General features: G+C 37.4%; 5 protein-coding genes across 5 annotated transcripts; 4 read left to right on the top strand and 1 right to left on the bottom strand.

The window, feature by feature from the left end:
- Window positions 1–21030: 21030 nt before the first annotated feature.
- LOC137723347 (beta-ketoacyl-[acyl-carrier-protein] synthase III, chloroplastic-like) lies at window positions 21031–25860 on the top strand. Its single transcript, XM_068462515.1, has 4 exons — window positions 21031–21560; window positions 22563–22706; window positions 24836–24972; window positions 25673–25860. The coding sequence occupies exons 1-3, from the start codon at window positions 21364–21366 to the stop codon at window positions 24864–24866; spliced, it is 372 nt and encodes a 123-aa protein (XP_068318616.1). The 5' UTR covers window positions 21031–21363; the 3' UTR covers window positions 24867–24972; window positions 25673–25860.
- Window positions 24889–26159, top strand: LOC137721959 (beta-ketoacyl-[acyl-carrier-protein] synthase III B, chloroplastic-like). The gene is made up of 4 exons (XM_068460975.1): window positions 24889–24972; window positions 25673–25753; window positions 25860–25976; window positions 26154–26159. The coding sequence occupies exons 1-4, from the start codon at window positions 24889–24891 to the stop codon at window positions 26157–26159; spliced, it is 288 nt and encodes a 95-aa protein (XP_068317076.1).
- A 2749-nt stretch (window positions 26160–28908) lies between these two features.
- On the bottom strand, window positions 28909–30691 carry LOC137723322 (probable xyloglucan galactosyltransferase GT19). The gene has a single exon (XM_068462486.1). The coding sequence runs from the start codon at window positions 30530–30532 to the stop codon at window positions 29108–29110; it is 1425 nt and encodes a 474-aa protein (XP_068318587.1). The 5' UTR covers window positions 30533–30691; the 3' UTR covers window positions 28909–29107.
- A 7205-nt stretch (window positions 30692–37896) lies between these two features.
- LOC137723353 (uncharacterized) lies at window positions 37897–45075 on the top strand. The gene is made up of 13 exons (XM_068462524.1): window positions 37897–38047; window positions 38160–38259; window positions 38384–38462; window positions 38561–38636; window positions 38743–38826; window positions 38920–39024; window positions 39366–39446; window positions 39562–39626; window positions 40138–40207; window positions 40287–40364; window positions 40772–40869; window positions 40980–41115; window positions 44726–45075. Exons 1-8 carry the CDS (start codon window positions 37994–37996, stop codon window positions 39562–39564), a joined length of 582 nt encoding a protein of 193 aa, XP_068318625.1. The 5' UTR covers window positions 37897–37993; the 3' UTR covers window positions 39565–39626; window positions 40138–40207; window positions 40287–40364; window positions 40772–40869; window positions 40980–41115; window positions 44726–45075.
- LOC137721958 (uncharacterized) lies at window positions 39831–42853 on the top strand. The gene is made up of 7 exons (XM_068460974.1): window positions 39831–39847; window positions 40138–40207; window positions 40287–40364; window positions 40772–40869; window positions 40980–41115; window positions 42315–42462; window positions 42765–42853. Exons 1-7 carry the CDS (start codon window positions 39831–39833, stop codon window positions 42851–42853), a joined length of 636 nt encoding a protein of 211 aa, XP_068317075.1.
- Window positions 45076–72089: the final 27014 nt, after the last annotated feature.

Raw genomic sequence — 72089 nt, 5'->3', positions numbered from 1 at the left:
ACAATGATTAGGGTGGGGATGAAATTGATATGAAAAGCACATTTGGATATGCTTTCTCTTTTGGAAGTGGGGTTTACTCTTGGGCCTTGGTTAAACAACATAATGTTGCTCTATCAACAGTTGAAGCTGAGTACATGAGTGCAACTGAAGCAACCACTCAAGTTGTGTGGTTGATATTTGTGCTTCAAGATTTTGGTGAAGAACAAACTGAAGCTACTCCTTTCTATTGTGACAATACATCTGCCATTGCTATGACAAGAAATCGTGTGTTCCATCAAAGAACAAAGCATATTGGAAGAAGATATCATTACATTCGAGAAGCATTGCAGCCAAACATGATAAAGTTAATCTATTGCAAGTCTGAAGATCAACTTGCAAATATTTTCACCAAGGCCCTGCTAAAATATCGATTCTACACAAACACAGAGAAGCTTGGAGTTAAACTAGCTACCAGCTTAGAAGGGAGTGTTGGTGGATAAGCCTGGAAGCTGGATCACACAGCATTGTAGTTGAAGAACGGAAAGAAGAAATGGAGTTCGAAAGGTTCTAAGTGTTAGAATAGCTAAAGTTCAAATAATGTAATAAACGAACAGGATTATATCATCTCTGCCATGTGTCTAGTTTGTTAGAAGTTAAATGAAAACATGTGTTGAGCATGTGATCATAGTCACGTTGCAAGTGTGTGCAAGTGTGGGTATGCAACGGCTATAAAGCCCACCATGTAAGCCGACTTTGGAGGATCGAATCCAATGTAGATTCGAGGAGCAACGTACTCCTTCTTCCTCAAAACTTCATCTCTGATATTCAATCTTTGAATCCATTTCAATTACTTGTTGAATTGATTACAAATACATAGAGAAATTTAGCTCAAACGTAGCTCAAATATTAACAATAATATATATGTCATTTTATTTTCAGTTTATGTATAAATTATGTTTTTTTAAAGTATAAATAGGCACCTATTTACACAATAAATAATAAATTCACTTAAATCCGCTTAATCCGCCTAGACTCTAAGCTCCAGCCTGTTGCCCGACTCTCGCCTAGTCTGTTAGAACCTTGAGTATAAGACAGGGTTGTCACCCACTGGCAAGTAACCAGTTAAGGAAGTCCAATCCAAACATGATGAACACATCTCTAGAACCTTAAAAGTCGAGAAGTTTATAATGTATACGACTTGGATTGTCTGCCCTCCCCATCTCATACCCTTCCCATCCCCTCTTATATTATGTGGTCACGGTTAAGCTACGTCAACATTTTATATTGATTTTTTTATATAAATAATAAAACAAAAAGCAATTGCAATATAAAATGTTGATGTGGGTTAACCGTGATCACAGAAATAAGAGAGGATGGGAAGGGTATTGGATGGGGAGGACAGACAATCCAGATCCTAGTGTATTTTGGAAACTTATTCACACACGTAGGATTTAGAAAAGTAAATACAAAAAACGAACACAGACGTATATAATCATTGTGCACAAATTTTTAAAGAATCATGTTGTGTACGATATTTGGAACTGATTACCTATTTTAGATATTTCTCTTTGAGACATGTCCGTAGAACTGATTACCTATCTTTTCGAATGCAAAAAAAAAAAAAAAAAAAAAAAAAAAAGAGTTATAAACTTGAGCTTTTGATTAAATCCAGTATCAGTTGGCTACTAACATCCACAAATTTTCACTCTATTACAAACGTTCAACTAAGAATACAATGTTAAATAAACTTAAATGATCGGAAAGGGTTGAGATATGTATACTTACAGTTTTTACAAGAAAGTTAACCTTATCCTTTCGAGGAACATTCCATCTTATTCGGTCCCTTTTCTCGCCATCAGCATTCCCCTCTGGATAGTAACTTCTTACGATTTTGGTTTCAACTTGTTGTTCTTTTCTGATTAAACTGCTGCAACGGCAGCAGTGTTTTATACATATTTTACATACACGCATGCACACATACGCATGCAATAAACAAATGCAATGCAGTGTGTTGTGCTTGCTGTCCATAATGCAGCAACTAGAGAAAAATAATGCAGCAACCATACTGACTAGCTGTCAAGGAATAATACAACATTCCTTTTTCACGTGCCCTTCCATACTGACTGCAATATTCCCTGCCATACTGACAGTATACCATACTGTCCATTATTCCATATTGTCCATACTGTCAATACTCCCCCTCAAGCTGGATCAAGGGGGTTGATTGATCCAAGCTTGAACAATAACCGTTGAAACTGTGTAAAATCGAGAGCTTTCGTGAAAAGGTCCGCAAGTTGATCATGACTTCTAGTGTACACAGTTTCGATGACTTTGGATTGAACTTGAGTGCGGATGAAGTGGCAGTCAACTTCAATGTGTTTAGTCCGTTCATGGAAGACAGGATTGGATGCAATATGCATTGCAGCCTGGTTGTCACAGAATAAGGACATGGGTTCCTTGCTGGTGAAGCCAAGATCAAGAAGGAGACTCTTCAACCAGATGAGTTCAGAAGCTGTTGCTGCCATGGCCCGATATTCAGCTTCCGCACTGGACCGTGCAACCACTGTTTGTTTTTTACTTTTCCAGGTGACAAGGTTTCCACCTACAAAGGTACAAAAACCTGTGGTGGATTTTCGATCAAGGGAATTACCAGCCCAGTCAGCATCGGTATAGGCCAGAATGTTGTTAGACTCATTTTTCTGCATGAGTATGCCTCTGCCGATCGAGCCCTTGAGATATCGGAGGATTCTCTTGACAATTTCCCAATGAACCAATGTAGGAGAATGCATAAACTGACTGATAAGGCTAACGGAGTAAGCAATATCAGGCCTTGTGATAGTGAGGTAAATGAGTTTCCCAACCATGCGTTGATACACATTAGGATTTGATAGGGGTTTACCTGGAGCATCCAATTGAAGTTTGCTAGCAAGTGGGGTGCGAGCAGGTTTGCAGTTGACCATATGTGCTTCTTTAAGAAGGTCAAGAACATACCTCCTTTGATTCAAGAATAGACCCTTGGAAGAGGTAGCCATCTCAATTCCCAGAAAATATTTCAAGGTTCCCAAGTCTTTAATGGCAAACTGTTGGTGAAGCGACCGTTTAAGAGCCTCGAGTTCATCCATGTTGTCCCCCGTGATGATAAGGTCGTCAACATATATAAGAACTATGAGCTTCCCTTGGACACCACTTCGAACAAAGAGAGAGGAGTCAGCATGACTCCTTTTGAACCCTGCCACTTCAAGAACGGAGCTCAGTTTGGCGTACCAAGCTCGAGGAGACTGTTTAAGTCCATATATAGCTTTATGAAGCTTGCAGACTTTGGTAGGTTCTTGTTCTTGAGGGTGTCCTGGAGGTAGCTTCATGTACACCTCTTCTTGAAGCTCACCGTGAAGAAATGCGTTTTTAACATCCATTTGAAACAAGGGCCAGTCGTGGTTGACTGCTACTGATAACAACACCCTTACTGTGTTCATTTTGGCGACGGGAGCAAAAGTCTCTTTGTAATCAATACCGTAGGTTTGAGTGAACCCCCGTGCAACCAATCGTGCCTTGTGTCTTTCAATGGTACCATTGGAATTGAATTTGGTCTTGTAAATCCATCTACTCCCTACGGCTTTCTTCCCTTTGGGAAGGTCTACCATACTCCAGGTTTGATTTTCGTTCAGTGCTTTGAGCTCATTATGCATGGCTTTTCTCCACACGGGCATACATACTGCTTCTTGAAAGTTTTTAGGCTCAACATTATTTGTCACCTGACTTAGGAAGGATGCATGAGATGCTGACAGTTTGTGATAAGTAAGAGCTTCAGAAATGGGATGCCTTGCACTGTAAGTGATGTACTCTTGCAGCCGTAGAGGAGGATTGCGATCGCGAGTTGGGTTCCTTTTTGGTGCTGCTACAATTGGTTGTGTGGCAACAACTGGTGCTGGGGCACGAGGTATATCTTCACTGACCATCTCATCAACTGGGGAATCACTTATAGGGTGGTATGGGGGGGTGTCTGTATGGATTTCAGCAAGAGTTGGTAGTGGAAAAATATCCATTAGACTCTCCCCCTGAGAACTATTCGGGGAGTGATTGTTGAAGAAAGGAACTAGTTCATCAAACCGTACATCCCTAGAAACAACCAGCTTCCCAGTGTGTGGGTTATAACATTTGTATCCCTTTTGAGAACTCGAGTACCCCATAAACACACACTTGATAGCTCGAGGTTCGAGTTTATCACGATGATTTGCTTGAACGTGAACATAACAAGTGCATCCAAAAATCCTGAAATGAGTTAAATCAGCAGTTCTTCCCTTCATAACTTCAAAGGGTGATTTGGAATTCAGGACACGAGTGGGAAGTCTGTTAATGATATAGGCTGCAGTGAGGAGTGCTTGGGACCAGAATCTCTTGGGAACTTGCATCTGAAACATAAGAGACCTAGTTTTCTCCAATAAATCCCTATTCTTGCGTTCGGCAACACCATTTTGTTGTGGTGTACCCACACAACTAGTTTGATGCAAGATACCATGACTGCTCAAGTAGTTTGACAGATTATTGGAGGTATACTCGGTGCCATTATCTGACCGTAAGGTATATATTTTTGAGGAGAATTGGTTGGTTATTAGCTTATGAAAGTCTTGAAAAGCTGTAAAAAATTCACTTTTAGACTTTAAGAGATATAACCAGGTAACCCTAGAGTAGTCATCTATGAATGTAACAAAATACTTGTACCCATCAAATGACTCAACACGGGTAGGTCCCCAAATATCTGAGTGTACAACTTCAAAGAGTTTACTGGTTCTAGATTTAGAGGGTACAAAAGGTAGCCTAGTGGCTTTTGACATTTGACAGATCTCACACTCATGTGTGTTGGTACAATAATTTGGAAATAATTTAGACATTACTGGTTCGGAGGGATGAGCGAGACGTTGGTGCCAAAGTTGATGCTTCTGGACATGGCTTAGGGTGGCAATGGGTTCCTTAATTTGATTGAACTCCTTTGAGATGTAGTACAGACCATTTAAGAAAAAACCCTCACCAATCTTCTTCTGAGTGACTCGATCCTGAAACACAACTGTGTGAGGAGAAAAAATAGCAAGACAGTTCAAAGTATGTGTGATGTTTCCTATGGACAGAAGCTGAAATGGAAATGAGGGTACATATAGTGCCGTAGACTCTACATCACTCCCCATCAATTTAATTTTTCCTTTTCCTAGGACTGGTTCCCCTTTCCCATTTGCTACAGACACATGAGTAGGATTAGGTAATTTTTGAAACTCATGGAGACAAGCTTGGTTGTTGGTTATATGGTCAGTGGCACCTGAGTCTACAATCCAAAAATCGTGTGTGAGATTGAGAGCCGTGGAAAGTGCACAAATGATACCTGGGATATTGCCGGATGTAGTGGTGTTTGAATTTGCCAAAAAACCAGCAAATTTTCCAAGCATTTCTGTGGAATTTTCCGTGGTGACATTGTTACCCTCAGCGATATCACTCTTCTTTTGGAGAAAGGCGGCAAACTCATTGATCAGGGAGAAAGGGCTTGAGGTGAAGTTTGACATCTCTTTAGATTGGAAGGCTTTAGGCGTAAACCCTTTCCCATCCCTGATCATTTTTCCTTCCTTGTTAAACTTAGGTTTTAACTCAGGGTGTAAAATCCAGCATTTTTCCCTTACGTGCCCCTTGGTGTTGCAGTATGTGCATTTCCAGTCAGCTTTCTTTCCATTAAAAAACCTTTCACTAGTGAAGTTGTGGTTACTGGTGAAAGCCCTAGCTTCTGGGCTAGACCGAGGCTCAACATGCATTACTTTCCTTCGAGTTTCCTCTCTTTGGACTGCATGACACACGTTGACGAACGATGGTAGCTCAGGAGTCATTAGTAAGTGGCTACGCAAGTCTTCATACTCAACTCCCAAGCTTGCCAATAGTTGGAACACTTTATCTTCATCAGCCCTTTTCAAGAGTGCAGCGGATTCAGTGGTGTGTGGACGGTATAGATCAAGTTCATTCCACATAGATTTCATGCTTCCAAGATGCTGAATGAAAGTTTGATTACCTTGCTTAAGTCCAGCGAGGCTTTTCTTCAGTTCAAACACACGGGCAGCATTGTGTTGACTGCCGTACATTTCTTTGATCGATTCCCATAAGATGTGTGAAGAATCTGAGTAGCTGAAGATCTCGGACAACTTGGGCTCCATTGAGTTAAGTATCCAGGACATAACAAGCTGGTCATTTGAGTGCCATGCATCAAAGTTAGCTGAGGAAGAATCTGGAGGCTTGATGGTTCCATTTACGTACCCTAGTTTCGATCTTCCTCCTAGAGCAAGAGATATAGCTCGTGACCATGGCAAGTAGTTGAGCTCATTCAACAACACGGTGCACAGTCGTGGGTTGCTCTCCCCGTGTATCATGTTGGCTGGTGTTAGGGTTGGGGAACTTGTAGCCTCAGAACTAGATGGGATATCTTCTGCCATCACAACAAATGATGAACAGAGGAAGAAGAACAGGCTAGAAGAATAAACAACAGAGGCAGGACCCTATGGTTCCTGCTCTGATACCATCTTACGATTTTGGTTTCAACTTGTTGTTCTTTTCTGATTAAACTGCTGCAACGGCAGCAGTGTTTTATACATATTTTACATACACGCATGCACACATACGCATGCAATAAACAAATGCAATGCAGTGTGTTGTGCTTGCTGTCCATAATGCAGCAACTAGAGAAAAATAATGCAGCAACCATACTGACTAGCTGTCAAGGAATAATACAACATTCCTTTTTCACGTGCCCTTCCATACTGACTGCAATATTCCCTGCCATACTGACAGTATACCATACTGTCCATTATTCCATATTGTCCATACTGTCAATATAACTGTTACCATGGTGGTTGTGTTGATCCTGGATCATTGCAAATCAATTAGCCAATCATTTAATGAATATCAATTTGGTGTCCTCGACAAATATATATATGGAATTGTTATTAGCATTTCAAAAATCTACACTTTTTCACAAGTGTATTTTTCTTTCTAATAATAGAAAGTTTGAAGTGTCAAATAAGATTTTTGGAGTGCTAATAATAATTTCCCGTATATATAGGAAGCCTTCAAGGAAATGGATCCCTATTTTTCAAAAAAAATTAGAAACAACCTCTTGACCGTTAGATTTGGTTTTAATGAAATTTTGTAGTTGAGATTCTGTGATCTGTGATTTAATCTCAATCACAGAATTTCATTAAAGTCAAATATAATGGTTAAGAAGTTGTCTCTATTTTTTTTTTTTGAAAAATGAGAATCTCTTCCTTTAAAAGACTTGTATATATATGTGTGTACGCACGCGCGCTCGCGTGCATATGTGTGTGTGTGTCATCTATGATGTAGCTTAATGAAAAACACATAAAATTAATGGAAAACAATAATAAAAGACAAATAGAATGACTCGGGGGGCATCACACCCGTTCTTGGACTTTCACCAAGAATTTTGCAGTCTAATCCTAATCAACTAGAAATAATCTTAGTCCTCATAAAAGTAGGAAGTCAAGCGACTAAAACCCTAAATATTAAAATACTAAAACCTAGAGACTAAAAGACTAAAACATCCATTGATTTGGGAAAGCCTTCACTCTGTCTCCGCACCAATCTAGCCATCCTTTTCTTTCATCTCCCTTTATTCTAATACTCATACATCAACATGGGCCAACCATATTGGACAATGGAAATAGAAGCAACAATATCTTATCTATTTATTTATTTATTCTTTTTATGTACAGAAAGAATGACAAAGGAACTAACAAGGTCATAGTTTTTTCATTTTATTTTGTTCGTGAATCTCTCGCATCAAAGTTTGAATACTTTGATTTCAGGCAAGGGGTGAAATAAGAAGTTTATAAAGCATTTTCAATACATGTGCACGAGAAAAACAACAGTAAAGTTTTATCCCACTAAGTTACCTCGAGCAATTTGAAAAAATAGGTCTAAGATACCTCCAAGGCCACCATATTCTTTGCAGCTCTTTGGTTACATATTTGAGCTTGCACCACGGTACTGTACGTAAAATCCAGAATTTGGGCCCTAGTAACTCCAAGCCTAGTCAACTGGCCAACCTGGATTAGATAACAAATTACTGACATCCGTCATCGAGCTTTTTCAAGTTAACCTTTTGCAGTTCTATTTTTTTTTCCCTACTAAACAGATTTTAGATCGTCGAGTTCTAGTTCCTAAACCGAAACTAATCTTGTTAACAAGAAGGCGTTCATTTGGGCACATTGGTTGGAATTCAATATTAGTTTGACCACCAATGAACTACAATTAACCCTTTATCAAACTTACTTAATATCGGCTTGTGTTTACAGGGTTGGGTTGGGTTTAATCTAGGGGTGGGCAAAAAAATTTTTTGAACAAACGATATTATCTACACTAAACGGGTGGGGAAGTAAAATAAACTTCACAATGGAGTAGCACTAATATGGTTCAAATTCGCCTTTGGCGAGAATCGAACCTAAGATCTCTCGCTTACCAGTGAAGAGGAATATCACTAGACTGTAATACTAAGTGGCATGAGCTAAGCATTATTTTCTTGGGTTTTATAAGGTGGACCTTATGTGTGGATTGAATTATACCTGTTAGACCAAATTCAAATAGCTGAAAACATATTCATCAAAATGAGTTTAGGGTGAAACAGGGTCATAAATGACTCGTCATTAATTCACAACAGTACTTGACAATTGTTATAAATTTTTTTGGATTTAAACTCCCTCTCCCCAACAGCAGTTACCTTCTTAACGGCCAAAACTTTCCATCTCCGGCGAGTGATTTCAAACTTCCTTCTCGTCAAAAACGTTGTTCCCGTTCGAAAATTTTCTTGTTGTTCGAAACTTAGTCGTAGTTGTAATATGTTTTTCATCTCCGGCTTCACTACACTTCCACACAACTGTTTAGAAAATTAGGCCAGTTTAGTTTGAGGTTGTCCAGTCGGTTCCACAGAAAGGACATAGTCCTTGCTTGATTCGAGTTGGGCCCAAAGTCCTTGCTTCCCCAGTACTTGACGTCATACTTCCTTTCCCAAAGTCAATTTGAAATTTGGTGAGTTTGAAAATTTGGAACCCTAGAAATAAATTTTGTTATTTCGGTTATATTTGAATAATTAATTTCGTGTTTAAGGTTAATTAGAGCATCTCCAATTTTTTTCAAACAAAAAGAATAGGCTTTTAGCCAAAATGATCCTTGAGATTTGCTTTACTCATCACTTTGGTCCCTGAGAATTAAAATTTAATAGAAGTAGTCTTTGAGATTGTCCACTATCAATTGGTCCATCGGTAAAAATTATGTTAAATAAGGATCTAAATGACAATATTACCCTCAATATAATAAACAATAGACCAAATGATTTGACAAATTTTGAGGGTATTTTTGTCATTTTAATCCTTATTTTATGAAGATTTTTCATGGAATGACCAAAATGATTCATTGTGGACAAACTCATGGACTAATTCTATTGATTTCAAATCTCAGAGCCAAGTTGAGGAGTTATGCAAATCTCATGGATCATTTTGGCTAAAAAGTCAAAATAATAAAAGTTGGGTTGTTGTTGGTTTAAAAATAAAAATATAATAATTACATATGGTAGCATTTAAGGTAAGGCAAATGGAATGTCTTTGGAAATAGCAAAAATAAAATTTGAAGGCAGCTTCAAATTTGACATCTCTTTGTCCATGTTAGCTTAGCTTTATTTTCCATGTCATCTTTGACATCCTGGTTGGAGTAAATGGTACGTCATTTGTTACCATTATATGTCTATATGGTAATCTTTGAAATCTCCTTTGGAGATGGTCTTATGCATGTTGCTTGATAAAAAAAACAAAACAAAACAAAATTTTGCGAAACTTCTTTTTTCAACAAAGCAACAGGAGGCAAGTGGCCCTTTATTGTAGTGGTGGAAAGTTGTTTAAGCCCTTGCATGTTAGTGTGGGTTCGAACCCCATCGGTGGCTAATCTAACAAAATCTATTATTTGACAAGAAAAAAAAAAAAAACAAAGCAACATGAGTAGGAAGCGAAGCCGAAGGAAGAGAAGAACATGCACGAAATGAAAAAGCTTGGAGCAGGAAGAAGTCGAAAAAAATGAGGATTTGTCTTAAAAAATAAAAAATAAAAAAAGATAGCATTAAACTACTACTCCTCAACCAACGGTGATACACATTTTCCTTATAAGAAAGAAAAAGAAAAGGGTTTTTATCACATTTGGTCCCTGAGATTGGTCAAACTTATCATTTTGGCTCCTCCCTTTCAAAATCAATCAATGTTGTCTCTGACATTCACTATCGCACATTAATTTGGTCATTCCATTAAGATTTCATCAACTATTTTGTTTGTTTGTATGTGGGACCCACAAATCCATTGAAATGATGACACGTGGATACACAAAATAAGGGTTTTCATTGCAAATGGTCCCCGACATTGATCCAACTCCTCATTTTGGTCCATGAGTTTCAAAAATCTATAAAGTTGGTTCTTGGCTTTCACTACTGCACATCAATTTAGTCATTCTGTCAAAATTTCATCAATATTTTTCTTTTATGTGCTAATGTGGTCCCATGAATCCAATCATATAGCTCCGCATGGATTAACTATACCAAACTAATTTTTTTAAGAGTGAACCAACGGACGAGTATTCCGATCTGACATTTTTCTCATATCCCATAACCCTAATTGGAAAAAAATTCAATCTAAATTCGATAAAATCGAATCCAAATTCAATTCAAATGTGACAGGATTATAACCAACTAAAGAGAACGAGGAGTGAGTTCATAAGGCCAAATACTTTAATGGTGTCATGGGGCCTTCCCTTTCTTTTTTAGCATACCCTAATGGAGACGACGATGACTTTTTTTCTTTTAATTTTGGTTTTTAGTTTCTTATTTTACTTTTAGTTTTAAATCTTAAAAAAAAAAATTTATTATTGTGAATTCACGTGGCGTCATATGATTGAATTAGTGGGACAAAAGATATTGATGAAACTTTAATGAAAGGATTAAACTGACGTTCCATATTGAAAGTCAAAGACCAAATTTATCAAATTTTGAAACTCAAGGACCAAAATGAGGAGTTAGATCAATGTCAAGGACCATTTGCGATAAAAAAAAAACCCTTATTTTGTGTAATCTACGTGTCACCATTTCATTGGAGTTGTGGGTTCCACATACAAACTAACAGAATAGTTGACGGAATCTTAACGAAAGGACCAAATTGATGGGCGATAGTGAATGTCAGGGACGACATTGATTGATTTTGAAAGTGAGGGACCAAAATGACGAGTTTGAACAATCTTAGGGACCTTATGTGACAAAAACCCAAAAGAAAAAAGAAAGATAGAAAGAAATGTTGCTTTTTAAAGGATGGTGTGTTACTTGTTTATGTATTACATGCAAAAATGAACAATGCTAGGCACACCAAATTTATGTACTAAATTTGTGCATCAAATGATCTGACATCAATTAAATTTGTGTTTTAATTCAAGTTGTAATAAAAATTTATATGGTATAGAATATACGTCATCATTTTGGGCATAGATTTGATGAACTAATTTAGTGTATGTTCACTGCTTTACAAAAGTACATGCACGATATGAGACATGGTATGACAAAATTTAATCAAACTATGTTATTAGCCTACGTTTAAAGATGTCTTAAAATAATGTTGTTTTAAGAGAAGAGAAATAAGTGGGAATCAAACTAGTACCAAGGTGCATAAACATGATTTTTTTTTTTAGCTACGGTAAAACGTCATCTGCATCAATATCATACTTTTGTGAAGGCTCATATTGTTATCTTCGGTTAAATTTTATGGTGCAACATGAATGATATTATAAATTAAGTTATTTTTCTAATATATTTACCTCGAAAGTATAAACTTTAGACTTATAACCACACAATTAACTTGTCATAATAAATTAATAATTTTTTATGAACAAATATCTACATTAACGGGTGAGAAAATGGATTAAGCCTTACAATGGGCTTGCCGTAATAACATGGTTCAACTTCGCTTTTGGGGAAAATCGAACTTAAGACCTCTCTGATAGGAGCATATTTATGCGACTTTGTTAGCCTATTTCCTTGCATTTACTTAGTTAGTTTCTATTTATTATAGTGTTTTAAGCTATTTTCGTGTGTTTGTAGGTCCAAATGGCAAAGTTGGCAAGAAATGGCATTTTGGAGCTATTTGGAGCAGTTTTGGGCTTGAAATGGATAACATAAGTATGGAGTAAGGTGGATGGATGAATTTGAAGTTCAAGAAGGGCTAAGAATGTGCTTAACATCTGGAAGAATTAATCATTGAAGATAAGGAATCAGCTAAGAAGAAGGAAACATTATCCAAATTACCTTATCTTATCCTATCTTACTCTTTTGCTACCTTAATTCCAGCTGCAAAGGGCACATTAAATCACCTAAATATCTTATTCTAGAAGCCCTATCATTTCCCCTAAATCTATGATGCAGCACCCTTTCTAGAAACCTAGAAATTTGCCACACCTTGGATCCTTGTCCCTGTTGGTTTGTGTTGTGCAATCCTTTTCCAACACAACCTTTGGAGTGCAAACTCTTTCTCCAAAACAACCTTGCTATGCCCCCCTAGCCCTATAAATACCCACATCAGTTGCACCATTCAGATCACCACACACAAGAGCTTAAGAGAGAATTTTCGAGAAAAATACAAAGAGTGCCGCAACAAGGAAGGAAGGAGAAGAAGAAGCTTGAAGCCGTGCCTGCCATTAAAGACCTTTGGGATTACTGGAGCGTTTCTAGGTGTATTTTATCCTTAGTTTTAGTTCAATGTTTATTTTAATTTGGTTTTCAATTATGATGAACATGTGGAATTAATTTCTTTTTAGCTAGAGGTGAATTTGAAGCCATGAACATATGTTTATTATGAATTGATTTCCTCCAGTTATTGTTTTGTAAAACATGAATGCGATTCACTTATATGTTTGATTGATAACTTATTCTTGTATGTTGAATAAGGAGGCCTACTTAGTTTGCATGCATGAATTTGATGCTAAAATATAAGGGAATTTCACCTAATCGTTATGAACTTATATTTATAAGTAGTGGAAGTCACTAGTCATGATTGTGTTAAGTAAATCCATGACAGGAGTATCATGCATTTCATAGTTACGAATGTCATGTCAATGCTTATGATTTTCATAGAACTTCATGATCTTTGATATGTATCTCTATTATGAAGTTCATATAAGGAACTTGATAAGAATAATTTGATTGCGTCGTTGAGTCCAATTCAATGAAATTAGGAAAATCTGAGAGTTAATTTGTGCAGTTCATGGTTAACTTGGGGCATTGTTATTCATGGTTTATAGGAATAATAACTGGAAATCGATTTGTATGCATATGTGTCATGTGTGGAGATGAACCCTCTAGCTAGCCATTCACCCATTAAAACACCCAATTTCGTCCAAAGTTGTTTAGTCTTTAAATCTGTTTGCTTTTATTTAAATTCGTCAAAAACCACTTCCCCCTTTATATTTCATGTCTTTTAGTTAGAATCTATTTAAATTGATTTCTTCTTAGTGTTTTGAGTCAACATAAGTCTAGAATTCGTCCAAATCATCCTTTAGTTCTTGTTTTGAGTCAATTTGTTTGTTTTGTGCTGTTTTGAGTTAACTTGGTCAGTTTTGAGACATTAAAGTCTAATTTCGTGTTTTTAAGTCTAGTTTGTGTTGATTAGCATCTTTTCTAATCCCCGACCTAGAACGATCCCTGTTCACATACTACAACTATCAAAAAGAGGGTTTAATTTGTGTGTTAGTTTATATCACATCAAATTTTGGCGTCGTTGTCGGGGATTAGTAAAATTGCTAATCCCTTTGTTTTTTGTTTATTTTACTTGTGATATTTGATCTAGTTTTCTTTCTTTGATTTTAGGAACTAGAGAAGCAAGACATGACAATTGTTAGTGTTCTCAAATAGCGAATCTTACTTCTTTTTTGTCATAGTATATTGAAAGGTCCCGAATGCAAAGCGTTGGTACATTTGGTGTGTCCTATAGGCAAGGATATCAAACTAATCAACATCCTCAATTAATTGAGAATGGAGGTTAGGATAATGTCAATGCTTGGGGTTATCAAGGCGGTCATTCAAATTTTATGTGGAGCGATCATTCAACTTGTTTTCCAACACTTACAATCCAAGTGGGAGTGATCATTCAAATTTTATGTGGAGCGAACCTCAACAAGAAGGATATTGGCAGCCATATGAGGAGTTCTATTCAAGACCTACGTAGCCACCACAGCCTCCCCCACAACAATCCCAACCAAATTCAGGTTCGTCATTGGATTATGATAAAATTCTTCCAATACTCACTTCTTTGACTCAAGGTTTACAAAATCAAACCAAGGAGATGCAAAACCAAGCTAAGGAGATAAGCGAATTGAAAAATCAACTTAGAGAGATCGCAGAATTCATGGGGCAAATTCAAGAACAAAGTGAACTCTCCAACTCAACTATTGTAAATCCAACGGGAGATTTGAAATCGTTGAAGCTATCACCTTGGGAAGTAGTATAGAGGTTGGAGCTGACCCAAAAATGTCCAAACACAGCCAGAACGTGTTGCAACAAGAAGAAGAGGTGGACAAGGCCACGACAATGGAAGAACATCCCTTGCCGCAGCCTTCTAAGGCTCCTACGCCATCCAATTCAAGTAAGGTTGTTCCAAATTCAAATCTTTCTAACCCCATTCCACCAAATGTCCTATTCCTTGCAAGTTCATGATTTCCAAGGAAGAAGAGAGTGAAAAAGAAATCTTGGAAGCCCTTCCAAAGGTGCAAAGTAATATCCTAATTCTTGGTACAACAAATCAAGTTCCAGAATGTGTTGAATTGTTCAAATAACTTTGTACAACAAGAAGAATGATTCAAGAGAAAGAAGTGGCTGGGGAATATCGAGAATTTATCAAAGAGGATGTACTTGAGACAACCAACCCCAAAGAAGTTGGATTTTATGACACAGGACAAGTCAAACCCTCACACCAAATCTGGCTGAGTGCAAAGTTCTTGGAACTTTCAAAAAAGTGGTGTTTATCCTTGAGTTCTTGTCGGGGCACACAGGTAAGCCACCTCATCGGATTTCAATTTCGTTTTCTACTAACAAGTTGTTGATGATTCAGGCACCCACTTTAGAATTTAAACCATTCCCGGATCATTTCAAGTATCACCTTCCATTCAAAGATCAATTCCATGCCGTGGACCCTAGGGGAACTTAAAAGAAGGTATCATCCAGCTGGAAGACGTTAAAGCAAGCGCTTCTTGGGAGGCAACCCATGCGTTTAAATAAAGAAGACCTAGGAATCTCCGGCTCCACAACTAGATTTGCATTCCTTAACCCTACTCTTTATTGCTTTTACTTTGCCATAATTGTCATGTTTGTTAGTTGCGTTGTTTGATTGTTTGCATGTGAGTCTACTTTTGAAACATTGAGGACAATGTTTGGTTTAAGTGTGGGGGGGGGGGGGGTAAATAGATGCTTTTCATGATTTATTTTCGAATTTTATCACCTATAACTTCTAAAGTTGTTACTCATTGTTTTTAAGTGTTTTTATTTTGTTTTGAAGTGTGTTAATGTGTTTTGAAAGGAAAATACGAAAATTTGAAAAAAAAAAATCGAAAAGTTTTGAAAAAAAAACCAAAAAGAGTTGTTTTTAGAGTCGTTTTTGTGTGTTTGTGCCTTAGGGTACCTTCCAACACAATGATGAGGATTTGGTTTTTAATTGCATGACTGTTAAAGAAAGTTACAAACATTGGTGGAAGTTTGATATGCTCTTTGGTTTATACTTAGTTGTAGTTGTTGTTTACGAATTCACATGTAATCACATAAAAAGAAAAAAAATCAGTTTTTGTAACATGCTTGAAGGAAGAAACTCAAACTAACGCTACAACCCTAAGAGACTTGAGCCTAAACTTTATTTTGAGAGTTATTAATCTGTGATGTTTTTGTTTTCTAAAGTCGTTGCATGATCTCATTATTTCTTTGCTCGGTTGCTACTTAGAATGCGTTTTCATCATTATAGATCCAAATACTATAACTCATGCCCGTTTCATTCAAAGCATAAAATTGATTGCATAACAAATAACAAGATGAAGTTGATTGCATAACAAATAACAAGATGAAATTGATTGCATAAAATTGATTGGAAGGTGATACTTGAAGCAACAAGGAAGGAAGGAGACAAAGAAGCTTAGAGCCGTGCCTGCCATTCAAGACCTTTGGGATTGCTGGAGCGTTTCTAGGTGTATTCTATCCTTAGTTTTAGTTCGATGTTTATTTTAATTTGGTTTTCAATTATGATGAACATGTGGAATTAATTTCCTTTTAGCTAGAGGTGAATTTGAAGCCATGAACATATGTTTATTATGAATTGATTTCCTCCAGTTATTGTTTCGTAAAACATGAATGCGATATACTTATCTGTTTGATTGGTAACTTATTCTTGTATATTGATTAAGGAGGCCTACTTAGTTTGCATGCATGAATTTGATGCTAAAATATAAGGGAATTTCACCTAATCGTTATGAACTTATATTTATAAGTAGCAGAAGTCACTAGTCATGATTGTGTTAAGTAAATCTATGGCAGGAGTATCATGCAGTTCATAGTTACGAATGTCATGTCAATGCTTATGATTTTCATAGAACTTAATGATCTTTGATATGTATCTCTATTATGTAATTCATATAGAGAACTTGATAAGAATAATTTGATTGCGTCGCTGAGTCCAATTCAATGAAATTAGGCAAATCTGAGAGTTAATTTGTGCAATTCACGGTTAACTTGGGGCATTGTCATTCATGGTTTATAGGAATAATAACTGAAAATTGATTTGTATGCATATATGTCATGTGTGGAGATGAACACTTTAGCTAGCCATTCACCCATTCAAACACCCAATTTCATCCAAAGTTGTTCAGAGTCTTTAAATCTGTTTGCTTTTACTTTAAATTCGTCAAAAACCACTTCCCCCCTTATATTTCATGTCTTTTAGTTAGAATTTGTTTAAATGGGTTTCTTTTTAGTGTTTTGAGTCAACATAAGTTTAGAATTCGTCCAAATCATCCTTTAGTTCCTGTTTTGAGTCAATTTGCTTGTTTTGTGTTGTTTTGAGTTAATTTGGTCAGTTTTGAGTCATTAGAGTCTAGTTTTGTGTTTTTAAGTCTAGTTTGTGTTGATTAGCATCCCTTATAATCTCCGGCCTAGAACAATCCCTACTTTCACATACTACAACAATCAAAAAGAGGGTTTAATTTGTGTGTTAGTTTATATCACATCATTCTCACTTACAAGTGAAGAGGAATACCGCTAAACTGTAGTACTAAGTAACAACAAATTGGTTTTCTGATAAAAAAAATGGGTTTCCTTTTTCTTGACTTGAGAAAATAGTTTAACTTTATTGTCAATGCAAATTTCCGCAGTCTCTAGCTTTGATGAAAATGCTAATGCAAAACAATCAACACCTTTAATCAAAGACCTAAGCCTCACGCACCCACGAGGTGAGGGGGGGTTAGGCCAATGGATCTCCGATGCCTAAGTTAGTTTCTCTGAGAAGTGTAAAGTATTGAGGGCTTTTAGGGGTAGCAAAAGCTTATCGAAATTTGGTAGAATATGGGGTATATATAGGATGAGAGGGCCAGCCATAGTGTTAGGGTTTTACCCTACATATGGCGGCATCCTATTGGCCAAGGTTTTAAAGCAGAAATATTTTCAAGATATTAAATAGGAAATAATATTTTGAGATAATGGAGTAATTATTCCTAATTGATTTAAATAGGGATTACTTACTTGAATGGAGTCAATCTTCATTTGGGAATATATTGAAGATAAAATATAAGTACTTAATCCTTATCTTTAATGCTTTGACTTTTCCTTGCCAAAAGCAGGTGAGCTATGGACAGTAGCTAGTATTCAGCTGCTGGGACCTTCAGGGGTGTGAGTTGCGCGTGGGAGTATCTGAGGAGCATGCTCATTTAATGAGGGCAATCTTGTCTTTCTTGAGCAAAAGTTCACATTTTGCCTCTAGAATTTGTGGGATTATTTTAGGCTCTACATGTATGTTGTTGGGAGAGGCTTTTTTTTAGGGAAATACGCCAAAATGGGACAATTTCTTAATCTAGGGACAAAAATAGGACATTTCGAATATGCACACGCCATGCACAACAATCGGACAAAAATAAGATTTTTCCCACACCTTGAAACTACCAAATTGTCCTCACATATAAATGAGTTATCCAGAAATTATAGCTTTCATTTCTCATTTTGTAGAGAGTGAAACAATGAGGAGAAAGAGATAATCTCTCTTGTCCAATTCCAATTCGAAGAATCCTAACCCACTCATCTTCTTCATCCAAGAGCTCTCTCTAACCCACCCATCTTCTTCATCCAAGCTTTCTCTCTTTCTTTCTTTCTTTCTTTCTTTCACCCTCTCTCTCTCTCATCTCTCTATATTTCGAATATGCACAAGAGCTCTCTCTAAACCACCCATCTTCTTCAATTTTTATCTTTTCATTTGTAGGTTTTGTGAACTGGATTTACTTAATTTTGCTTTTTGATTGATGGATTTTTGGGGTTGAAGTAATTGGTTTTGTATTTCTTGGAGGACACCCAAATCCTTCATTTATGGTTTTTTATTTTTTTTTTATTATTTCTCTGATTTATACGAGGGTTTTTATTTCTTCTGTCTTCCCCCCCTCTGCTCTCTCTCTCTCTCTCTCTCTCTCTCTCTCTCTCTCTCTCTCTCTCGATCCAAATTTACAAGCAATAAAAGAGGGTTTGGCTTTTACTGCAATTAAATGAAAAAATGTATTAAAGGTCAGTTGCCTTTTGGAGAAGAGATAAATTTGAGGGAAAAGAGAGAAATCATAGTGGAAAGAAGGAAGAGAGAAGGATATGAACGAAATTGTTTCGCGTACTCATTCGCTCTCTTTGTATTAAGCTCACTCATACACTGTATGTACCACAACGTGCACATGATATGCACATCTTATGCGCACAAATCTGAGTTCAACCCAAAAACTCATAACTCATTGCTCTCTCTTCAAAATTAGAAAAAATGACACAATCATATAAATGACCCTAAACTTTATATGAAGAATCAAAGATTCATTATTTGAATTTGGTATCAAATTTGATTGGGTTCAAATATTTCAAGGATTTGAAAATTGTAGTTTGAATGGGCACGAAAGAACCCAATTGAATAAAAAAAAATTGTTTCACGAACTCGTTCACTTTTTTCGTATTTGCAGGGTTTGCCTTTGATTCAAAGGAAAAAGTAGTAAATTCCGTAAATGTGAAGAGTATCAAAGATGTAAATACGCACCATATACACTATATGCACACCACATGCAAATAATATGTACAATACATGCACATGATATGCACAAAGCGGGAGAAACTTTAATGGAAATATATTGGTATAGTGGATACAATTAAAACATAATTGTTACGTATATAAAGTTACAGTAACAGTTTGAAAAGTCTTGTTACGTATATCAACTACCACTTAACTGTGCACATAGAAAACGTAATACTCGTTATCCTTATTTCATGGACACGCATGACTCTTAACGTCCTCTAAGCCCTTTTTTTTTTAATTTTGTTTTTCACCTCGGCCAACTAGATTGTTGTCATACTCGCTAAATTTTGGGGCACAACATGCATGCATCATAACTAGTGAACATTTCATCTTCTCATATTTAATATGTAGCCATGCACACCATTTGCACACAACATGCATATTACGGAATTTTTTTACAAATATTTGCAATTGGACACTTGAACCAGAAATTGTTTATTCTAGTTTCTAGCATGTCAAAACTTGAATTTTATTCCACAACCCATACACCCCAACATGAAACATAAACTCTAATTTAACTTCAAGTATTAAATCATCTTACAAACAACCCATTTATCCATAAATCATTGATGAAGGAACTTGGAACTAAACACCTTACATTACTATGCTTACCGAATCTTTATTTGTTGGAAAAAATAGAATTTTCCAGCCAAAATAAAAAATATGGTACAAAACTCAACTCACTTTTCTCACCTCTCTCTTGCATCCCTTTGTTCGAAATCAGAGGTATGAAGTCAACCCAAAACCTAGCTCACTCTTCTTGCCTCTCTTTGGACTTCCTTCTTTTCGAAATGGGAGCTTAGAGATCTAAGCTCAACCTAGAAACTCAAAGCTCATAGAGCTTTCTTGACAACTCTCTCTTCCAAATGAGAACAGTGATGCAATGGGCTAATGATTTTTAGTATTTATATATGGGTATTTTAGTAATTTCGGTTTTGTACATGGTGTGCATGATTTGTCCATGGCCGGTTTGTCCTATTTTTGTCCCAAGATAAAAAAATTATCCTATTTTGGAATATTTTCCTTTTTTTTTTTTTTTTTTTTTTATAGGTGGAAGTTGGGAGAGGGTCCCCACTCCCCTACAATCCAACGCATTAGAATGTCAAACTTGGACCACCAAATTAAGCCACAGGACCAATGAAGACTAATCAATGTTATAGATTCTGATAACAATTTATATAAAATGAGTATGCCATGACGTGGCGTTTGAATTCAGTCTTATAAAATCATGTCAAGAGAAATCAATTTTATAGAACAACTTATATAAAATAGTTTTATGTTAAGAAAAACTTATATATAACATCATGTGAGACTTAGTTTGATTTTCGGTAAAGGTAAATTTAAACCGCATTATTACTAGTTCATTGTGAGACTTAACACACTTTCCACCACCTTAATGTTGATAATATCATTTATTCTAAAAAATATCAATTTTATTAAATTGAAAAGTCACAATAACAGTGAAATTATTTTGTTTCATGTAAGTCATTCTCTATAAAAAAAAAAAAAATTTCTTTTTTTCCCAAAAATTCTCTATAAACTTTCTACCACTTACTTTGGTTGTGTTAAAAACCTTAACCGCCCTTTAAATTTTGCTGGAGAACAATAACATCTGGGAAAGGAGCATAGCATGGCATATGAGTAACTGACTGCCTCTCTCTCTCCTCCCCTGCACCTGTTAATAACTTTTAGAGAGAGAAAATTGAAAGCATTGGAGTTTGCTCATTTGGGTTTGACGTAATTGCCTAAAGCCTATTGATTTCGTAAAAATTTCATCTTTTTTCTTTCTGTCTGTCTTGCTTTGGATCCTCCGAAGAAAGAAGGGTCCCTCCTCCGCCATAGCTGTTGATCTATCCCTCTCATGGTTTCGTTTACGCCATTCATTGCATGCTTCTGGTTTTCAAATATTACCTGAATTCAATCTCAATGGGGCTCTGGATTTTTTTTTTTTGGGTCTGAAATTTTGTTTTGTGGGTTTAAATAAATGGCAACCAATGCATCTGGGTTCTTCACTTCTCCTACAGTTCCGACCCCGAGGAGGAAGATTCAACCTTCAATACGCATTTTTGGATCTGGGTTCCGTTCCCCAGAGGGAATCTCCAAGAGGGTATTCAGCTCCAGCATTTTTGAAGGCGCAGAGAAGCATGTTGGAGCATCCGCTTCTGAATCTCGAGCACCCAAGTGAGTTCAATTTCCGTTCTTTCATTCGTTTTGGTTTTTTTTGCCCCTTCATTATTTTGTATGTTGGATTTTGAATTTGATTTATCATCTTTGTTAGAAAGCTTCATGATGTGCATTTTGTCATAAAGTTGTTTAGTTTTCTGGATTTACTTGTATCGGCTCGATTTGTTTTAATATGATTGTAGTTATGGTTGGCATGTCATTGCATAGCCAGCTTCTATATATGAAAGGGAAGGAGTTTAAATTCCCATATTTAAACTTCTATTGCACAAAGTTTTTAAATTTCGGTTTGGCTATAATCACTAGGAGTTGAGAATTAGGTGATGTTATTCATCTCCATTGGAGTAGGATTTACTAGGCTTAAGCAATGAAGCCGACTACAATCTATCCGAATCAATGAAGCCGAATTTTCTAGTAATTACAATCAATTTAAGCCTCAAAGTGAGGGAAGTATACATATACATAGATGTTTAAGGCACAGTAAAGTAACCGTCTAACAAACCATTTTTACGACTAACTAGAGGATGCAACTAAGTTAGAAGCATTTTCATTGATGTAAGTCGGATTGCAGGTACGAGCTTAGGTGAATCATTTTTTGGCAAAAACATCAAATTTCCTTTTTATGATAAAGAGTGCTAAATGTAGAACATTACCAAATTGCCGTATCCCTTTATTAAATGCCTAGTGTGTTATTGAACTTTGTCCTGAATGAGTTGGTTATTTTATTTGTGTTTTTATAAAATTTAAAAAGCAATTCCTACCAATGGCTCATGGCTTAGGACGGATCTTTTAAAATTGTCTCCTGCGTCTAATTATAATTGTTCTTTTTTAAAGTTATCCTGGGTTGGACCGTAGCCAGTGCTGTGTGTTTGATGTAATAAGCAGAGTCCCTTTGCCACGAGCCACTGTCAGTACTGAGATTGCATTTTGGCTAAATAGGGGTATGAATACAAGCTGGTAAAATATAATCTGACTGATCTTAATTAATCTCTATTATTTCAGGCTTGTCAGTAAAGGCTGCAAGTTAATTGGATGCGGCTCAGCAATACCCAGTCTTAAGATTTCAAATGACGATCTCGCAAAAGTAGTAGATACTAACGATGAATGGATACCTGTTCGCACTGGGATTCGTAATCGATCTTTCAGGTCAGTTTGTACTTTTCTGTGCATGATAATGTCATAAATTTGGTAAACAATTAGTCGTGACTTAGCCTGATGTTTTAAATCACATGCAATGAGTTTAACTTGGGAAATTCAGCTTCATAGTCTCATGCACTGCGTTACAAGAGGAAACTATCTGTTGGACCTCTCAGGTTGACGATTTGAATCTTACCTAGGATTAGTTTTGTCAGCTACCTGCTTATAGATGACCCTTTTTTTCTGCCCCTATTGAACAATATCTGTTACATAGTCACTGTGGCTTCACCACTCTCTTCAGACAACTGAAACGATAAGCATATGGCAGGGTTTGACCTCATTGATGTTGGTAGTGTAAGATGTGTAAGAGCCTAAGGGGGCTTTCTTATAGTTGTACTGGATGTTTGGATGCTTCTACCTTTTATTTGAACACTTATTTTATACAACTATCTGTCTCTTCTCTGGTCCTCATTTCTAGGTGTACTGGATATTTTATGCTATCATTTCTAAAATTACAGGATATTTGAATGACTTCCTTGTAAAATTACAGGCAAGAGAGCCTGACAACTTTAGCAGTTGAGGCAGCGCATAAAGCACTGGAGATGGCACAGGTTGATGTTGATGATGTGGACCTAATCTTGATGTGCACATCTACACCTGATGATGTCTTTGGCTGTGCTCCTCAGGTATATAGGTCACTAGGTGGTATCTGGATTAAGTCGTCGGGATTTAAAAAAAGAAATAGGGATTGAGCTTCACAGTGGTGTGCATTATATGATTGTTATGCCAATATTGATTTCTATTATATTTGATTCTTCATGTTTTTAGGGGTTTATAAATCTTTAAGTGATGAACAAAATTTCATCTATCTAGGTATGTATTTATTTGTTACGAATAATGAAAAGACCATTTCTTATTAGAAAAATAAAAGGGAACAGATCATTGCTAGCTGCCTTAATTTATAAGGGGGTCCTATTTCGGACAAAAGTAGATTCTTGCCTCCTTGGGGCATCTATGTCTAAGAACTATAGAAGAGTTCCCATTATCGTGATTCATCTTGACCGGACTGGAGTTTTGTACTAAATATGGCATGCTTTTTTGTTTTGTTCGGTATTTGGTCAGACTACTGCTGGCCAACTTTTGAAAACTGTGGCTTTTTCAGGTCTCGTCTTTAGATTTCTAGTAGGTTATTTTGTTGATTAAGTTTGTTGTGCTTAAATAGTTTTATGCTTTTTCCATGGCACGAACTTTGACCAAATACTGAACTATATCGATCACCCGTAATATAATCAAAGAACGACTGAATATTACTCTCTTAGTACTTATGCTGTTTTATTAATACAGTAAATGCTTACATTTTGAATTTGTGTTATATAGTAATTTCAGGTTCAGAAAGCACTTGGCTGCCGAAGGAACCCTTTAGCTTATGATATTACAGCTGTTGTAAAATATAATCTGACTGATCTTAATTAATCTCTATTATTTCAGGCTTGTCAGTAAAGGCTACTAGTTAATTGGATGCGGCTCAGCAATACCCAGTCTTAAGATTTCAAATGACGATCTCGCAAAAGTAGTAGATACTAACGATGAATGGATAGCTGTTCACACTGGAATTCATAATCGACGTGTCATAAATTTGGTAAACAATTAGTCGTGACTTAGCCTGATGTTTTAAATCACATGCAATGAGTTTAACTTGGGAAATTCAGCTTCATAGTCTCATGCACTGCGTTACAAGAGGAAACTATCTGTTGGACCTCTCAGGTTGACGATTTGAATCTTACCTAGGATTAGTTTTGTCAGCTAGCTGCTTATACATGACCCTTTTTCTCTGCCCCTATTGAACAATATTTGTTACATAGTCACTGTGGCTTCACCATTCTATTCAGACAACTGAAACGATAAGCATATGGCGGGGTTTGACCTCATTGATGTTGGTAGTGTAAGATGTGTAAGAGCCTAAGGGGGCTTTCTTATAGTTGTACTGGATGTTTGGATGCTTCTACCTTTTATTTGAACACTTATTTTATACAACTATCTGTCTCTTCTCTGGTCCTCATTTCTAGGTGTACTGGATATTTTATGCTATCATTTCTAAAATTACAGGATATTTGAATGACTTCCTTGTAAAATTACAGGCAAAGAGAGCCTGACAACGTTAGCAGTTGAGGCAGCGCATAAAGCACTTGAGATGTCACAGGTTGATGTTGATGATGTGGACCTAATCTTGATGTGCACATCTACGCCTGATGATGTCTTTGGCTGTGCTCCTCAGGTATATAGGTCACTAGGTGGTATCTGGATTAAGTCGTTGGGATTTAAAAAAAGAAATAGGGATTGAGCTTCACAGTGGTGTGCATTATATGATTGTTATGCCAATATTGATTTCTATTATATTTGATTCTTCATGTTTTGAGGGGTTTATAAATCTTTAAGTGATGAACAAAATTTCATCTATCTAGGTATGTATTTATTTGTTACGACTAATGAAAAGACCATTTCTTATTAGAAAAATAAAAAGGAACAGATCATTGCTAGCTGCCTTAATTTATAAGGGGGTCCTATTTCGGACAAAAGTAGATTCTTGCCTCCTTGGGGCATCTATGTCTAAGAACTATAGAAGAGTTCCCATTATCGTGATTCATCTTGACCGGACTGGAGTTTTGTACTAAATATGGCATGCTTTTTTGTTTTGTTCGGTATTTGGTCAGACTACTGCTGGCCAACTTTTGAAAACTGTGGCTTTTTCAGGTCTCGTCTTTAGATTTCTAGCAGGTTATTTTGTTGATTAAGTTTGTTGTGCTTAAATAGTTTTATGCTTTTTCCATGGCACGAACTTTGACCAAATACTGAACTATATCGATCACCCATAATATAATCAAAGAAAGACTGAATATTACTCTCTTAGTACTTATGCTGTTTTATTAATACAGTAAATGCTTACATTTTGAATTTGTGTTATATTGTAATTTCAGGTTCAGAAAGCACTTGGCTGCCGAAGGAACCCTTTAGCTTATGATATTACAGCTGCTTGTAGCGGATTTATTTTGGGTCTTGTATAAGCTTCTTGTCACATTAAAGGTAATGACTTAGTTAACTTTACTCAGTACACCACGTTATTTTCCATGTTTAATTGATTTAACTATATTGCGCAAACTACAGCCAGTGGATTCAAAAATTCTAGTTATTGGGGCTGATGCTATTTCTCGGATTGTCGACTGGACTGATAGAGGAACGTGTATTCTCTTCGGGGATGCTGCTGGGGCTGTATTAGTTCAGGTGCGTTTATGTTGCTTAATGAATATTTTTGGCATATATCTAAGCTCTAGTTTTCTATATAGGGGCATTGAAGTCCCTCTCAGCTTCTAACTTTGGACTCTGCTTTATTTGGCAGCAATTTTTGTCCCCTTTTTTTTAGAAACTCATATAATACTATCTTAATCTCGTCATTTCCAGAATTGATCAAATGAATTATGAGTAAAGATTTCTTTCTAAACATTTCAGTCCACAGCTTAAATTTCCGTAACTGTGTAGGCCTGCGACGGTGAGGATGATGCTTTGCTTTCTTTTGATGTGCATAGTGATGGTGAAGGAAACAGGTTTGTGATTTCTCGATTCTATGTTTGTTTTATGCACCTTTTTAGCAAGTACAGCATTTTTCTGATACTGACCTATTGCGTTCTTTGCAGACATCTCACTGCTGCCTTCGAAGGAAATGAAACAGATGATGAATTGGGTTCTAATGGTTCTAATGGTTCAGTCCTAGGCTTCCCTCCAAGACCCCCTTCATATTCCTGCCTTCGAATGAATGGTAAAGAGGCCTTTCGCTTTGCTGTGCGTACCGTGCCACAGTCACTTGAGTCTTCTCTTGCAAAAGCCGGTCTCCCTCAATCTAGCATTGATTGGTTACTGCTCCATCATGTATGACGAATGATATCGTTCGGAAAGTTTACCCCGGGTTTACTGATTAAAATGATTGCTCTGCTCTACTGTCATTCTTTGTAATGGGAAGTTTGAATGAAAATAGCTCTTTACGGTAGCTTCTTAACGACTTAAGGTTATCCTAGCAAACAAGCGACGGGGGTACTTCTTGTTTTGATAATGGTGATGGGTTATAACAAAAACAAATCAATAACACAGGCAAACCAGAGGATCCTCGATGCGGTTTCTACTCGCATGCAAATCCCTTCAGAGCAGGTGATTTCGAACTTGGCAAACTATGGAAACACGAGCGCTGCTTCCATACCTTTGGCGTTGGACGAAGATGTGAGAAGTGGGAAGGTGAAACCAGGCCATACTATCGCAACTCCCGGTTTCGCAGCAGGTCTTACTTGGGCTTCTACCATTTTCAGATGGGGTTGAACTTGAAACCTCATCGCCTCCGGCCAAGACAGAATAAGACCTGCTCCGAAACCTGAGGCGATGCACACTGAAACGCAGTTTTGCAATACTCGCCTCAAATTCCAATGTATTAGATATTGTTGCATCATAATCTCCATCAGCTCCCTTTTTGTTTGTTTGTCTCTGCTTTTTTCTTCCTTTAGTTTTTTGGCACCCTCATACCATCTCCAACCCATGGGCTAAAAACCAAATTTTTTAGCCTGGCAAATTTAGTTTTTAGCCCAAAAACAGTTTTTCTGCTCTAACCCTAAAATTTTAGCCCGGAATTATTAAAGAATGAACTTAGGCTAATTTTTTTCTTAAATTAATTTTAAAAAATAAATAATAAATATGTAGACTATTGTAAATTAATTTAATAAACATTTTAATCTAAAAATATTTAAATTCTGATAAATATTCACAAAGCAAGCCTTTAACTTTCACCAACCAAACTTTCAACTTTCACTAACTTTGACCAACCGTTCAACACCAAACTTTCAACCTTCATCAATCATCTTCTATATAAACACAGGTTCAATATTAGTTGATCACACAATCTTTCAACCTTCAATCATCCTTTATATTCACCAATCTTTCAACTTTCAAAGAGTTTTTGTTTCCAAAAAATCCTCAATATCTCATCAATGGGTGATAGAAGAAGGCATAGCAGGGCAATACAGATGGCACAATACCAAGCAAGGCTTGACATTGAGGATGCAAAATTGATGAACGTCGAAGCTGAACTTGTAAACTTGCTTATGCAATATGAGCACCATGGCGAATCTAGTCATCGTTGTTATGTCACGGGACATTCATTTGTGCAGCGTGATAGAGAACAGTGTCATGACCGAATGATGAAAGATTATTTCATCGAGCGTCCGAGATTTCCTGCTCATGATTTTCGGAGGCAGTTTCGGATGAGGGAAAGAGCTACTTGAAAGCATCTTGAACGCAATTGTCAATCATGACCACTACTTTGCAAGAAAGGTAGATGTTGTTGGCCGCCAAAGTCTATCATCTCATCAGAAGCTCACATCTGCATTTCAGATGCTAGCTAATGGGTGCTCTGCACACTTAATTGACGAGTATTGCCGAATTGCGGAGAGTACTACTATTGAGAATATGAAGCGCTTTTATTAGGCAATTCAAGTCATATATGGAGCCATATACCTCCACAAGCCAAATCGTGAAGACTCGAAGAGGCTACTACGCAAGGCAGACAAAAGAGGCTTCCCTGGCATGATAGCAAGTCTCGATTTTGAGTTAAATTTTTTTTTTAATTATTTTAGCCGTTGGATTTAAATTTGGGTCGTTATATCTTTTATTTTACCGTTAGATTTTATTATATTCGATCTCAACTGTTGGATTCAATAATATAAAATATAAAAAAAAAAATTGAATCTAGGTTGTTGGATTAACCAACGGCCTGATAATCACAACCGTTGGATGGAAGGAGTCGTTGGGGCTCATGCGGAATATGGCCGGCAGGCCCACGTGGGTGGGTCCCTGGCAGTCGGAAGCCTCGCACGTTAGACGTCATCGTGGGCTGCGTTTGGCGGCCAAACATTGAAAAGCAATCCCTTCGGTGGGGTCCACACCGACTTTTGGGCTAAATTTTGGACGGAATCTGGCCTTAGTTCCCCATTTAGCATTTAGCCCAAAGTTTTCCCTTGTGTTGGATTGAGTTTGGGGGAAAGTTTAGCCCATAGCCTAGGATTGGAGGTGACCTCAGTAAAATTGTTTTCTTTTTCTCCCGCCCAATAATTTATTTATTTTTATTTTTCTTGAGCCACCAGTCAATGCTAAAAAAATTCTAATACTCTGAATCTCATGTTTGAAATGATAATTTTTCTAAATTTTTATTTTTTACAAGTGATAAGATAATTACATAACATAAATCTAAACCACGAAAATAAAAATCTGAACTCGGGAACAGACGGCGGAGCACATTGATAAATAGCTAAATACAAGTTTAACGTAATTAATAATTACAGTAACTTAAATGCCAAGAAAAGAAAAATTAAAGTAGGTCATTGAGCAAAAGCTTGACCTCTAGGTTGAACTTGAACCCAAGATTTAATCTTCTTCAAAGCACCCTCAATTGCAAGATCAAAAGCATCTTTCTTGGCTCTCAATCCCATTGAGCTTCCATGCCTTCTATACATAACTCTTGGTATCATCTCCAACACTCTCTCCCTCATCCTCCTCACTCTAGCCCTAGGAATGCTCCTAAGCACATCCAAAATCCTAGTCTCCTTGAACACCACATCCTCCTTGGGTATAAACACCGAGAAATCCCCGTACTGATCCTCCGGCAGGTGCCACCCGTACTGCACTTTGGCGGACGAGGACTCGAAGAATACGGGGATGCAGCCGGCCACAATGCTGTCGAACGTGGACCGCCTTGTCGGGGTGTCGCCCGGCGGTTGCAAGCAAAAATTAGCTTGCAACATTGGCCTCATGAACCTAATTGGGTCATGCTCACATATACCATTCGAGCAATCCACAAAGTCACAAGGCTTTGTGTAATCGGCAACCCCACTTCCAAACATCCCCAAATTGTTGTTGTTTGACGTCACATTGTTTTCTATGGTGGTGTTTTCACACTCGTTCCTAATACTCTTCCTAATGTTCGGATTATTTCCGACACCGCCACCGCCGGCGAACATCATAAGCGTTGTCCGCCGGGACCGCCTCGCCCGCTGCACCCACGCCTCTAATAAAGACAAATTGGGCGGGTGAAATGACGACGGATAAGGCACAGCGTGCTCCTGCCACGGCCAGGCACGCGCCTCCACCGTCAGAGCGGTGACATTGAAGAACTGCGGCAATTCGAGCAGCGAAGTTCCCCACAGCCGCGGATCGTTCCTCAGCGGCTGAGAGAAATCCAGAGCGGGTCGGGCCAAAACCAAGAAGTGATCGTGACCCATATTCCGATTCCACAATTCCGGGTCGTCCCGGGTCAAAAATTCGAACAAATTGAGGCCCTGCTCGGAGCTGGAATTGTAATCGGGACCGTAGAGGTAGCGGAGGGCGTCGATGCCGGCGTAGTAGGGGAGGTAGACGGCGTCGGCGGACTGGGGATCTGAGGTGAGACATGGGTATTCGAGCATCCGACGGTGGAAAATAAGCTCGAGCATCAAGGGGTCGGTTCGGTACCAGCTGTGAGAAACATTATGGGTTTTCTGGCCGAGGCCATGGTTGGCCAAGTAAGGGCAGAAGTCGTCGAACAGAGGGTAGCCGGAGCAGTTGGAGAGGAGATCGAGGTTGAAAGCCGGCGGGAGGCGTCGGATGTGGATCCAACGACCAGTGCAGTCGGAGTCGGATTGACTTGGGTCGAGATTGTTTCTGGGTACTTGGGCGGAGCTTAATCGAATGGTGGTGGTGGTGGTGGAGGAGAAGAAGAAGAGGAGGAAGGAGGTGGTGATTAGTAAAGTGGACTTGGAGGAGGCCATTGGAGGAGACTCAGAGAGAGAGAGATGTTGGGAGGAGAGAGAGAGAAATGGGGTTATTTATGGGGATATTTTTACAGTTAAATTCTTTAAACTTTTGAAATGGTTTTAAGGGGTTTTGGGTATTTTTCTGTTTTGTTATGGTAATTTTGTTTGTTTTATCTTTTACTGTTTATCTGTCCAGTTTGGGAGGAAGATTAGTTTTGTCTGTTAAAACTGCATTTTTTTTATTTGTTTTATTTATTTTTTTGGGTTGAAAAATGGAAATCCAACAAGAAAACAAAAATGTTGTTGTGTAGAGAGAAAAAATGATGAGGTTGTTTTTTTTTAAAACTGCTTGAGTGCATGGGACGTGGGGTTTGACGCGTTTATGTCGGTGGGGTTTGTTGGTGTTAGTTGGGGTGGCGGTGGCGGTGGCGGGGTGGAGCTTTGGCTAATACATCAACGATGGAATTTTAAATTTTTTCAGCACGTTGTCACATGTTAATGATTAACCAAACAAAAATTTTAATTTATTTAGGGTTTTTTTTATTAGCACTTTACATGTATTCCATATACTCCACATTAAAATTTAGGAGATTTTATACAAGTACCATCCGGAGTTAATGACGAAAATGTAACAACCCGTCCATAATTTTACGATTTATTAATTTTAAAGTAGTGAATTGATGAAAAGCCTCTTGAGGCGAGATGGTTGACTATTGTTGACCGTTATTTTGTGATGCGTATGAACTATTATTTTATCGTATTCTCGATGTACTCAACGATACGAACGTTTAGGCGCAAGCAGAACTAGAATCGGAGTTACAACGAAGATTTTACAAATTACAGAGTGTGAGGATGTTTTGGTAAATTCACGACGAGAGCTATTTTTTCCTGTATTTTCATTGGTGACTTTGAACTGTGTGCCAAGTAGGGCCCACACCACTCCTCCCCTCACTCTCGTGTCTCCCACTTTTCTGGAACACACACACACACACTCTCTCTCTCTCTCTCATTTTCAAACCATATTATACCTATACTAAAACCCAAGTGAAAAAACATTGTTCATTAACAGTGCACAGACGGAACTACCCTCTAGTTCCTCTATGTTTTCAATTTTTTTTACCGTTTTACCCTTTCTTTAATAGTGCAGGGACATAAATGGCCTTCGACTTTATTGTATTCTGATTTTTTTTTTTTGTACCATTTAGCCTTTTCATTCCACGCATCACTCATCTGTTTTACTTGACGAAAATGCCCTCGGCTTCTCCTTTCTTTGTCATTCTATTTCTTTTTTTGTACAGTAAATTCTCAATTTTTCCCAGGGCTACGCGTCCGTCTGCTTCCATAGGATGTCGCTGCGTTGGTCTTCTCGAGTCTTCCATCCTTTTCCATCCCTGTCTCATAAACGCTTTTCTTCCTCTCAATCCTCACGTTTTCTCGCTCTCTGATCTCGAGTTCTCTATCTCTCTCTCTCACTGTATATTACCTTGTCCCTTTTTTTTTTTATTGTATTTTCTTTTGCAAGAAGGGTAAGGTTTATGCACCCCCCTCATTTCCTGTATTTATTATTTTATTTTTTTTGTTTTGTATGGGGTAATGTTTATTCCCCTTACTAATGTAACTGTCTTTTTTCGTATCAAAATATATTAAACTAAGAGTGCGCAATGTGGGATACACTCTTTTTACAATGCATGCAGTGTTAGAGCATTGATAAATGTGCATGCAATGTTAGAGCATTGATAAATGTGCATAAATGTAAAGAGTATATGCTTAGGCAGCCACGCGCGTCCATGCGCCGTCACCATGATCTCCAGATTTTTTCAAGTTTTCCCCTCTACTTTTAGAGCTCATTTCAAGCTCGATTTTCAACCAAATGTAATGATTCAAAAGCCAATTAGAAGCTAGGAATGTGAGGAAGAGGTTTATACCAGTTTGGGGTCCAATTGTAGCTAAAGTTGGCCTGGAGAACGGCCTAAAAGGGGCCTGATGGTCACGATCCAGATTTCCAGAGTTCTGGGAAAATTCTTCATCGAGTCAAATTCTTGTTAAACTTCACCAAAACATGTATTCAAGGTCATCATTAGATCCAACAACAAAAGGGAAGTGATTTATATAATCTTGAGGCTTAAAGAGCTTAAAGATGGATAGTTTGCTGGTTTACAGAGAAGGAAGGGTTAAAGAGTAGAGAGAAGATGAGTTGTTGATGGAGCATCCATGTTGATGCTGACTTGTTACGAGGTCTGCAGTAACAGTTGGTTCAATTGGGCTTGTCGGAGAAAGTGGAAAATGGCGATGAGGATCGACTATTTTGTGTTGTACATAAAGTGTAAAAAGAAAGGGTTTGAAATGAAAGATGAGAAATGTGAGATGAGAGGGAAAGAGAGAGTCCTAACAACAAAAGAGAGCTCCCAAAAATGATGGGGGGGGGGGGGGGGGGGGACACAGGAGAGAGGTGGAGGAATGGGGCGTGGGCCCCACGTGGCTCACAAAACAAGCCACAAAATATCTCACATGAAATTACCAAATCACCCTTCACGTTTGTAAGTTTGTAAAATCTTCATCGTAACTCCAAATTCAGTTTCGCTTGCTCTTATGCGTTTGTACCATTAGGTACTTCGGAGAATACAGTAAAATAATAGCTCATGCGGGTCACGAAGAGACGGTCAAAGAAAGTCAACAAGCTTTCTTTTAAGGGTATTATGGTCAATTCACTCCTTTAAAATGAATAAAATCGTAAAATTATGGACGGGTTGTTACATGCAGGTACACTCAGTTTATGTTCGAAAAGTTTAAAGTGGAGGAATTGAAGAGTGTGACTTGTTTCTTGAGGGAAAAGTCAGGGAATGGGAATAAGACAGTGTACAAAGTACTTGAGAAGGCTGCAAGGGTGACAGAGATGAAGAGGTTAGTTGACACACCCCGACCTGGAATGTCTAAATCAAGTTGTGCTGGTCGACACCAGGAGGGTGACAAAGCCATAAAGTGTAGCGATGTGGAAAATGTGAATAAATTTAAACCTAAAAGTGCCTAAGTATAAGAGTGCGCTTGTGAGCAGGAATGAACCCATTTCACACGTGATGTTAGAGTATAAGTAAAGTACATCAAAGATAAATGAGGAATTATATTATCGGTAGTATTCTCATAACAACAGTTTACCAGAAATCCTTGTCGACATGAAAGCTTAGCCACTAAAACCTGGAGGAGCGAAAAACAAGGGTGAGTAGGCCTAAAAATAAAGCTTTGTAAAAACTTTTTAAAAAACATAATTACCCCTTGCCGTAAAACAAGTATAGTTTCCAAAATATATATACTGCATATGGTAAGAAAATGCTTACCGTAGAATTTGCCCATTTGAACTTCCATTGAAGTGTGAAGCTGCAAAGGAGGTGCACAATTTTCATTATTATAGTCGCAATCACCTCTTTCTAATGTTGCCGTCCAAGGGCTCGATTAAACCAAATAATGAATTCAGTCAAAAAGCACTTTCTATGCAAATATTGTTTGAAAAAGATATGAGAACGCTTCACACATTGACTATTCGACATTCCGACGGAAAAACTGTGCTTACAAAATGTCGGAACTCAATTTGTATGAAAGTATACACAAAGCTCTCGGTTTTTTTATTTTTCAAGTATACACAACCAAATATTGTGGTTTGACCATGGTTATTAACTCTTAACAAAGGAGCAAACATCATCCAGTACATATTAGTGTTGAAAGTGGTGTCAAACACAATCACATCACCAAAATGGTCATAACTATGTCATGACTTAGCATCCACCAAAATGAAATTGCCGAGTATTCCACCTTTACCAATCTTCAATTTGAAATAGAATGATTTTTTTTCTCTTTCTCATCATGACCGATTAGATGAACTCGCAATTGTTGTTCGGCATTGTTCATATCCATGGGCTACAACCAATATTTTCAATTCCTCCACTTTGCACCTCTAATAAACCCGCTTGTTTATGTATGGAAATGTTTGGCTACATACATTGATTAATCATCGCCTTCTTTACCTTCGAAATCTAATTAAGTGTGAGGCACTTGACATATGGTGGTTCTGTCATTGTTGAAAACTATTACAACCAAATTTTCACAACCAATTCCCTTATCCAGCACAAGTTTTGCCTTACACTAAGTTTTAGCATCACCCCTCCTATGATTCTAATTGGTTTGGGATTAGCACCCACCCTCTTTTTGCCTTGTTTGAAACAAACAAATTCTTTCCTTAACCAACAATCACCACCATTGGACTTTTTACTACTACGCTTCTAAATCCCCAATCCCGCTGCAAGTGCATAATTGTTGTAAAAAGTTATATCCTTCACTTAACGAATAAACCCTATTTTCAATTTGGGTTTCAACTCATTATCTACCGTTGGTAGCACAAATTCAACTTTCCTTGCACCAAATTGATCCCTTGCATCTACATCCTTTCATTCCACCATAATTTTTTCTATTTCTAACTCATCCCCCATTGAATTACACTTCAATGTCTACCTGCCACAAATCTACTCAACTACAAAACAACTTATGACAACCGAGCACAAGTTTTACACCTATATATCTAAAATCCAATTTCACGATTTCAACCAAGTCTAGTGGCAACCACCCACCATTATGGATTTAATTCCCAGAATTATAAAAACCAAAATGGAATGGTAATGGATTATAACAAAGGTTTTGGATTTCTTCAGAAATTGACCTTCACAATCTAGGTTTATTTAGAGGTTATGAATAAACCACCATTGTAAACTCCAATCCAAGCACAACTTCAATCCCCATGAAATTGAGCGTTCACACCCTTCATTAGCTTCTTCTCTCTGCCTCTTTTTCCTTGCGAATACAGCCATTAGCTATCCCTCTCTCTTCGACAAAACACACCCAGTGAACAAAATAAATAAATAAATAAATAAAGGTATAGGATTTACTAGGTCGCGATCAATCCACCTGAAAATCGAACGCTCCTACCCTCACCAACCCCTCTCTGCCTCTTTTTTTCTCACGAAGACAACCCTAATCTTTCCCCCTCTTGCCGACAAAAGCACACCTAGTGAACTAAAACAAATTAAAGGTATAAGATTACCAGGTCACAGTCACAACGGAGCTTCAATCCACTTGAAATCGATTTCTCACCCCAGCTCCCTCTCTTTGCCTCTCTTTCCCTCTTCAACGGGTGAATAATCCTCCAACTTCATGCCTCTCTCTTTCTCTCCGATAAAAACATATCCAATAAATAAAATAAAATTTAATTACAACCGTGAGCTCAGCAAATCACAACCATTAGATTTCGGTTAGCACTAAGCGGCTAACCACCGCCTCAACTGGTCCCTAGATGTTTGAAAATTAAAAATCGGCACTTAGACCTGCTTAGGTCCCCGCCTAGACTCGTCTAGGCCGCGACTCTCACTTAGACAGAAAATAAAGAATTTTTATATTTTGTATTATGTTCTAATACTTTATAATCAATATGTCATTTTATTTTGTACTTATTTGTAATTTTTACGTATAAGCATGCACTTATTTGTACAATAAATAATAAATTTACTTAAATCAGCCTAAATCCCACCTAGTTCGTCTAGGCCTCGTCAAGCTGTCTAAGTGCTAAACACCAGGCCACTGCCTGATTATTGCGTAACGTCTTATAACTAGGGGTGGAATTTTTTTTTTTTTTTTGCCAAATTGCTGTGCTAACAGAATTGCCAACCGTGCCATACCAATTTTGTGTCATTTTTTTTTGTACCAATTAGTAATGGTACAATATTGTACCGTACCAAAATTTCATGATACGATATTGGTAATTGATACCATTACCATGGTATTACAGTATCGTACAAAAAATATAATATAATTCATAATTCATAAATTATATAATATATAATTATATAACACATATTTGTAATGTGACATCCCACATCGCCCAGATGAGTGATCCTTATATGTATATTCCCATCCCTACCTAGCACGAGGCCTTTTGGGAGCTCACTGGCTTCGGTTCTGTAGGAACTCCGAAGTTAAGCGAAAAGGGGGCTAGAGCAATCCTATGATGGGTGACCCACTGGGAAGTTGCTCGTGAGTTCCCAAAAACAAAACCGTGAGGGCATGGTCGGGGCCCAAAGCGGACAATATCGTGCTACGGTGGTGGAGCGAGCCCGGAAAATGGTCCCACCCGGGCCGGGATGTGACATGTAATATATATATATATATATATGTATGTATATATATATGTATTTATGTATATTTTTATAATATTCTAATAATTTGGAAAGAAAAAAAACCCTAATTATATTAGCATTGTTGTTGGTGACTTTGATCTCTTGAGTTGGTGGAAATCAAACATAAAAGAGTTCCCAATTCCTTCACAAATAGCCAAGGATATCTTTGCAATCACCACTTCTACTGTTGCTAGTGAAAATGCATTTAGATTAGGGAGGAGGGTTGTGGATCCTTTTAGGGCATCCTTGAATCCTAAAATGGTAGAAGCACTAGTGTGTACTAGTGATTGGCTTAGGGCGGATGAAGTAAACTCCTACAAAAGCTTCAACATCTCAAGTTTGAAGAATTGATCAATGAATTTTACTTTTTGAAGTTTAGTTCCGATTTTTATTTGGGTTTGAAACTTTAACTTCTATTTGGATTGTTAACTTCTATTTGTTTTGATTCGTAACTTCTATTTGGATTATAAGCTTAATTTTCATCATGAATCTTGACGCATCATTTGAATTAATGTGTATGTGTGTGTGAATTGTGAATGATGAATAATAGATGATTTTAGGCTACAAAACAATAAAAACAGATTTTTCCCTTGAATTGAATTAATGTGTATGTGTGTTTGAATTAATGTATGAGATAAAGGTAGAGAAAAAAACTTTGCCCTTGAATTGGGTTAAAAAAATAAAAACAGATTTTGTTCCAAAACAAAGTGGCAATTACCATTGTCATGCCATGCCAATCAAACTATTTGGCAATACCGAACTTCGGTGTACTGAAAGTTTAGTACGGTAATGATAATAGATTTTGTAAAACCGAAAGTTTAGCACGATAATTGGTACGAGAATTTTGATACGGTAATAGTACCGAAACCACCCTTACTTATAACCTTAGTTTGGACAAATATCCAGTTAGGAGGGAGATTTTTCAATGTGACTGACACATGAGGTGATACACTACGTGTTACTATACAAATGGTGGAATTTGTGTATTGAAAAATTAATACCTTAAAAAATAAAAATTTCAATAATTTACATAAAAATACGTGATTTACTACCTATATTTCCCTCACAATAAAAAATTTAGCATAGACGAGAAGAATTCGTGAAAACGTTGCCATATAAAAGACATTCATTAAAGCTGAGAGTTGCGATAAATGACCAAAACGAGGTGTCTGTCTGTCTCTATAAAAGGAGAACCTCGTTGATCCTCCGCCCAATTAACTTCCAACTGCAACCGATTTTCTGCCAAACCAAAACAAAAACAATGTCAATCTCTTTGCAATCTCCGCCCTCCTCAGCCGTCTCGTCCTCCTTCCAGGTAAGCTTCACCAACTCCACACTTTCTCTCTCTCTCTCTCTCTCTAGATTCTCAGATTTTCTTATTGCTAGCTGACTAACTACTGCACGAACTGTAAATTAAATCACGGCAGCGGACGAGGCTGAGGTTCTCCAATGGATCCCCACGTATCAATTTACACTTCAACCCGCAGCGATCCTTTCCTCTCATTCGCGCCTCCACTCTCGACACTGGTAACTCTCACTCACTCACTCACTCACTCCTCAGCTTTCCTTTTTTATTTTTTATTTTTTATTTTTTTGTTGTTTCAGATATTGTTTTGACAATGATTTGTTGTTGAATTAATTGGCTTGTCAGGTTCAACCACTGAATTGGACGCTGTTTCTAGCTATAGCGAGATCGTTCCAGACACCGTGATTTTCGATGATTTTGAGAGGTACATGTGAATCATCTCCATCTAGCTGAATTACATGAAGGATTTTCTTCTTTTTAATTTAGTGTTTTTGAATTTTTTGGCTGATTATTTGTATATAGATTTCCTCCAACTGCTGCAACAGTGAGCTCTTCCCTACTCTTGGGTATTTATAGCCTCCCCGATACCATCTTTAGAGTAAGCATTCAATTGAAAAATTAGGAAACTTCAAGTTACTTTTTAATGCTAATATGGGAAGACATTAGACATGTAGTATTTTCTGATTAATTTTTCTTTGCTATAGAATGCTGTGGATACGGCGTTGGCAGATTCGGAGTGTAATCTGCATGAAAACTCCAAAGTGAGATTGTCATGTTTTTTCAACAAGGTTGGTTTTCTCTATATTATTCATTAACAATTTAACTTGCATATGCCTTATTAGATTGATCATAGGGTTTAAACTTTAGTCCTGGGTGTGTAGGCTTTAGTGAATGTTGGTGGTGATTTGGCAAAACTAGTTCCTGGCCGAGTGTCTACTGAGGTGGATGCACGTCTTGCTTATGACATGCATGGAATTATCCAAAAGGTATTCGTTCTTCCTGGTGAGCAATCTATTATTTTCAACCAACACATTATTGGGAAATTAATCATATTGTATAATTAATCGCGCATGTTCAAGTATAATTTTTTGGTTTCTATCTTAATCGTGTATGCATTCAGCTCATTCTTAGTTGTATCTAGAGCAGCTTTATGACTTGTTAGTGATAATGGTTGTTGCAATTGTTTTGCATTGAAGTTTCAGAACTCCTATAAAATGCTTAGATTTGATAGTTTGTAACTAGATGACTTTTTCATTTCAGAGCACTGTTTAGACTATTTTGTATCTTTTCGTTGCAGTCTGTTACAATTGGTTTCTATAATATGCAGGTGCATGACTTGCTGAAGTTGTACAATCAAGTTAACGTTCCTCCAGAGCGTTTGCTGTTCAAAATTCCTTCAACTTGGCAAGTAAGTGTTAGATAAAATTATGCCTGTAGTGAACATTCTGTGTTGACACGATACAATAAGGCCACGATTGTTTTGCATTTTTTTGTTGCTCATTGGTTGTTGGGTTTCTGTACAGTGAATAGAGGCTTCAAGATTACTAGAATCTGAGGGCATACAGACACATTTGACATTTGTGTACAGGTAAGCTTCTTACAATTAACTGGTGTAAGCTTGAAGAACCTGTTTGAAATATTATGCTTGGTGTTGTACCAAGTTACCAAATTCTATAAAGGCACGATTTTATACAGTTTTAGCGGATATAATTTTTCATGCTACCTTCTCCCTCCCTTTCTGCCTCTCTTCCTCTTTGGTTGGGAGACAAAATAGCTTGCCAATGTGTTGAAAATGGTCCAAAACCATTGGTGATGTCTAAAGGTGCCATTATTGTTATTATGTGGATGACATGTTTTCTTATTGTGGCAATAAAAATTGCGTGAATGTCAATCTAAAATTCTATAGCAGAAGCTATTAGGTTCTGATGATGAAAACAAAATCAGAATGCTGCCTTGTTATTTTGTTTATTAAAGTTACTTTGTGTAAGGCGACTTTGCCATTACCCTTGCTCTTTAAACACACATTATGGTCTTCTAAGATGAATTCAATTTTAATTCTTAAGTTGTGTTTGGTGATGGTTTGGGTCATTTTTCATCAGCTTTGCTCAAGCAGCAGCTGCAGCCCAAGCTGGTGCTTCTGTTATCCAGATTTTTGTTGGCCGTCTTAGGGTAATGTTCAATCACAATTGCATAATGGAATTTTTTTTAGTTCAACTTTTAGTTTCTAAAGGTCAAATTTATCATTCAGGATTGGTCTCGCAACCATTCTGGTGACCCTGAGATAGAAGCTGCTCTCAAAAGAGGGGAGGATCCTGGGTTAGCTTTGGTAAGTTGGAAACTTCTCATGTTGTGGTTTTTTTATATTTTATTGTGCACTGTTATTTGTCATGGTCCTTAAACGAATAAACTTTTATTTCGATCTCTCATTTTTGACCTTTATATTCATCTCAGTTACAACTGATTGCCAAATATAAACTGGTGTGTACTTTTGTGTTTTTCAAGTTATAGTTTCATATCCTTATATCTCATAAGTCATAACCAATTAGCATTGAGCGTAAAGAATTTATTCAAACTTTCTTTCTGCATCACTGATTGAACTCTCTTTCCCCAATTAGCAATGAGCCTAAAGAATATTTGCCAAGAATTACTCATGTGACAATGGAGCTTTTGTGAAGGAAGATATTGGATATAAACTGTTCCTATATAATAATAAGATGTTTTCTGGTTTTGCAGGTGACAAAGGCATATAACTACATTCACAAATATGGACATAAATCTAAGTTGATGGCAGCAGCAGTTCGGAATAAGCAGGATCTATTCAGTCTCTTGGGGTAATTTATATACCCACTTTTTAATTTTGTATTTTTATGTAGCTATGAGGTCTTACAAAAATCAACGTAAGGCATGAACTTCCTGCTCATGTTGTCTGTTATGTGTTCAGGGTTGACTACATCATTGCACCGTTGAAGGTATTGCAGGCACTCAAAGAATCAGTTACTACCCCTGAAGAGAAGTACTCTTTCATCAGGAGGCTATCTCCACAAACCGCTGCCACCTACAAGTTCAATGAAGAAGAGGTATGCTTTCTCCCTGTGCTCGGTTTATTAATTCTGCGTCAGGAGTTTCTCATTCTAACCTATTGGTGGGGGGTAGTACATGACAAAATTAAATGAATTTTACAAGGTTCCTCTATAATATACGTGAAGCAAAGGATGAATAAGGTTAATAGGCTCACCTGCGTGTTGTGTGTATTGCTGTTGCCTGTATATCAGTCTCTTATTTCATGTGAGAAGGCCAAAATGGCGCCGTTTTTGATAGAGCTAAATATAAAAAACCAAATAGTGGTAAGATTATGAGCGACTCTATTTCCTTTGAGAAGTAGATGTTGAGTGTCAAAAGTAGTAAATATTCATACAGCCGACCCCACTTAGTGGGAAAATGCTTTGTTGTTGTTGTTGAACCTCTTTTCTTCTTGAGCTGTCAGTTTTAATAAACCTTGCCAATTGATGATGAGAATGTTGAATTATAAGTCTATAGCTGATTAGGAATAAGTTGTGTATTAATGTGTGTATGCACTTGAGTTAAAATACAAAGTAGAAGTTATATGATAGTAAGGCAAATAATGCCAGGTGTTGTAATTCTAGCAACTAGCTAGATGAAGGGCTGAGATTGTTTTTGTATTCAGTGAGAATCCACTCTAACGGTTATGTAAGCACCGAGTGTGTGAGTTTTGAAGAGAGAGAAGCAATAGAATATGCCCCGCTAGATTTTGCAGAGAGCAACAATCCTTTCGAAATTCCTCCATTGTTAATCTCTTCAATTCCTTGTTCTTCAATTTTATCACAACACCAGATCAAAATAGAGAATCACAACAGAGAATGCTTAGTTACCCATGACGGTATCTTTAAATTTTAAAGTCTTTCATTTTGGAGGCAAGCTCTACAGCTCAGACGGTATTTTATTGTTATTACTAGAAATAGAATGAACGTGCAGATGGAATAACTCGAAACCTCTAGAATCACCAATTTATGGCTGCACCATCATCGTCCTTCCCATAGATAGGAATGTCACTATTGCGGACATGATTTTCCTACTTCAAATCAAACAGGAACACATGTACAAAAATAATTTGTGTACTTAAAATCATTTGTGAGTTTCGACCTCTGTGGTCTATTCTTTCTTTTACAAGAATACTCATTTGATTCGATCTCCAGTCTTGAGTTCAATTCAAGTGTGGGAAGCACTTGTTCTTCAATAGGAATTGGGGTATGGTCAGGGGTCGTTGAGGATTGACTTTGAACCCGTCGGGAGCATGAGAAGTATCAAGTGGAGAGTCATATTCGGCTTTGGTGGTGAAGGAATCAGCAGCCCTGTGTTGTGCTTGGTGATTCTCCGCAAGCTTGATGAAGAACACAATACAAGAGGTTTCTTTTTGGGTGTTTTGTGTTTGGTTTGGGTACACTTTGGGATTTCCTTCTTTTGAAGTTCTTCTCTTTCTTATTTTCCCCCTCTTCTTTCTCTCTTTGACTTCTACTTCATGGTCCCCTTCCTCTTTGGTTTTCTTGTAAAAGAATAAACCACAGAGAGCATTCTTGTTTTGATTAGAAGAAATAAAAATTGTGAAAACAACTTTATTGATAGTCAGTGCTTCTTTGGTAAGCTTCTTCATGTATTTTTCCGTTTTATGTCTGAGAACCTTGTCTCTTTACAATGGTTGGTGATACAGTATTTCTTCCTGCCATGGATGGCGATGCTCAACTCCATGTCAAGCACATGAGTGGCCAGCTCTTCAAAGTCTGGGGCTTATTCCCTTAGAGGATGTTGAGTAATCCCAATGCATACCTTGCCTGCACATCTCAACCGCTGACACTTTGCAAAGCCTGTGTTTACATTTATTGCTTAATGAGTACCATCATTAGATGCAATCCATGACCAGTTCATCCTCCCACTATTTTGTATTCACAAGCTCCATCATGCTTACAGTACCCTTGAGTGCTATGGAAGCGAGATTTAGACTTAGGCTCCATGTCTTGAGAGGGAAACCCGTTCTCCTTAATGTTGTTCATAGTCACGTCCTGAATTTGTTGGACAGATAAGGAACCCACTGGGGAAGTCTCGGCCTTTAACTTCAATTTCTTGCTAGGTTCAGTTTCTTGGTGTGACTCTTTCTTACTGGATTCAGAGTAATTCAGCACACACTTCTCTAGATCTTGATATCTTTTTCCTCGAGCTTCTTTGCTAATTTGGCAATCATCTCCTTCTTCTTGGCTAGTTGTTCTTCAACAGAAATGAACCCTGTCAACATAAACTGCTGTATAGCCTGGAATCTGAACCTCCAATTGATACCAGGGGTATCAAGGGAAACTCCCTAATTTGGTCATCAGTCAGTGATTCATGGTATGGCCCTGTGCTTAAGTCTGGATTCTGAAATTGGTGAGAGTGATCGGTGCGTTGAGTTCTTTAAACCCTTCTTATTTTCATGCAAACTCATCCAGTTCTTTTTAAAGGCATGCTATCTGCCCCCTACAAAGCTCGATGGATGACTGGTCTGTGCTTTTGGTCCATGCTTTATGACTCAGGCCGAATTGGCGAGGAGTTGATATGTTGAGTTGAGGATGATGCCTTTGCCTTGTTATGAGTGATAACACCGTCATAGTCTTTGCTCGTGGTGGAGGCACTCATGTTCCTGTCCATGGTCGAGGGAATGGCTTGACTTTTCTTGGGACCCTTCAATTTTGAACTGCAGGAAGAGAAAAGAGGCAGAGCTGTCCCGCCAGGCGTGCCAGATTTGTGATCTCCGGTTTTGAGTTTGATTCAAGGGTGGCAAGCACTTGTTCTTGAATTGGAATTGGGGTATGGCCAATAGCTGTCAAGCGATGACCTTGAACACGTCAAGACCAAGAGAAGTGTCAAGTGGTGAGTAATCTTCAGCTTTGGTGTTGAAGGATTCTACATGTGGGTGTTGTGTTTGGTGATTCTCTTCACTCTTTGGATTCTACTTCTTGGTTCCATTCCTCTTGGTGTTCTCCTCCTTTAATAGGGAACAAGTGAGCAAATGAAAATATTTTTAGTGCACCAACTGGTGTTCTCATCATATCCTTCTGGTGCAAAAATGATGTGGAGCATTTTCTTCTATGATTACATGCACTTATTTACTCAATAGAATGAAATTTATTATCCATGTTTGCCACCAGGCAGACCACTATTTCTGTCACCGGCTGGTCACTCGTTGGTAAAACCGCTTTTGCCACTGGAACCACTTCAACATATGTTTTGTATTCTATGTCTTTGTTTTCTACGTTACCACCGAATACAGATGACCCTTTAGTAGCACCACCATAGTTGTGCTGAAGACAATATGTGTGGTGCATGCTTTCTGCTTTCACGTAGAAGGTAATTATCGTTGATTGGATTGCTGGAGCTTAGATCAGCTTGCATGGACACGTTTCTTGTTATAGCCTTTCTGAAAAAGTGCAAAGTGGTGAATAAGAAGCTTCTCATACTTTGAAGAATAATTTCTCAATGCTCAACAAAATTCTGGTTTCTGTTATTAGAATTTAAGTTCTGGAGTGGGTTTTGAATAATCTTTGTCAGTTAGATGCCTCTCTGGTGGAAAATATAATTTGAACAGACTATCAAAGTTCGTTTAGTTTTGCATTTGTTAACTAATCTTTTCCTTGTGTCCAGCTTACCAAGTGGGATCAATTAAGCTTTGCATCATCTGTGGGACCTGCGGCCGTGGAACTTCTGGCCAGTGGACTGGACGGTTATGCTAATCAAGCAAATCGCGTTGAGGAGTTGTTTGAGAAGATTTGGCCACCCCCAAATGTATGAAGTTCTTTCTTCTGTTGCTAAGCGGATCCTGCCTTTCGTGGAAAAAGAGGGAAATACCGGTTTAGCTTTTGTTTTTCCTCTCTTGTACAGTTTTACGTTTATCCCAACAACACTTAAATCTCACAAAAAACGCTTTATTTTATCATAAAAATGCGAATTAAATCTTATTCTCATGAGATGATAATGCCCATGAAGTTGGTCCTTGTTTTATTTATTTTTATTTATTTTTTAACAAAACCATGTTGCTCATGTGGTCATCTATACAATCTTTTTTCGGACACAATGACGGGTTTTAAACCTTGAAGTTAGCCTACTCTTATCCATTACCCTACGCCCACCCTCACCATTGGGCCGATTCCAGTGGCTTGCCTAAACCATCCTTTAACGGTTGAGTTACCAAGGAATTGCAAGAGATGCGAAGGCAGGTCAAACTGGAGGTTTTTCTCCCCTTTACCCTTGCATTATGATCATCCCATCATCATGAAGTTTGAAGCACATGAAGCACATATCACCGTTATGCTTGGGGTCACCAAAATGTGTACATCCAGTTGTCTTCCTTTGGGGCTTGGAATTTTCCCTCGGCGGAGTTGCATGAGTCACAAATCGTGGGGAAACCATAGATTTTTTTTTTGATTGAATGATATTATCTACACTAAGGGAGGAGGTGGGCTTAGAGTCACAATGGGCTAGCAATAATGTGGTTAAATTCTCGCTAAAACCGAAGACCTCACACTATAAGTGAAGGAATACCATTAGATTGTATTACTAAGTGGCATAAACCACAGATTTTGGGTGTCGAGCACACAACTTAGGATTCTTTCAAGTTGTTGCAACTAATTCATGCATGTGGATGCAAATTTCTTCCTTCTTGTTCTTGGACAAGTCAAGATCAAGAGCCTCATGCACCCACGATGAAATTGGGATGGGGGGATTTGATGAGGATGGATGAAATAGGTTTTGAATAATTACCTATTTTGAGTACTTTTGACCTTGATTGAATCATGATTGTCTATTGCTCGCACGTAGGAGTTCCGGTATTCCTCAAGGGTAATTTTATCCTTTTTACCCTAGAATCCATGCGTCACCTTCATATTTTTCTTGATTATTTTTAGCTCCACAAATGCCCCCACACCTGTTGGGCTGCTCGCAGGAAAGGGCAGTAGGTGTATAGATTTTCTTGCTTTAGGATATATAGATTGTTTCCTATTTTGATTTAGATTCCCTCTTTAATTGGAAATTAAATCCTTCTAGGAAAATGAAATAAATTTCTCTCAAAGCCTATTTAAGTCTACCTTAAGTGGACTATTAAATCAACTTTGGAAAACGATTTATTTTTCCTACAAGAGAGAGAAAGCTTAGAGGATATTTGTTCCCATCCTCTAGCAATCTTCTAAATCTTACCCGTGCAAAGGATCGTCTTTCGTTGCTTGCTTCGTCTTCACGCCACTTCAAGGTAAGAAAAAAATAATTTTTCTTACCTTCTTAATTTTTTGGGAGCCTCGGGGCTTGCAACTTGGCTCAACAGGGGTTGAGGATGTGCAAAAGTAGGTGGGAGGCGGCCAAAGCAAGGCTGCTGTGGGTGGCTAATCGCTGTTGGTCCTAGCGCAGTGGTCTAGGCCGACGAGGCTCGGGCCTCATTTCTGCTATATATCTATATATTTTTTTTCTGTAGGGCTCAAGCCTTTTCTTGAAAGGAGAGAGAGTGGGCTGCGAGTAGTTGGGCTTAGCCCGCCTGATTTGTCTTGGGCCGACAGTTACTTCCTTTTTCTTTTTTTTTTTTTTTTTTTTTTTTCACTAGGCTTAAGCTTGTGTGTGTAAGGAAAGAGAGAAAGGCCAAGAGTTGCTAGGCTGAGGGGCATGTCCCCTTATTGCTATCTTAGGCCGAGGGGCCTGGTTTGCCGCACCTCCCTTTTTTTTTTTTTTTTTCATCAAGTTTCACCTCTACTATTTTGTGTTGGGGTTCACTTTTCCTATGCCGTGTTTCTTCCAAGAAGTACTCTATTCCATGAAGTGTACTCCCGCTCAATGTTCTCCGAACGTGGTCCATGTGATGGTAGGGTTTCACAATCTAAGCCAATTCTTTGACTTGGATCTAACTGTCAACGAGTTTTGGTACTTTTTTGATATAGGCCACATTGAGGGAGTTAGGCAGCTGCGATCCCGCCATAGGCTTTTTGACAATTCGAGCAAGGGAGATCATGACTGGGCCAAGGAGACTTTAAAGATAAGTGGAGAATGGGAGTCTGATTCTTCCCCCGAGCTACGTGTTCCAACAGTCTTCATATCTGGTAAGTAAGCTGCTTAATCTCTCGGCTACTTTGTATTTTGCGCTAAGTTGCCTTCTAATTTTCTGATTGTTTCCCGCTGCTTTTGTAGATTCGGAGTTTTGCTCAACTCTTAAGACTTCTCCGGCATGAAGAAAGTGCATGTTGCTCTGGGTATCCCTTCTAAGTACCGAGAGTGGCGTTAGCTGTTTAGTCTTCTTCGTAGGGAGAATGGTGGGCTACCCCCAAGAGAAAGGATAAAAAAAATAAAGGTAGAAGCGTTGGCTCGCTCGATCACCGTTGTGGAGCCTGCTGCAAATAAAGGTGGGAAAAAGAGATCTTACCCGCCTGCCTAAGAGATGCCGGTTGAGAAAAAAAACCTAAGACTTATTCCGTTACTCGTGAAGGTTTGTTGGCTGCTTCTAAATCATCGGTTGCCCCTAAGCTCGTAATTGACTTGACTTCCTCCAAGGGCGAGAAAGTGGAGGCTACTAGATCTGTGCCGGTGATGCCTGCTGTTCCGAAGGCTACTAGTTCGATTGCTGACAGGATTGCTTAGCGTAAAAGTTCCTCCGTGCCTCCAGTGCCGAAATTTGTGCTAAAACGTCTGTCTGGGGCTAAGTATGGTTCACCAAATTTGTCAATGGCATCAAAGGGGTTGTTGGCCCAAGTTCCTTCGCAAAACATATAACTGAGTATAGGAGGACTGCTCTGTTGGCCATGATGTAGAAACGGTGATTCTGGCAGGCGAGTGTATGTTCCTTGAACAAGAGGATACCAAGGTTACCAAGGAGGTGGCAAGAACTATGGCAACCGAAGCTTATTCCTTAGCCAAGAAAGTTAAGAAGTTGGAATCCGAGCTTGCTGCTTTGAAGGGCTCTAATATTTCTGCCTCCATTTCTTTATAGCTTGAGACTGCTCGCCAAGAGATCATGGATTTAAAGACTAGGCTTGACGCAATCCAAGTAAAGTATGGAAGTGCAGAGAAGGAGATCGGGTGTTACATACTCAAGATCTTGAGTGTGCCATATCTGAATTCCACTTCGCTACTTATGCAAAGGATGAAGAACTGATTGTTGGTTACAACTAAGTGATCCACTTCAAGAAGGTCGTTGTTAGGCTTGAGCCTCAAGTGTTGGAACTCCAAGGTGCTTTGAAGATCAATGACAGTCTGAAGAAAGAAATGAATGAGCTACAGCGGGTCCGTGCTTGTTTGCTCGAGGAGAATGAGCAGTTGAAGGGTGAGAAGATTGGGTTTGAGGCTTCGCTTACTCAGAGTCAATCCGATTTCTACAAGCTGGGTTATGTAGACCATCTCTTTGGGCGGCTGTCTGACTTTGAGTTTCTGATAAAGACTTTGAGACCTTCTGTATTTCTTCGGAAAACTTGCTTGCCTTTACTTTTGAGTCTTCTATTGGTGAAGTAGTCGGAGAGGTTATAACATGGTTTTTGGTTAAATTAAACTTAGCCTAATCCCTTTTCATGATATTGGTGGAAACTATTTATGAAACTGGACTATACACTATTTATGAAACAGGACCAAAAACTAAACACTATTTATGAAATATGACCAAGAACTAGGCACTATTTATGAAACCATACCAATAACTAGGCATTATTTATGAAACCAGACCACAAAAGAGACACTATATATGAAATTGTACCAAATATTATACACTATATGAAATTGGACCCAATAACTAGGCACTATTTATGAAACATGACCAAGAACTAGACAATATTTATGAAACTGGACCAATAAATAGTGTAGTATCATTCAGTTTCATAAACAGTGTCAATGATGGACGCACCGGTCTTGCACGTCAAGTCTTTTTTCTTTTAATTTTTTTTATATCAAAATTGTGTCATTTTCATTAAAATTTAAGTTCTTTTATCATTTTTATTAAAATTTAAGGATTTTTCAGTAAGTTTTAATTCTTTTCATTAAATAAAGTTATAGCATGGTTTTTTGTTAAAAAAAACTTAGCCTAAACTCTTTTCATTCCTTCCAGTTAAAATAAAAAATAAAAAAAAAAAAAAGATTTTGGAAGATGTTGGCATACGCCAGCACGTCTCAAACCAGGGCCAAATGGAATTGCAAAACTCCTATTAACCAATGAGCCACATGTTCATAGCTATAAAAGCTTGCAGATAGTATAGATAAAAGGCGAATCTAAACTACGTTATTGACTTCAAAAATTTCAGTGAGGAGTGAGGAGACTACAATTTCTCGATAAGAAGTCAAGACTTCAAAGTCAACACATCAACCAGTCAACCCAAAAAGAAATCTTTCAATTCCAGTTTTTACATATATTTTCTCAAGTCTATGAAAATGAAAATGAATGTAGTTACTAATTGTATTCTTCTTCGCTTGTAAGTGAGATGTCTTAGGTTTAATTCTCGCCAAAGGCGAGTCTAAACCATATTATTGCTAGCCCATTACGAGGCTAAGCCCACTCCCTCCCTCTTAACGTAGATATTGTTCAAATTTTTCTTATAAAAATATATTTCTTTTGTTTAGTAATTACTAATTCAACAGTGTCCTTGACATGATTCCCAATTTCTCAAGTCTATGTTTATTTCATGTTTGAACAACCAATCACAAGGATTTAAATTTTTGCATATGTTTTTATTTGAGCCAAAAACTTACATGACATAGCGTTATTAGTTTGAAATAATACACACATTAGCATCCCAAATCAAGTATTATATATAATCATAGATATTAGGATGGGAAAGGCACACAAGAGCACTAAGGTAGTGGCCATTGGGGTCTCCGCTTTCATCCACCTCGCTATGTTTTTCCACTTGCCCCTGCCGCAAGTGTTACAAACTAAACCATACTTACAGAGAAAAAGGTAATAACCCGTCCCTAATTTTACGATTTTATAAATTTTAAAAGTGTGAATTGACCAAAATGCCCCTTCAGGCAAGGATTTTGACTTTTGTTGATTGTCGTATCGTAACACGTATGAACCATTCTCTTAGCACACTGTCGTAGTACTCGTCGCTACGAACACATGGACGCAAGTGAAATCAAAATTGGAACTACAGTTAAAATTTTACCGAACTACAAATGTGAATAGTGTTTTAGTATTTTCACGTTTACGGTAGATATTTTTCCTATTTCATCTTTTTGTGGTTTGGGCTGTGTGCCAAGTGGGGCCCACGCCCCATTCCTTCACCTCTGATCTGTGTCTCCACAACTCTTGGTTCTCTCTATTTCTTTTCTTTCCCTCAACTTTCTCTTATTTCTCTTCTCTATCTACAAATGCAAATGATAGCACCATCACCTTCATTGTTTTCCGACAAGTTCCAACCATAGACCACCATCATCCTTGCTCCCCTTAAACTTCCCTCTCAAGTCCCAAACTCTCTCATCTTTCCTTCTTGCAAGTGCAAAAAACGCGTAGCGGTAGAGTCATCGTTCTTTGACAAGCACCATCTCGTCATCATGACAAGTTTTGATGCCACCTACCACCACCAGGACACCCCCTTTAAAACTCTCTTCTCCGTAACCTCTTTGCAATCCCCTCTCTGAGATGCACAAGAACTACCAAGCCAAGAGAACTCCGGCGAGATGTACACTTTTTCGACCATGGTAGGCCTCGACACACCCTTGATCCTTTCCATTCTTGTTCTTGTGGTTTGATTCTTACCTTGTTGCGTATTTTGGATGTTGGAATGGTGCAAAGAAACCTCAGGGAAAATTTCCCAGATTTCTGGAAAATTTGACTGTGATCATCAAGCCACTTTTAGGCCATTCCCCCAGCCAAGTCCAAACACAATTGGACCTCGAACTGGTATAAAACTCTTCCCTACATTCCTAGCATCTAGTTGGCTTTTGAATTATTGCATTTGGTTGAGATTTGAGCTTGTTTGGAGCTCTGGAAGTCGAGCCTAGAAATCGACTGACCTCAGTCCTCGCGAGGAATGTGAGTATGCCAATACTTGCGAGCGCGTAAGGCCGCACATGGTGGAGCACAAACGCCTCCCAGGAGGTACTGTGCTTTGCCACTTTCCATGGCAGGGCCGGCGACTTTTCCCGCTAACTTTTCGACGACTCAAGTTAGTGTGTGGTGGCTTGTGCGGTAGTGCGTGGCCTCCTGGCCGCTGTCCCATGGTGGCGCATGGGGAAACCTGAGGTCCCTCATTAGGCTTCTTGATGTGCTGAATCCGAATCCGCTGTTCATTTTTTGAAATCCAACCGTTTTAAAATAGTTTCTTTATTAGCGGTACTTTGTACGAAAATGGGTATATACGTTAGTACGTTATATATTTTCGTAAATGGTTTCGTTTCTAGGTGAAATGCATCACAAAGAGCTTCGATGCCTGCGAGGCGGGTTTGACCTGACGACATGATTTGTGAGTGGGTCTTTGCTTTTAAATATTGTATATTTATTTAGTTTCCATTTATATATTTGATAGAATTTTCTACGTTACACCTAGATTAGGTTAACGTATATGAAATTAGCGTATTGATGGAATTCATGAAATTATACTACGTTCTACGGGATGCACATGTATGCGTATTAGTATGGATACTTTAATTGTGATTACGATCATGAATAATATTTCATTTATTAGAATGATTGAATTATCGACTTAGTGATTTACCATTGCTTGATCATATTTTTGTTATCTCATCGTGTGCCGCCATGGTGTTAGTACTTGCCTGGGCCAGGGCCAGTCTTTCACGTGTATGTTCACATCGCACCATACACTTACTTTGGATCCATTGTAGGTGCCAGTCCTGTCCTAGATTGCTATAGGCAATTAGGACTCGTATGTGATGTGCATAGCGGCAGTCTTCACGTGATTATTACACCCAGTCTTGTTCATGTCAAAATATCTCTACATGAACTTGTGTGTCAACAAATGTCAATGAGTACTCGATATGATATGTTTGTTTATGTGAAATTATGTTATTACTAGGCGTTATGTGTTATATGTGGAAACTATTGCATTATTGAGATATTGCTGGCTTCAGTAAGTATTTTCATACTACACGGAGTATGTTATATGTGGTCACTATACTTGTTTTACGGCGATGGGTTATTATGTTTTCGAAAAGGTTTTTACAAAGCTTATTTTTAGGCTCACTCACCCTTGTTTTTCGCCTCTTTAGGTTTTAGTAGCAGAGCTTTCATGTCGACGAGGATTCTTGGCAAATCTTGGTATAGGTGATTACCTTCGATGATATAATTCTTATGCTACCTTTACTGTACTTTACTTATGAACGTGTGAATTGGGTTCAATCCTACTCACATGCGCAGTCTTCCTTTTAGGCACTTTTAGATTTAAATTTATTCACATTTTCCACCTCAATACACTTTATGACTTTGTCACCTTCCAGATGTCGACTAGCATAGCTCGATTTGGAGTCTAGATGGACATTCTGGGTCGGGGTGTGTCAAAAAACATAAATATAAATTCATAATTAATGGGACTTTGGTGAGTATAAGTGACTAATTTTATTATGCATCCACTTCCACTACTTCTCATGAAAATTTACGAGTTATTGATTGCTTTATCCGAAGTCCTCGGCCACCCCACTCTTTGAATATGGCTCTTTTAGTGCCTAGACTTAGATTGGGTTGGTTAAGTCATAAAACTTAATGTATATCAAAACAAAAGAATTTTTCCACTAAGTAATATTGTTTAGTGATATTTGTCCTACGAGATATCTTAGGTTTGAATATCGTAAATGACGATTTTGCAATTAATTTATTCACCCCGTCGCCCCTTAGTGAATAAAATTGTTAAATGACAGGTAATGAGTCGATTTTATAATATTTATTTTACCCTATTCTAAGTTATAATGTATTGGTTATTTTGGTTGAATTTTGATACTTTGTTCTATATTTCAATTACAGGACAGGTTAATCTACTTTGGGCATAAAATGATCAAACGAAGGAATTTTGGAGTATTTCCAATTGGAGTAGATTCGTGAGTCTTTCAAGATGATTGTGTCAAAATTCCAAAATTAATTCCAAGCTGTTTGACCGTGGCAACGAAAAGAAGGCCTAACTCGCAGCTTTCTTAGATTAACGTTTTTGGACATTTTGGGTATTTTGGAGGTCAAGATGGCATATTTTGAGGAAGCCTTATTCTGAGGATTTGTTGGAGACATCTTCAGCTTTCAAAAGAAACATTTTGGGACCAAGTCAGAGTTGATTTAGTCGGTCAAAAGTCTGATTTTCTTTGCAGACCAAATTTTAGTTTACATAGGAATGTATTTCCTAGTTATCTTATTCTATTATGTTTCTTAGTTTTTAGAAGACCTTTTTCTAGGAAGAATTTATTTTTTTTTACTAGTATAAATAAGGCTATTTAGCCATTAGAGTTATGAACGTATCAATTTGGAGAACTTGGCTAGGCTTTGACAATTTGTATTTCAATGTGTTTTATATCCTCCTTCTATTTCAATAAAATTCCTTTTGTTTTGCTAGGGTGAGGCCACGAGTCTTTATTCAATTGCTTATGATATTATGCATGCATACTTTGAATTATTAATCACTGTATTTAAATTATCTCTATGTCTTAGCTAGTATTAGGATGTTAGATAAGTAATCAGATGAAATTTGGTCAGAATATCACTAGAGGATTGAGTATTGCTTCTTGTGGTTAATAATTGTAATTTCACTTAAGGCGAATATTACGCTTTTAGGGGTTGCATGGTTTTTCAAAGGGTTTTCACAGAACTTAATGAGTCTTGCATGTTCATATTTCATCTGAATATCACAGATGAATTGCTTGTTAGATATACATTCTTGCTTAAATATCACGAGGAGAATATAAACGTCAAAGTTGCATGTGTAACTCATAAGTAATTGGTCAAAATACTTAGGATTGTTAAGGTGATGGTGGAACCCTAGTGCTTTTACAATTTGGTTTTCAAAACGTTTTCTTTAGTTTTTCTTGACTTTGCTGATTTCTTTAATTAGTTTATTTAAAAATTCATTTATATTATTTTATATCCCAAAATTAGCCATTTTTCCAAATCTTGTTTTAAATAGTTAATTAAGAATTAGTTTAAATACGAATTATTCATTCAATTCATGTGGTAACGACCTTGCATGATCATTCTTACTACAGATGCATTGTTCTCTTGCAAGTATTTTTAAGTGTTTTTATCCCTTGCTGGTGATAAAAATCCTATCAGAAAAAGAGATCAATGGGATCGAACCTACACCAAGGTGTATAGATATTGTTGCTTTCTGTCACTGAAATTAAAAGAAATGTGAGTGCATTTGGCCCCAACAATGACATTTTTTCTCTCCACTAATTACCATTGATTACCACTCTTACTTTTTTGCTTCCTCGATCACCTTACTCTACCTCACATATAAACCCCATTTCTCTCTGTCTCTGTGTATTTTTTTTTGTATGTAATTAATCGTGACAAGAAGGTTATTTCAGCATCCTTTTATTCCTAACTGCAAGGTGACTAAAGCGGCTAGTGATGGAGTAGGCACCCAAAACGTCATTGTAGCGGCCAAAGGTTACGAAAACAAAAAGGTGACCACTGCTTGTTTTGTTTTTGTTTTTGTTTTGTTTGATATTTGTCTTTTGTATGTATGATTTGGAAGAACTTCTGAAGACAGATTGAGTGCTCTTTCACGATATTGTTTGAACGATTTTCATGATGCCATTCAGTGATGTGATATAAACTAACACATAAATTAAACTCTATAATTGTAGTATGTGAAAGTAGGGATCGTTCTAAGCCGGGGATTAGAAGGGATGCTAATCTACTCAAATTAGACTCAAAAACACTAAACTAGACTCTAACAACTCAAAATAAGCTAAACTGACTCAAAACACACAAGCTAAGTTAAATTGACTCAAAACAGAAATTAAGGATTACTTTGGACGAATTCTAACTTAACTTTGACTCAAAACACTAAAAGAAACAAATTAAAATAGGTTCTAACTAAGTAAACACAAAATATTAAAGGGGGGATTGGTTTTGACGAAATTAAAGTAAAAGCAAACAGATTTAAAGACTATAAACAACTTTGTACGAAATTGGTTGTTTTAATGGATGAATGGCTAGCTAGAGGGTTCATATGCATATAAATCGATTTCCAGTTATTATTCCTATAAACCATGAATGACAATGCCCCAAATTAACCGTGAACTGCACAAATTAACTCTCAGATTTTCCTAATTTCATTGAATTGGATGGACAACGCATTGGCAACCAAATTATTCTTCAATAGTTCCCTACATGAACAGCATAATAGAGATACAATCAAAGATTATTAAGCTTTGTGAAAATCATAAGCATTGATAAGGCGTTCGTAACTATGAACTGGATGATACTCCTGCCATGGATTTACTTAACACGATCGTGACTAGCAACCTCCACTACTTATAAATATAAGTTCATAACGATTAAGTGAAATTCCCTTATATTTTAGCATCAAATGCATGCATGCAAACTAAGTAGGCCTCCTTGATCAGCATACAAGAATAAGTTATCAATCAAACAGATAAGTAAATCACATTCATGTTTTACGAAACAATAACTGGAGGAAATCAACTCATATCACATATATGTTCATGGCTTTGTATCCACCTCTAGCTAAAACGAGTTTAGTTCCTCATGTTTTCACTTAAACAACTTGCTAAGTTGCGGCACAAGGGTGATTTCTGTGATTGATGGATGTGTGTTGTGAATTATGCTGAGAGATGGCTGGTGGTTGATTTATGCGGCAGAATGTAGTATTTATAGGGCTGAAACACACGGCATAAAGTCATTATTTTGGAGAAGAATTAAACACTCCAAATCCACAAGGAAAATGCCATCTAGAAATCAGAAACCAAAGAGAATAGGGATAGGGGTTGCGGCAGATTTAGGCTTCTAGAAAGGGATAAGTCTTCTAGAAATAGGTTTTTATGTGTCCAAGTCTGAAAAGAACTCCCCCTTGCAACTGGAATTAAGGTAGCAAAAGATTAGGATAGGATAAGATAAGATAAGGTTGGATAAGGTTTGGATAAGATAAGGTTGTTTGGATAATATTTCCTTCTTCTTAGCTAATTCCTTATCTTCCAAGTCTTTGATTTAATTCTTCCAGATGTTAATCACATTCCTAGCCTCTCTTGAACTTCAAATTCGTCCATCCACCTTACTCCATGCATATGCTATCCATTCCAAGCCCAAAATTGCTCTAAAATGCTCCAAATTGCACTTTCTTGCCAACTTTGTCATTTGGACCTACAAACACACGAAAGTAGCTTAAATCACTATAATAAATAGAAACTAACTATGTAACTGCAAGAAAACAAGCTAACTAAGTCGCATAAATATGCAACTATCATTCAGCATGTCGCATTCTGCCTCTCTCTTTCTCAAATATTAAGTTTCAACTTTAATCTTATGAATTGTTTTAAGTAATTAAATAAAATATGATTCTTTATGAGAAAATGAAGTCCCCAAATCAAATGGATATTACCAAATAAGGAAACTTGATATAAGTGCAATTTTTTAAGCCAATAGTAGGAATAGTCCAGTTTACTAAAATAAATCAAATCCCTTGAGTTTAGGATTATTTTATTGTCAATAATTATATTTTTATGATGAAATTTACCATAAAAATTAAATTTCTTCTAATTATCTCTCTAATTATTTTTTCTTATTTCTTTTTCTTTTTGTTATGTCATGCTGTTCTTCTTCCTATTCTAAATCCCATTATAGAATTTATTTTTAATTTTTATAATCAATTATATCACAGGTAAATTGCATTCATCTACCTATATTATAGATTCGTTTTTAGTTAGGTTTCACCCTTGTTTTTCACCCTTCCATGTTTTGGTGGCAGCGTACGTGTCAATGAAGATTTCTAGCAAATGCTGTTATCAGAGACTGCTTTCGATGGTATAGTTCTTATTCTAATTTTACTGTACTTTACTAATGCTTTGACATCACGTGTGAAATGGGTTCATTCCTGCTCACATGTGCACTCTTCTATTCACGCACTTTTAGGTTTAAATTTACTCACATTTTCCACATCACTACACTTTATGGATTTGTGACCTTCCTGGTGTCTGCCAGCACAGCTCGATTCGGAGTCTTGGTGGACATTTCGAGTCAAGGTGTGTTAGTTTGGTATGAGAGTACAAGTTGGGCAATATTGCGTCCATCACACGCATGATGTGAGCATTCTCAGTTCTTGAACCTAATTGTCGAATCTTGCCACCTCGTCGAATACAAAAAACGTGTTAGCTTTTCCTAAGTTTTGGACAATTTAGACGACTTTTCGACTTTTCGATCTTATAAAAGAACATTTTGGCGACTGCCTCTAGAATTAAACAAAGAATCTCATTGCCATGGAAAATATCGATTTGGAATATAAGTTGATGGTCTTGGCGTAGGGCTAATGTATCGGTAGTTATGCACTACTGGATATTTCCTTAGCAGTATTTGTTAGAATACCACCTATATGAGTTCCTATGAAATTTTATATTCCGACGAAATTTCCAGAAATGTCTCGAGTGACAATGTGGTGTTAAAGTTGTAGCACTCAACAGAAGAACATATGGGGAGACAATGACTTTTGGTCCCCGATAACACTAATCTTCTCAAGCATACTAGTTATAATTCCGGATCTTCAAGAGGAAGATCGACTTACGTTAAAGTCCATTCTATATTAGGTTGTTAGCAAATTCATTTTTCCGACCTTAGAACACTTCAACCAACACTAGTTCCCAGAATTCCTTCGATATTGTACTCATCAATTCGATGAGTATAGGCATGAGAGTAAGAAATGTTATACCTTCAATTAGCAGTAATCAAGTTTTCCTGGAATTAATGACACCACCTCTTAGGGCCAATTCCTTACCAATCATCTTAAACCATTCACCCAAGCGGTCTGTAACCTATAATCAACCTATGGAAGCGCTACTACTTGACAATATTGTTCGATATCCAAAAACTATCAACCAGTATTCAGGCGGTATGATTTTTGATACCAAACACTAGTATATAGGAGTGATACCTTTGTGCCAGAACGCCGATTCACCATTTCAGGGTAACGAACAATATCAAAATATCTTAAATGCATTAATTAGTGGCACGACTGATAAACTAATTAATAGTGACTACTTGAGCTAAAGAAACTAAACCATGGAAAATTAGGAAAACAATAAATTTGTAGTTGTTTTAACCACATTTCCACTTATGTAACCAAAACTTTTTTGACCAACCATCTTTCCGATCACTTACACATGTAAACATGAGAATTGTAGCACTAGTTAAATTCCCGTTGTAAAAGTGAAATGAGGATTAAGAAAGTTACAAAAACCTTGTAACACGTGTCGTAGAGAAAGGAAGTAGTATTGTACACTTCAAGGATGCATATCTATGGTGTCATTTCTCAAAATTCTACCTGAGATACCACCAAAGTGGGAAATGCAGTACACCATCAATCCACCTTTTTAATACCACACTTATTCTCCTTGCTTCATATTGAACAAATCCGACGTCATTAAGAAACTTAGTTACAAAGTTTACCGATTAGGACTTTACCCAACCAGGAACCAAATATTTTATCTTGGGAACCTCAAACCTATTCGCGAAGGTGAAAGACTAAACCATAAGATCGTACCTAGACTTTCGCAACTCAATCAGGTGACGATTAAAACCGTTAACCCATACTTCAAATTAATGGTCTCTCCAACCAACTTTTGGAGCCCTAGTTTTCTTCCTTAGCCTGATGAATTTGTAGTAGTCTTATCAACGACTTTCTCATCTACTTCGGTAGTGAGACCAAATTTTCTAAACATCGACATTCAGCTTTATACCAAATTCTTCAAATGTTAGCTTTGATTAGATTAGTACTTTTCTTGGAGAACATGATCTCAGCAGAAGAAATTCTTTTCATTTCCCCAAAGGTTGTAACTAAAGAAAGTGTGACATCTTCACAAAATTCTGTGAAATACAAGATATCCTTGGTCTTGTCGATTTCTATTGGAGGTTTATTACCGATTTTTTTAGCTATAGCATTTTTCCTTACTTGTCTACTGTGGAAAGTTAATTTAGTGTGTGATGCTGAATATGAACAAAGTTTATGACAGCTGAAGTGTTCTCTCACCCGAGCACTATTCTTATGCTTTCTGACGACATCAATAATTTTGAACTCTACAGTGATGTTCACTGAATGTTTTGGCTACGTGCCAATGTAGCGTGACGTGTATCACTTATGTCTCCCGACTATTGGAACCGTATGAAATGTGTCCAAAAATCTTTACCAACCTTAGCTTTCTCAAATACATCTTCATTATAAATAAGCTAAATTTTTGGCAGCGACGATAAAAGAACCAGATCAACATCTACACTTGCACTATCATGTAATATCCCGGTTGTGCAGACATAATTAATGTTATCACAATAAAAGATATATCTATCCTTGAACACTTACAGCTTGTCCGATTCCATTCTAGTTGGAATTCATGAGTATTGATATAATGTCAATTACAAATCATCAAGAAATTGTTCAAGTGGTTATAATCACTTCTTATATTAAATTGGAGATGGGGAAATATCACCATAAGCTCCCGGTACGAGGTTTCTTGTACATGTGAAGATTATGATGATGTTTCGGTGATTATCGACCGACTTGATAAGTCAACTCATTTTTTGTTGCCCCAGAGGGACTATATTTTAGACCACTTATCAAAAAATTTCATCCTTGAACTTATCAGATTTTATGACATTTCAGTTAGCATCTACTTTGACCATGATCCCATAGTCACCTGTTTGTGCTTGAAGGTATTCCAATTATCCTTAGGTATGTGGCTACCCTATTGTACTTGTATTTTTTTTTAAGCAAACAGACTGTCTAGGAGAATCGCTCAGACCTTGAAATTTTAGTTGTGACCATTAATTCCTCAATCACCCAACAAATATTATGATGAACGAGTCATTATCGTTGGTGATTGAATGTCCCCGAAGCTACTGTTGTAGCGAGATGTCATGCATTCATTCTAGTTACCTTGTATTCTAGACTTGATGGACTTGTTTTGACCTTCAAATTCTTGAGTGTTCTTTTAGCCTTCTCAACATAGATTTTTGTTTAATCCGAGAGATATTCACTATGAATCTGTCACTAAGGGGTTGTAAACTACATTGTTTGACTACATGGTGTGCATGCCACTACTATAGATCACTATGATTCGTGTTTCACTTCCAAGTTTTAGGAAGTCTTCTTGAAAGCCATGAGTATTATGTTTTTGTCCAACATCACACCTCACCCTCAGACTAACAACCAATTTGAACGAACTATCCAGACCTTAGTTGACATATTACTTTTGTTTGTTCTGCAGTTTTAGCATGGTTATGATAGAAACCTATCTCTGTTTAAGTTGTGTACAACAATAGTTATTTTTCTAGTTTGGTTATGGTACTGTTTAAGCCAATGTGTAGAGATTTTAAACTTAGTACAGAATTGACAGATAGGTATTGCGAACATGTATTCGAGTATTAAGATTACAATAACATGTATTCGAGTATTAAGATTACGATATAGGAAATTGTGTACTATTGACGATGTCACCCGAGAGGGTAATACGTGAGCACGATCAAGGCTTTGATCAGACGATGTATGTGTATTTCCCAATAGGGGCATGATGGTAGTATTGCACCCTCGAGAATTTATTACTTGCTTATCGAGACAACAGTGTATTGCTAGTATTACGGGCTATAGACCGTAATATCGATAACTTATTTGTTGGGTTCATTAAGAAAGTGGATAAGTAGGCTTGTCTATGTTAGTGTTTTTATTTCTTCATTTAGTTATTTATTTATTGTTTGGGCTTGAACCAAAGATACTACACGCATATCTTCAGAGTACATGATGCTACGAGTGTGTAGATAAAATTTTTATATGCTCAGTTTTAATTTCAGTACAACTATTTTTAAATTTTACATTATTGTATATACATATTTTGACGTTATGTTATTATATATCTATTTTGACTTTATTTATTTTTATTTATAAAGGTATTATATTATGGTATTATTCTGAAGGAGAAGGAAAGTTTGAGTTTGGAGGCATGAAAGAGGAATCATTGCAATCCGATCGCGATGGAATGACATTCTCTTTTATGCAACCACTCTGACTTGATATCTTCTTTATACATATTTTCTTCCTATCTTTAAATAGTTTATGTATAACAAGTTATTTCAAATTTCGGGGACAAATTTTTTTTAAGGTGGGTAGATTGTAACAAACTGTCCCAAATTTTACGATTTTAATAATTTTAGAAGAGTGAATTGATGAAAATGCCCCTAGAGGCAAGATTGTTGACTTTCGTTGATCATCTTTTTATGACGTGTATGAGTTACTAATTTACCATATTCTCAAAGTACTCGATGGTACGAACGCATAGGTGCAAGAAGAATCAAAATCAGAGTTACGGTTAAAATCTTTCGAAACACCGAATACCTAGGACAAGTTGGTAATTTCATTTTGGAGGACATTTTGTATTGTTTTGTGAGCCATGTGAGCCCACACCCCACTTCTGCCCTGTCCCGTCTCCCTTTCTAGAAAACTAGGTCTTTCTTTTTCTTTCATTTTCACTTTTTCTAACGTAAACTCTCTCTTCTTCCTTTCATTTAAACTCTTTCTTTTTTCTGTGCAAATCAAGGGCTTCACCACCACGCCACCTATGGCTATTGCCATTCCGACGAGTTCTCAGGCCACCTACAATGTGTCTCATCTCATCTCTCTCACGTACACCTCAAATCTCCTCTCTCAAACTCCATCTCTCGTCCCTTCCTTCCATGTACACCGATACACAACTGCACCACCTCGCTATCTCCAACGAACTCTAGACCCTCATATCACCAGACTACCATCGTCTGTGAGAACACTAGAAGTTGAGACCACACTCTGGACCCTCTATCTTCCTCCCTGCACAACAACAGCTAGGCTGAGGCCAACCACGACCATTTTCTCCGGCAAGTTAATGTGGAACCCAACGAGGAGGTGAGCATGACTTCATTAGGATTTTATCATAGATTCTAATGACATTTTCAAGATATCTAAGTGGTTTTTTAGTTGAAAACCGAGGGTTTTAACTCTGCTCATGTCTATCGTTAAATTTCTAGATTTCGACAAAGATCCGACGGCTTTCGAGTTGTTTTCCGGCCAACTCCGGCCACGGCAGGACCTCATGTTGGTATATTTCTCTTCCTCTCCTCTTAATCTTCATTTTAGTAGGAAGAGTGTGGAAAATGATTAAGTTTTGAAGCTAATCGATGCTCGGAAAGTTTCCCGGCCAAATCGTCAGTTTCTGGCAGTGGCAGCGGCAACCGAAAAAGAAAAAGAAAAGAAAGAAGAAAAAAGGGATCCAAACCCAGATGCATGGGCCTGATCTAATCCAGATCTAAGAGACCGAGCCAGGTCCATTTCTGAAATTGGAGGGAATATTCTCTTGGAATATTTCGTTAGCTCCCAGTTAACTTTAACATAATATTTTGTTTGAGGATGGAATAATTCGTTAAAGTTAACTGTTGACCGTTAGTTGACTTCTTCGAAAATTTTCTCGAAAACCCTCGTAGGCTAATTTCGACGTCCTAAGTCCGTTTTTTACATCCATTTAGTGAAATTCGAAAGTTTTAACGTAGTTGATCGGCTCAGCGTCTTGGTTGACTTTTTATGGTTGACTTTTGACCTTTTTGTTAACTTTTTACGAAATTTAGCTAGGACCCCTCTTAGGGTATTTCAATGCGTTGATTCTGAATTCACCATCCGTTTCTCCAAATTTAAATGTTTTAATTGAGTTTTACGAATGGATCTCTATTATGCTTAGGTACGATTAGCCTCGACTATCTGTATTTACTCATCCAAAGAGCTATGACTTCACATGTATCTGTAAGTGGGCCTTTTCTTTATATATATATATATATATATATGTTTAGTTTCCATATATACATCAAATAATAAATTTTTTATGTGATGCTGTAAATAAATTAACATTTATACGAAATGTCGTAATGATGATAATTAGGAAATCATTATAAATCCTACGGGATACTTTAATTAGATTTATGGCTATGATTATCGAATTACTGTGGCATGACTATATTTATGTTATCTACTCATCGTGTGCTACACTGATGTCAGTACTCGCCCGGGCCAGGGTCTGGCTTCACATGTATGTTCACATCGCACTGTACGCTCACTTTGAACCCATTATAGGTGCCAGTCATGTCCTAGCTTGCATAAGCAATTAGGACTCGTATGTGATACGCATAGCGCTAGTCTTCACGTGATTGTAGTACTAAAGTGTAAATCATTATTACACCCAATCCTGTTCATGTCAGAATACCTCTGCATGAACTCATGTGTCAGCATGTGTCGATGAGCACTCGATGTGATATGCTTATTTCTGCAAGATATTGTGATTACTAGAAGTTATATGCTTATTTATGAATTTTGTGACGTATTGAATTCTTGAGATATTGCAGGCTATGGTAATTATTCTCATATTATACGTAGTATGTATATTTTGGAAACTATACCTATTTTACGGCAATGAGTTATTATGTTTTCAAAAAGGTTTTTACAAAGCTTTATTTTTAGGCCCACTCACCCTTATTTTTCGCCCCTCCAGGTTTTAGTCGCAGTATATGTGTTGACGAGGATTTCTGACAAACGCTATTTTCAAAGACTACTTCCAATGGTATAGTTCTTATTCTAATTTTACTGTACTTTACTTATGCTTTGACATCACATGCGCACTCTTCTATTTAAGCAATTTTAAGTTCAAATTACTCACATTTTCCACATCACTACACTTTATTACTTCGTCATCTTCCTGATGTCGGCCAACACAGCTTGATTTGGATTCCTTGTAGACATTTCGGGTCGGGATATGTTTTACTCTCCCAACCACTACTGCCAACCACCGCCCCCTACCATTGCCTCACAAACCACCACCTCTTCACCACTCTGACCTATGACCCCTAATCCTGTAAACCTTCACCAGCACCGTTGACCCACCAAACCCACCATGACTGGAATCTAAAACCCATCGAAACCTGATCCACCCAAACTCAACTCCTCTGTGATTTGAAATTTTTGTTCACATCAGCCACCTCTAACCTCGACGATATTGGTTCCGTCATCACCAAATCAAATAAAATCATTGATTTAGCTCTTGGATGTCAAACTAATGAAGCTTCTTATATACGAATCTACTGTTGAACTTAGTTTTGTAGTAGTAGTTTTCTCACAATTATCGCAAAGGAAAACATGTGGTAGATTGTTTGGCAACTATGATGTTGATTATGTTGGGGTTTATTGGCCAGATTTTTGTCCGCTATGTGCAGTTGCAGTTATTGCTCATAATCACAATAATGTCTTTTTTCATTATAATAATCTTGCAGTGGATGTGACATTATTGTTTTAATTAATGGTGAAAAAAAATATCTCACAGTAGTTTCCAAAGCCATAGCCTCGGGTTTTAGACGACGATGGTTGGGCTTCTAGGTTTGTGGTCTGGAAGATCTGGAAGTTGGAGACGGAAGTTCGTCAGTGCGGTATGGTGGTGGAATGGCTGGACAGTTGGGCTTCTAGCTTTTCAAATTTCATTTTTGTTTTTTATTTATTTTTAATTGTTTTTCAGAGAGTTAACAGCGTTTAAGCGTTGCGTTAGGGGTAGACAGGTGTCAAATTCCATTTTCTTATTTTCGCCGCTTGCTTCCACTTTAGAGCAACTCCACCCCTATCCACTTTGCGCCAGCACCCAGCGCATTTATCCACTTAATTGAACAGTAATAGACCCAATGAACAGTAATAGGCCAAAGCATCTCCACCCCAAAAAAATTGTGCTGGCACCCAGTCTAAAAAATGCGCTGGCACAAACGATCTCCACCCCTACAAAATGCGCTAGCACCCAGTCCATTTAAAATATTAAATAATTTTTTTTTATAAAATAAAAAAAAATAGTTTTAATTTCGGATAGGATTTTTAACCAATCTCGTTACGCCACGTGTCATTATCCGAACGTACTATTTTATGAATAGATTTCTGCTAAGATTTTCAACCAATCCCGACAACCCACGTGTCACTTCCTGTTTACAATAATTTAGGCAAATATTGAAATGTGGTGTAAGGTGGAAGATGAGGGTTATGTATTTATAGAAGAAAAAAAATTAATTTTTTAAAATTTTTCTGTATTTTTTAAAATAATTTTGACATTTTTTAATTAATTTTTAATAAATTTTAATGTTGTAATTAATCTGGACCGTTGGATTTGAAAAATAATCAAATCCAACAGCCAACACGCTGCCACGTGGCCAACGGTCAAATTTCTGACCGTTGGGCCTTTTTTTTTTTTTTTTGGTGAAAAAAACGTGGACCATTGATCTGTGATCGGACGGTCCAATTTAAAAGTGAAATTTAAATTTTTTTTACCGTTGGAAATCCAACGGCCTACAAAAACTAGCCGTTGGAAATCCAACGGCTCTGAGGAGTGCTGAGTCCACTTGCGCGACACGCGGGCCCCACCGCCTGCAGACGCGGTCGGCTACTCGCCAGGCGGAGCGCGTGTTGTGCACGCGCCAATAAACGGACCGGCCTCTGGGTCTGTCCATTTTGGGCTGGGCTCTTGACTGGCACGGGCTGGGTGCCAGTCAATTTCGCGGGCTGGAGCAACTTCACTGCAGGCCAGGCCATTTTCTTCACTTGGTGCCAGCCCATTCTGCTAGGGCTGGACTTGCTCTTACACTAAACAAAGTGCATCAGGGAAGACTTTATGTCCATAAATCAATCAATCCATAAAGCAATCTCATAATTCCACAATATGACTCATCTCACACTGTCACATTGTTTGACCAGAAGAAAAAAAAACCTACGCTGAAACATGAACATGAACTTAATGGAAAGTGGTAGAAATTTGTAACCTTCAATTATGTGCCATTTTCTACACGTTATATGTTTAAAAAACTCGAAGTACGTTGTAGGGAATAATTTTTCATTTTGAAGAGATTAAAAAAAAAAATAAATTAGAGTATATTACACTTTAATACCTCAAGTTTAGGATCGATTTCAAAATTTTACAACATCTTTAAAACATTTCACTTTCATGCCTCACATACTATTTTATTTCAATATAATACATTTGTTACATTTTTCATTCGTTGGTCTGTTAAGAGCTAACGTGGCTGCCACATTTATGCTGATGTGGCTACCAAATTTGTGCCACGTGGCAAAAAAAAAAAAAAAACCCCAAACCCAAACCCACACCCAAATTCCATTCCTTCCCCCTCACTTCTTTGCAACTCTCGCCCTTTCTTCCTTCATCTCTACGTCTTTTCTATGGGGCTCCTCCCCTTCCCCCTCCTCCACACCCATCACCCTTCTCCATCCAAACCATCTTCCCCGTCCACCTTCCCTGTTTGATATCCCCACCCATCTTCCCCACCCATCTTCCCCGTCCATCTTCCATGTTCTCTGCAATTTCTAGGGTTTCTGATACCTTCTTATGGCTTCCATGGCTGCATCGTCTTCCTGGTGCTACACGTGTAGCCAATCTATTCAAGTTGGTTCGGACCCAAGATTCAAACCTCTGCCCCGAGATTCATTTGATCCCTCACCTTGCCCAACGAATCGCGCACATCGCTCGCCCGCGGTTCATCCCCATTAACTCGGTTGTCTAGGTTTACGTGGGGAAGTCAGGAGGTCTAAGTCTAGTGGAAGAGATGGCGGTGGGAGCAGCAGGGGAGGGTGGAGTCGGGAGGTCCAAGTCTACTGGAAGAGATGGTGGTGGGATTTGCAAAACAAATTAGAGCAAATCATTTCTTATACCTTTACATGGAACCTGCGTGGGGAAGTTGGGAAGTCCAAGTCCAGTGGAGGAGATGGCGGTGGGAGCGGCAAAGGAGATGTGGAAGGTTCTAATGGTTGGGTTGATTGCGATAGGAATGGAGAGGGTGGAGTGGGAAATGGGTTTCTGGGTTTTTTTTATTTTTATTTTTTTATTTTTAGATAAGGACAATATTATAATATGTTTAATGCATAAAAAAATTATTTTTTTGCCATGTGGTAAAAATTTGGCAGCCACGTGGCACAAATGTAGCAACCATGTTAACTCTTAACGGACCAATGGATGGGAAATGTAACATATGTATTATATTGAAATAAAATAGTATGTGATGTATGAAAGTGAAATTTTTTGAAAATGTTGTACGAGGTTGTAATAGACCTCAAACCCGAGGTGGTAAAGTGTAATTTACCCCTAAATTATTTATAGCATATTTACTTCCTTAATGAGTTGGAATTTGTTTTGGAATTATTTTCATTCTTGATTGCTCTAAAAATTTCGGAATTAAATTGATTAGGAGAAAGAGGAGATCATGATCTCATTATCAACTTCACAAATTCCAGCGAGAAGTGAGGACATGAGAATTTCTCGATAAGTAGGGCAAAGACTTCAAGGTCAATAAGTTAACCAATCAACCCAAATGAAATCTCACAATTTCAATTTCCACAATGTGACATCAAGAAAAGTTTTAAATATCGGTTTTAACATATATTTTCTCAAGTAGAAATGCTAAGGAGACTATCTCAAATGTGGAACTCTCTATGGATTCTCTACCACCACATTTTTTTACACAATATTTTACAATTGTGGCACATAAATTGACCTTAAATCCACAGAGAATCCTACTTTGAGAGAGTCTCCTTAGCATTTCACTTTATCAAAGTCTATGAAAATGAAAGTGAATGTGGTTACTATATTTAACAAGTCTTTATTGTGGCAAATGCCACATTATAAAAAATTGTCACTAGTTTGTTATAACAGTGAATTTTTAGTTGAGATCAGTTGTGGTATTATGTCATTAGTTGTAGTTAGTTGAGGGTATTACTATACAAAGACAAAGGCTATATATACTCTTTCTTGTAATAACATTATTCAGTAATGAAAACATAATTTCACAATTCTATCTCTTTCTACATCTCTCTCTAAACCCAGATTCCTTACTTGCGAAGATAACAATTTCTATATGGTATCTCACCTCTTTGTCTCACGACGATCTATCATCTTCCGCTATCCAATCGATGAATGTTCATTGATTTTTTCTCAATTTTTTTGAATTTGTACCCTAAATCTATGTTTCTTGTATTGATTTGATCTTTGTCAGTTATGGCATCGCCCTCGGAGTCGTCTTCTCCGATTGAACCAACATTGCCAAACCCTAATTTTTATGGAATTTTTGGAATTTCATCAACAACAAATTCATATACTTCCCTGACGATTCACAATATAGGTATATGGTTCCGATCAAACTGAAACGATCGAAATATCTTCCATGAGATGCTTTGTTTACACCAATTCTTCGTCGGTATAAACTCATTAGCCTCATTAATGACACTAAGTCATGTCCATCGCCATTCTTGCCTGATCAATCCCTCAACCCTGCCTTTGAATCGTGGTATGAAAAAGATCAAAACCTACTTATTTGGTTGAATTCTCCACTATCTGAGGATTTTATTCCTTTCATCGTTGGTGTTTCTTCATTGCGTGATCTTTTAATTGAGCAATGATTTGGTGGTGCATCAGAGGCTCACATTCACTAACTACGATCTCATCATCAATTGGTTCAAGAAGGATCTTAATCGATCTCGGAGTACCTCCAACAAATCAAAGAAATCTCTGACTCTCTCACAGTTGCTGGATCTGCTTTATCTGATCGTGACCTAATTGTAGCGACTTTTCATGGATTTCCTGATGAATTCAAGTCTATTATTGACTCAATTATGCTTCATCTTTCGTCTACCTCTCTTAATGAACTTCATGGCCTGTTACTTACGAAGGAGATTTTTATGGCTCATAAAAAGCAAACAATGTTATCCACTACCATTGAGCCTTTTCAAGCTTTCTCTGTGCAACCTCAAGCACCTTTTCTTCCTACTTCTCCATAGGCCCTTGCTAGTCAAAGTCAGCCATTGCAAAATTCATTTAGGCACACTTCTGATTGAGGTCGTAACAAATAATCGAAATTACAACACTAACAAAAGGGAACAATCGAGGGAACTTCATTCGTAACAACTATTAAGGCAATAATCGAGGGAACTACACTCGTGGAAACTATCAAGGTTTTCACTTTAATTATCATAATTCATCTGCTCACATTGGTTCCAAAGTTCCTTGACAAATTTATGGCCCCACTAGACATGAAGCAATCAATTACTTTGATCGAATGAACCTTGAGATATTTGGAAGAGTACTACTTGTAAAATTGGCTGCTTTCTGTTTCACTACTTTTCCAAGCCTAATCCATCAACGATGATTAACTCTGGTGCCACAGCTCATATCACTAATGACATTGCCAATATCTCAGCACTATCTCCATATTCTGGAGAAGACAAAGTTTACATTGGCAATGATAAAGGTTTGTCCATTTCTCATGTTGGTAATTCATCTTTGAATACTCCTCATGGTTCTTTTAAATTGAGCAAATGTCTTACACGTTCCTTACATGAAACACAACTTGTTGTCTGCTTATCAATTTCTAAAAGACAATAATTGTGCATTAATTCTTGACCCTGAAGAATCCACTGTCAAGGATCGTATTTCAGGGAAGATGCTTTTGTAAGGACCGGTTATAGATGACTTCTATCCCATTCAAGCATCCAGTCCACAACCCTCAATTCCTTTAACCTTAATAAGTGTTAAAGCTCATGTAAAAGTCTGGCACAAAAGTTTGGGACATCCTTCTTCATCAATCTTTATAAGGCTATTGTCTAGTAATAAAGTAGCATTAAAAGGAAAGTCTACTGTTGATTTCTTTTGTACTGATTGTGCTCTTGCTAAGACCCTTAAGTATTACTAGTTCTGTTTCAACTCACTATTTAGAGTTGCTTCATTGTGATTTGTGGGGTCCTGCGTCTAGTATTTCACCTAGTGGCTTTAAGTATTACCTGTTAATTGTTGATGAATACAGTAAGTATAGTTGGTTCTTCCCTTTAAAAGCTAAGTCTGAAGCTTTTAATACCTTTGTTGTATTCAACTCTTATGTAGAAAACTCTTTTGGAAATCAAATCAAGACTTTGCATTCAGATTCAAGAGGTGAATTCACTTCCAATGTTTTTAAATCCTTTTTAAGTACTCATGGTATTCTTCATCTTTTGAGTTGTCCACATACTCCTAAACAAAATGGTTGTGCTGAGAGAAAACACAGACATCTTGTTGAAACTGCAAGAACCATACTTGTTGCTTCTAAGGTTCCTCATCTTTATTGGGTGGAAGCATTTTCCACATATCTATATCTAATCAATAGATTACCTATTTTTGAGATATCAAAGTCTCCATGGGAGTTACTCTTTCACAAGCCTCCTGACTATTCAAAACTTAAAGTCTTTGTTTGCAGCTGCTTTCCATGGCTCAAGCCTTATGTTCAATCCAAATTAGATCCTAAAAGTGAAACATGTGTGTTTCTTGGTTGCAGTCTATAACATATGGCTATAGATGTCTTAACCTAAATACTGGTAGGATTTATATACGTCAATATGTCATCTTTCATGAAGATACCTATCCATTTCAAAACTGCACTCAAATATCTTCTCAAAGTCCTCTTATTAATTGATCATCGTTTGATCTGCAATTTTCTATGTCTAAGTTGAGTAGCAATTCAAGACATGTCAATGCTCCAAAACCTTTAAGTGTTATTCATGATAATCATGTACTTGGTTCACATACTAGTTCTGCTACTGGTTCACACATGTCACATGCATCTAGTTCATATCCTAATATTGTTGCAAGTGACTCTCTTGCTAGTTGTTTTGCCTCTGCTCCAATTGTTACTTTTGTCAACTCATCCTATGGTAACCAGATCAAAAGCTAGAATATGCGAGCTCAAAGAATATTCAGCAACCAATCTTCTTCTCACTGATCTTGAGTATGTTCCTAATACATACTTCTAGGCAACCAAAAATGCTCGTTGGAGATCGGCAATGCAAGAAGAATTTAATGTGTTACTATCTACTAGTACATGGTCATTAGTCCCTGCCTCTAATTCTCAGAATGTTGTTGAATGTAAGTGGGTATTTTGCATTAAAAAGAAACCTGATGGCAATGTAGACTGGTACAAAGCCAGACTTGTTGCGAAGGGATTTCATCAACAGGTAGACATTGACTATCAAGATACATTCAGTCTTGTAGCTAAGCCAATAACTATAAGAGTTCTCTTTTATCTCTTGCAGTTCAGTTTAATTGGTTCTTATATTAGTTAGATATAAGCAATGTCGTCTTTCATGGTGATTTGAAAGAAGATCTGTATATTGAGCAACCTGCAGGCTTTATTGATCCTTCAATGCCACATCATGGTTGTAAGCTGAGAAAGTCCCATTATGGCCTAAAACAGGCACCAAGTGCTTGGTTTGACTTATTTCAGGTTCTTCACACTTTTGGGTTTGTTCAATCTTCCTCAGATGCATCTTTATTTGTTTTCAAATGACCAGCCTTGGTAATTGTGTTAGTATATGTAGATGACATACTTGTTATAGCCCCTAATGCTGCCCATTGTCAATTATCCATTAAAAAACTGAGTGCTATTTTTCCAATCAAGGATTTGGGGCCTCTGCACTATTTCTTGGGTTGGAAGATCAAAGAACATATGAGGGTATCTTTGAAACAAAGTATCTACCTTCTTAAAAAAGACTAATATGGAGGGTTCAAAGCCTTGCTGCACTCATCTCAGCTCCACCAAGCTTGATCACAATGGTAATCTTCTATCTAATCCCATTGAATACAAGTCCATTGTTGGTGGCCTACAATATTTGACCTGGACAAGGCCTGATCTCTCTTTTGCAGTGAACCAACTTTGTCAATTTATGCATGCTCCTAGAGAGTAACATATGCAAGCTGCCAAAAAGGTTCTTCATTTTTTGAAAGGTCCTATCTCTCAAGGCATCTGGTTTAAAAAGGGTAGCCTCCA

This window comes from Pyrus communis, chromosome 17 (assembly GCF_963583255.1).
Source record: "Pyrus communis chromosome 17, drPyrComm1.1, whole genome shotgun sequence".
NCBI lineage: Eukaryota > Viridiplantae > Streptophyta > Magnoliopsida > Rosales > Rosaceae > Pyrus > Pyrus communis.
The sequence above is the reverse complement of the archived record's forward strand: the minus strand, read 5'-3'. Positions and strand labels throughout refer to the sequence as shown.

Bases quoted from the DNA above. Each gene is read 5' to 3' on its own strand.
- LOC137723347 (XM_068462515.1), top strand. From the start codon at position 21,364: ATGGCAACCAATGCATCTGGGTTCTTCACTTCTCCTACAGTTCCGACC. The intron at 21,561-22,562 runs GTGAGTTCAATT...CTATTATTTCAG, and splicing joins TCTGAATCTCGAGCACCCAA to GCTTGTCAGTAAAGGCTGCA. The intron at 22,707-24,835 runs GTCAGTTTGTAC...GTAAAATTACAG, and splicing joins ATTCGTAATCGATCTTTCAG to GCAAAGAGAGCCTGACAACG.
- LOC137721959 (XM_068460975.1), top strand. From the start codon at position 24,889: ATGTCACAGGTTGATGTTGATGATGTGGACCTAATCTTGATGTGCACA. The intron at 24,973-25,672 runs GTATATAGGTCA...TTGTAATTTCAG, and splicing joins TCTTTGGCTGTGCTCCTCAG to GTTCAGAAAGCACTTGGCTG. The intron at 25,754-25,859 runs GTATAAGCTTCT...CGCAAACTACAG, and splicing joins GCGGATTTATTTTGGGTCTT to CCAGTGGATTCAAAAATTCT.
- LOC137723322 (XM_068462486.1), bottom strand. From the start codon at position 30,532: ATGGCCTCCTCCAAGTCCACTTTACTAATCACCACCTCCTTCCTCCTC.
- LOC137723353 (XM_068462524.1), top strand. From the start codon at position 37,994: ATGTCAATCTCTTTGCAATCTCCGCCCTCCTCAGCCGTCTCGTCCTCC. The intron at 38,048-38,159 runs GTAAGCTTCACC...AAATCACGGCAG, and splicing joins CCGTCTCGTCCTCCTTCCAG to CGGACGAGGCTGAGGTTCTC. The intron at 39,025-39,365 runs GTATTCGTTCTT...TATAATATGCAG, and splicing joins TGCATGGAATTATCCAAAAG to GTGCATGACTTGCTGAAGTT.
- LOC137721958 (XM_068460974.1), top strand. The intron at 40,208-40,286 runs GTAATGTTCAAT...TTTATCATTCAG, and splicing joins TTTTTGTTGGCCGTCTTAGG to GATTGGTCTCGCAACCATTC. The intron at 41,116-42,314 runs GTATGCTTTCTC...GGGTATGGTCAG, and splicing joins ACAAGTTCAATGAAGAAGAG to GGGTCGTTGAGGATTGACTT.